The following is a 72,089-nucleotide window of genomic DNA, read 5'->3' as shown; positions in this document are numbered from 1 at the left end:
CTTAATTATTATGAGAAGAAAATATGAATGTGTATTTTTTTATATGTTATAATTAAATAGTTACTAGTGTCATGGTGTTATTGGAGTTTATTTATGTTTTTGTTGTAAATCGTTTTGTTATTTTATATATTGCAATGATTTATTTTATTTTTTAACGTACGTATTTTTGTTATGATTTAATACGTATATATTATATTATTATGTTTATTATATTTTTTTTAATGTTTGGGCTATTTCAATTGCAATGTGTAGATTTTTTAGATTTTTAACGAACGAACATAAACATTTTGAATTTTTTAAACAAACAAACATGAATACAAATATTTGTCTTGTGAAAATGGGGCGGTTGATGTAGGTGAGAATGATGGTTGATGCATGAGAGGGGAGGTTGACGATGGTTGGGGTAATCATAAGTTAACCGATGATGGAGAGGATAGACCGGGAACGAAAATATGTAGAGAAAATAAATTAAATTAGGATTTGATGATAAAATAATATCACAAATAAATGAGATGTTATAACCCGCTTAAGGGTTATCCGCTTTTGATGATACCCATGACTCACGAAAATTATAATTTGATGATTAAGAGGTTATTTTACAAAGGTAACCTGGTTTGGTGAGACCCATGACCCGCATAAATTATTGTTTGTTATGAAAGGGTTTCACAAATAAATAAGGTGTTATAACTCATTTAAAGACTATCCGGGTTTGACGAGACTCATGCCCACGAATTATGGTCATACACATAAGGAGCCTTAAATCGCAAATCAAACAATCTGGTGGCTTGAGAGTGGATGACGAGCAATCAAAGAGTGACACATAGGATTTTTGATAAACTAGTTGAAAACTCTTTTTATGTTTTCTTAATTACTGAAGACATGATATCTGTTTTATGTTTAATATTTAAGAACTGTGTTTATGAGTAACTCCAACGCTTGATAAGATGTCTGATTTCGGGGCCTTACACAAAACGAGGTGATGTAGTCAGATATGGAGTCAACGATGGTGGTGAGGGCACCGACGGTGGTGTTGCCACAATTGATGGCGAAAATGTCATTAGTTGTGGTGACAACGACTATGGTGGTGTAATTGGCATCGAGGAGGTTACTATGGTGGCGGTGACGATAGAGACGACAACGGTGGAGGCGACTAAGGTGGTGGTCTTAGTGGCACCGAAGATTGTGGCAAATGGTGGAGGTGGTGATAGTTTGTGGCAATGTTGGTGAAAGGTCCTGGACCATTTGAATTCGTTTGAAATAATCAAGTTTTATAAGAATAGTCTATTTTAAGCCATTATATAATATTGGCTTGTTTTGTAGTTTGAGTAGACCCAAACAACCTAAACAAACAAAAATTACTCAACTCAACTCAACCGATTTCTTAATGAACGCATCATGATTGCTATATAATTGCATCTTATAACACCACCAAATTTGATTATTTATATGTGAAGCGGCTTCAAACATTTAAGATATGGTTTCAAATGAAAAATGTGTGGAATCTTCCATTAAACTGTGTTGTTCTACATTCAATACTTAAAACATCTAGGGAGAGTTCTCTTACAGAAGAGTCCTCAATCATTTTTATACACTCATTTTATAAAAATATTATTTTTTAAAACTTTCAATTACTTCTATAATTAACCATAGCATATATTTGATATATTTTAAAAAATCTCCAAATATCTAAATGTTGTGAACATTTGAAAGTGATTAAGGAATTAACATGTGCATTGCATGTAGAGAGATAAAGTAAACAATATGGACTATTCCATATGTCATTTCTATCATTTTTTATTCTCAAATTAATCACAATCTTTCAAATCTAAGATCAATTGACTATATTATTTTTCACACTTCTCAATTTTTGTTTAATTTGTATTTTAACCTAACCCTTATCACATATAATTGATAAATAGTTAAACCTCAAAATTGTAATCTATAAGAATCTGGACCATGCTTTTGATATATAAATTATAAAGCTAAATATTCTCAAAATATATAGTAGCTTAAACAATGTGTAATGAGCATTATATAGATGAATAAAACCCTTACATCATCCCTTGAGGCATTATAGGGCTTTACAAGAACATAAATGTTTTTACAATAAAACTCATATATGTATCTTAATTAGTAATGGTAAATTGGTAATAATCAATGAGGGCATTAAGGGATGTGATGAAAAATGTTTTTTTAAAACATTAAGGCCACGTGGTATACTCTAACCCATCTTAATTCCACATAAGTTTCACATCATCATTTTTTTCTTATTCACTCTATGTCATTCAAAGGAAATGATTTAACTCATTTAACACATAATTGATATAACAAATCAATTAGTATTTAATACATATTTAATGCATATTGTTCCTTTTAACCCATTAAAAGCTTAATCCATGGGCCATTTTAACACACTTAACACAAATGGAGAGTGATTTAATCCATCTTTAAAGTGTCATGTCATGTTAACCCATGCATGGGTTAGAGTATACCCCATGACCTAACTATTATTCATGGTATAAAATAAAATATAGATGGGGTTATGTGTCAATTAGTTATTGGGCCAAGTGTCAAAACAAGAGACCATGGTCCACTCAATCTCCCATATCAAAAATAGAAAGATGGAAAAATAAATTTCTCACCACTCATTCAAACCATTTTTCTTGCATACTCATATCCCACTTTGATGATATGAAGCCCATAGGCCTTTAAAACTTTCTAGGCATAACAACAAACAAGACAGGAAATCATCATGTAATAGTCATGATCTTTCACGCTTTTTATTATTAGTACATGTGTTTTTATTTCAGTTAATGATGTCAAGAACAAGGGGGGTGTTCCTTATATAATTGAAACAAAATGATTTAATTTTTAGTTATCTGGTTTTATTTTAACAGATGGTTAAGATCTTCACTTTTTTTATTTTAATTTCTACTTCTTAATTAATGTCCATTGGCTCCTTTGTTCATTCCATAATGAAAGGCTTAAGGAGTGAACTTTAGTTAACTAACGTACCCTGATATTTAAGTAATTTGATAAAAAAAAAAAAAAAGGCTTTCAAGAGAAATTTAAAAATGAAAAAAAATGTTACGATACATCATCTCTCATCATGATTGCGGCAAGAAACTGTGAGGCTTTTGCATTATACTAGTCTTAGAATTTTCATTGTTGAACACACAAGCCTTGCTAGAAAATTTGATTTAAGGATGAGTTTTCCAATAAATAGAAATTTATTGTCCACCAACTTTTATCATAAATAATTGTATATAACCACCGATAATGTAAGTGTTATTTGTTGGATTTACTTTCCACTATGTGAGAGGTTTGCAATAAATCAAACTACACTCCCTCCCTCCCCGAACCACGCTTCATCGCACCCTCGACTATCTCATCACTTTATTGTATTTGTATTAATGTCGGTTCTTTATAACTAACGAATTTCCTATTTGATTCATCTTAATGAAATGAGTTTTTCCATTCTTTGTTCTCTTATGTCTCTTATGATAATCCACTAATTACATTGTCTTAATAGGTTGTTTCATATCATTATACTTTGTTTCCTTTACTCCAATTCATCTTCTTATAATTATACACTGATACATGATATGTATGTAAATATTTTGTCATTTTCTTTAACATTTTTTTTTCTCTCTTCTAACATTTCTTCTTCTTCTTCTTCATAATCATCTTCATTATAAAAGAAATAATGGAAGTTCTTTAAAAATATAATATTAATCGGCCCATATGATTTACAAGCCCGATCTAAAGTTTAAATCGTTAGCCATGGAACGATGAATCAGTTCTAGATTTAATGAGCCGATGATGATTATAAGATGAATATGAACATGAGGAAGATGAAGATGAGAAGAATAAAGGAAGAAGATCGAAGAGAGAGAAAATGTTAAAGAAAAAGACGAAATATTTTATCTAAAAGTTTGAACGGAGCAGACATGATTGCTTAAAATTTAGTCGAGAAAGATGTGATTACTTAAAATTTAGACGGAGCCAACGAGATTTAAATCATTTTGAATCTGGTTGGATCGATTACGTATGTGTCGCCTCAGACAAGATTTAAAGAGTTATTTCAGTTAGAAAATTTTTCAACCTAGTTTAAGATTCTCTCTCCTCAAAAGAGTTATTATATGAATTTTCCCAAAGAAAAAAACATTAAGAATTCTTACATTTGTTTCCTACGACTTTTGATATTTTAAAAACAATTAATTACATCTTCAATCGAAACATTGACAAGAAACTCGTTTCAAGAATTATTCATATAACCCGCCACTCATCCTGTTGTTTGTTAATAAAACATTTTCAAGATAAAATAGACTTAAAAAAAGGAAAAAGTATCTTATCATCAGCTTATTGAAAAATACAAAGTCAGAGAAGCTAGCAATAAGCAATGTTATAATACTTTTGTAATATGAACAGAAATTAAAAAAATTAAATGTGTATAAAATAATGACGCCCCCCATTATATATTGGTTGAGAAAGGCATAACCCTTTAGAAGTTTGGCAGCCCCATAAAGCAAATTCAGGTGGTGTGTCATCTGAGAAAGACTGTTTTAACCCCACAATACCTTTAAAATAGAAGATGCATGATGTACAAGTTGATAAGGCATGAAAATTCAAAATATGGTTTAGGTGTGTCAAAGGCCCACCAATGTTTGTACTTGTACAATTCTTTCCACACATCATTCAGTGAGGCCCTATCAATATCAATACTTGTTATATTATAATGCTATTTTATTTATTTTTCAAGTATAAAACATTTCCTTAAGAACTTAAAAGTATTTTACATTATAAGGTTTGTTATTGTGGGTTGTAAAAAGTTATTCAAAGCTTATATGTTCCGGCTTAAAGACTCACACCTCGTGCCAGGGTGGTAAGGGAGTAGAGAGGCAGGAAACCCGAATTTGATGAAAAACCTAAAATCTGATGCTATTGAGACGGGTAGTACCCGGTATTAGGGTTTGGACAAGTTTAGGTTTAGTTTTGAAACTTTTTATGGGTTTGAGATTTGTAAGAAACCTGATTATGTAATAATATTGACTAATTTACCTGATTATATACTGAATATATCTAACAGAACTTTTTTAATATGTTTTTTTAGACATGATTTTTTTAGTGTTGTACTTGTATAAGTGTACTCCTATATATTTTTTAATTGTGGAAAAACATGTTAAATGAATTAGTGCACTTAAAGGATGAATGGAGTTGCAATTAGTTTTTTTAGGGACGGTGTGGTTAGAAAACCGCACCAAACGCCACGGTAAGTGCTAACCGTGGGTGGCGGTGAGTGCTCAATCAATCAAATCACAGTCAATATCATCTCACCACATCAAATCATCATATTATTATTATTATTATCATTAATATTAATATTACTAAGTATAAGATTTTGATATAAATATGTATTTGTTTTAATTAAAGGATTTTGATTTTTATGATAAAAAATGATATATATTTAAGGGAATATTTATTTTAATTATAATATTTTGATTTTTAAGTTTCTGTTAATTATTATAATATATTTATATTTCTATCGAAAAAATATGTGTATTAATTATTAAGTTAATTTGAGAAATTTTGTATTTCTTACTTTGTTATGGTGTTGTAATGTGATTTTAGTCTATAGTATGAGGTGTTGGCTATTTATTTAAAATAATATTAAATAAAATATACATCTTTATATTGGTTTGATTTATGGTGTTTTGGAATCCAAGCTCTCGTTGTTTTCATTTGGTTTGAAAAATACATCTTTTTCATAAGTTTATTATGTAGTTAAATTAATATTATGATCTTATTTATGTTACTAGTTGGTTGGATTTTAATAATTGTAACCTTACAATATTAAAAAGCATAAAAAGCTTAAAACCATGTAATACAAAATATAAAAGTTCATAAGTAGTTCATAACATACAAAATATAAAAGTTCAAAACAAGTTCATAACATAACAAAGTAGTGTAAATCAATATTTACACTACCGTGTCCCCGTTTTCGTCCACATCGGTTGAGGCGCCGGCGCCGGCCCTTGATGTGCTAGCCTCGTGATCAAAGCGTGGGGGAGGTAATGTGTAATCCTCACCTCGCTGTCGGCTGGCCTCCCTCTCCATCATCCAATCCATTTGACGTTGCATCCGTAGCACCGCGTCCTCTACTCTCCGTAAGCGTGCATCCGTGGCGTGGTCTAAACGCACAGCGCGATAGGTACGCGGTGCGTGCTGCGGCACCAGTGGCTGACATTAAAATGAGAATTAAACGTTAATATTTAGACATAAACAAATAAATGTAAACGAGTTATAAAAGTAACCTGAACCTACTCCGTTCCATCCGCCGCCTCATCCTCCCGCTCCTCTCTGTCCTCGTCCCCCGATTGCTCTTCGTGGTTGTCGTCGACGTGCACCTCCGGGGCAATCAATGGTAGAGGCTCGACTAATGGCACCGGTATGTAGGGTGGCATACCGAAGTCCGTGACGAGACGGTCATATTTTCTCCCGTCGGGGTCCTTAAACTTGAGAACAATACGCATGCCCTGGGCGCTACCACGGGCGAACTCGCGGGGGGGGGGGGGGGGGTACTGGTGGGATCGTAAGGGTAGCTAGCTGTGTTTCAAGTCCCAAATAATGCGCGATGCGCGTCACGTAGGGGCCATCGAGCAACGATCCTCTTCCCTGCTTGTGCGGGTATGTGGCGATGTAGTAGGCGAAGCCATGGGCGAGGTTGCAATCGATCCCCGTCAGTAGGCACCGCAAAAAAAAACAAGTCTGAGAGTTTGCAGTGGTCAGCACCCAGATATCGACCTTGTAGTGACGAGGATATCAGCCTGTGTAGGTACCTGCACAACGAAATATAATATAAGGTAACTATAATATAATGTAAGGTAATATATTACAATGTAACGTAATGTAAAGTAACCTAGGTTCACGTACCTGTACAACAGGTCAATGATGAAGGATGCTTTTGCTTGGCTACCTTTAGGGAAAGGCTTACTCGCAATCGCGCGCCACCAAACCCGCAAATAATCGTCCGCGGCCCTGCGGACGCTCGCGGTGTAGATCGGCTGCCGGACCTCCTCCTTGGTGTAAAAGCCGATCGCCACGACGAACTCCTCCAATGAAAAGTACCGGTCGACCCCAAACATCTTGAACATAACCTCCCACGCCCGACCCTATGGGTTCTGATCTCTCATCGGCACCTCTGGCCTCCCTGCCTCCCGTGGCCTGAAATAAAATAAACAATTTGTTTTGAATATATTAAAGTAATGTGTATGCGGTAAACAAAGTTAAAGTAAAAAGAAAAACAACTGAAACGGAATGTTGAATAAACCTCTAGCTTAAGCTCCCGGTGTGCGGGGTAGTTCATCGTAAACAACCTCATCCACGGCGTGTTGTTGCCGACATACCGTAACATCCTTTCGTCCTCGCCAACTGACTCCATAAAACTGAGGCTTAAAATGGTATTCGGCATAGGGTTCATCATTCTGAGCTGGATGTACCGGTCGTGCTCGTGTGTCCCGAGAACAAACTGGGTGTGTGGGTAATTCACAACCACATCATCCCCTTCAATCGGTTTTGGCGGCTGTTCTCTCCGCCGCCTCCGTCTTGGCCGTTGCTCAGCCTCCTCCTCCTCATTCTGCTGGTAGATGATGTCTTACTCTACGATGTCCATCTGTTTATCATATATATATTAAAAGCCACATTTTAGTTTTCTCAATAAACACAACTGTTGATGGATATTTGAAACAAATAAGAATTTTGTTTCAAATTTTCAAACCGACGGTATAAAACCGTACCGGACGAAAGATTTAATCGTATATATTAACTGTTTAATATTTCATAATATATATTATTTCTTTAAGTTTATTAAAAAAAGTTGCATTGTATAAACCCCAAACCATGAAACCAAACCGGAACCAAACCGTTAATAATGGTTCGCTTTGGTTCGGTTTTAAATCTCAACGGTTCGGTTATTAGTTTTGGTTAATGCCAAACCGTTTGGCTTCGGTTTGACCCGAAAACCGTCAAAACCGGGTCTTGAACACCCCGAGTTGAGTTGTCTAACAAGGTCAACACAGTCATGATTATCAAACCTAACCTGTTTATCAAACCGTTAAATAACCCGCTCAAGTAAACTTATATAACTTGATTATCAAACCCTAAGCCGATTAAATAGGGTCTCTAATATATACGAGAGTGAACCCATACAAACTTCAACATAATCATTTAACAAACTTCAACATAATCATTGTTACTAATTGTAATTTTAGTAAGCCAAAAAATAATAATTGAACCAAAACATTAAAACATACAGTGAAAGAGAGATGGATAATAGGGATGGAAAGGAAGCCTGCGGTCGGTCTGGGTGAAAGACAGACGGTCGGCGGTGGTGGGGGGTTAGGGTTTGACCTGCAGTTGTGGTGGGGAAGGGAAGTTGTGGATGTTTTTGTTTGTTATTGTTGGTTAAAAATAAATAACCTAACTGCTTGGTAAAAAAAAGGAAAAAACTGGAAATAAAAAAATAACGCGCTGCAGATAAGAGTCGAACCCGGGTTGACAGCAGTGTCAGTAGGATTAAAGGGAGGAGTATTACCAACATACCAGAATTCCAGATTATATATGGGTTCACTCTCAAAATATATATCTGTTCACTGTCACATATATGAAACAAATTTTGAGATGAACTTCCTTTGTTTATTAACTATAGAAACAGATTGCTTATGCACGTCGCCTTATGGCCTGCTGGTTAATACTTGATGCTTTGTGGGTAAAGGTCGCGGGTTCGACCCCTGTACACTACGTTTTTGTTGGAAAGTTATGTTTTTTATTTCCTTTAAGCCACAATTAATCATATTAATAATAATAATAATGACTAAAGATGAATTATTTCAATAACACCCGACAATGTAAATACCGTTTAACCCGACTAAATATGAATAATGAGTAAATATAATTATATTAACCATAATAAATCCCATCAAAGTGTCTACTACTTAATGAGGGTGTACCGTGGCTCTTAATGAATTCGGTGGCACCTTTAAAATACACCCATGTGGTGATCTCACATGGAATGCTACCATCGTTTGTAACATCATCATCATCCTCATCATCATAACATCATCATCATCATATCATCATCATCATGATATCATTATCATATTTTCATCATATCATCATCATCATATTTTCATCATATCATCATCATCATGATATCATTATCATATTTTCATCATATCATCATCATCATCATATTTTCATCATATCATCATCATCATAACAATATCATCATATCATTATCATCATCATCATCATAACATCATCATCATCCATTATATCATCATCATAACATCATCATCATCATCAGCAGTAGCAGCAGCAGCAGCATCATCATGATATCATTATCATATTTTCATCATCATCAAAACATCATCATCATCATATCATCATCATAACATCATCATCATCATCATAACATCATCATCATCCATCATATCATCATCATCATAACATCATCATCATCATCAGCATCATCATGATATCATTATCATATTTTCATCATCATCATCATAACATCATCATCATCATCATATCATCATAACCTCATCATCATCATAACATCGTCATCATGATATCATTATCATATTTTCATCATATCATGTCATCATCATCATCATCATCATCATCATCATAACATCATCCACCACAGTTATTATTATAATTTCTTAGACTAATTTCATTCACATACAAATTAGTCCAACAAACCCAATATTTATTATAAAACCAATATCTTTATTTTCCACCAATTTAAAAATAAGTTTTAAATATTTTTATTAATAATTGTTCTTTATGTTTTAAAAAAAGTGTTTATAATAGGTTAGAATAATTTCTTTAATTAAAAATAAACAAAATATATTTAATATAAAAATAATTTAAAAAAAAACATTTATATTCCTTAGAACAATTAAACGAACAATTTCATCATCAACATCATCATGCTACGACGCGGTAAACGCTTACCGTGGCGGTTAACACGCTCCTCTTGCAGTGGTTGACAGTCTTTTACAGCTTTATGGGATTTCGAGTAACCTTAATAAGCACCGTTAAGGTCGAACCGCGGCGTGTAGAAGACCACAGAAACCACTATATAAACACCCAATATCTATAGGCTCCATACAACAAAAATTTGTTAATTCCCTACCCATACATATAACAATGGAGCCCGAAAATAGCATCTACACAGCCATGAAAATTTCGGTCTGAAATAAACAAGAAAGTTGTGGCTGTGTGAATGCTATTTTGGGGTCCATTATTATTAGTATAGAAAACGGTCTCATCGATCTACGATTTAAGTCCGCTCATCAATATATTACCCTGGAAACTAATAACTATGGAGCCCGGAAATAGCATCTACACAGCCACGATAAATTCGGTCTGAAATTAAGAAGATAATTGTGGCTGTGTGAATGCTATTTTGGAGTCCATTATTATTAATATAGAATACAATCTCGTCGGTCAATTTAACGTGGTTGGTCGAGCGGATATTGGTGGCTGTGTAGATGCTATTTTGTAGTCTTTATTAAAATGAATATAAAAAGAGGGGGATGAACGTGCCTAGAGGCCCCCCTTCATGAATCCTAACAGTCCCGAAAATCCCAAAAGGTTTAAGGGATTTTTGAATTCGGTCAGATAGGAGTAATGAATGGTGTGCGTCATTACTATTAATCGTGAACAAAAGGTTGCAGGTGGATTTTGACAATTGTCGTAAATGTTCTTATTGTGTAGATGCTATTTTAAAAATCTTAGGACTAGTTTGTAATTAGTCGCTCGTTCGTTTTAATGTAATCGTAACTTGTGTAAGACTATTATTATATTTCACATTTTAAAGATTACATTATCATTGTATATTACGTAAAAGACGAAACGTTTGAAACAAGGTCATATTCATCGTTTGTAATATTAGTATACTTTGTATATATATATTTTATATCGGAAATGAGACGATATTATTGTAACAACTCGAAAATTCCAATTAAGATTGTATCCGTAACCCGACCCATTTTGATTTTCTTAGAGAATTTAATCAATGAAAAACCGCGTTTATCGAGTAAATTAACTATTTATTTAATTAATTATATAAAACAAATTTATAAACTTTTAAATATTGGCATTTTTTACCAAAACATAAACTACTACCATCCATCTCTATATTCAAAGGACGAAACTGCTATATTATGCCTTTTGATCCATAAACCCTTACCGGTTTACCCGTATCCATTTGACAACCCGCGAGCCGTTTTGTTATCTTGGACCTTAATTCTCGCCTCAATTTTGGAATCAAATCATTCATCATATATATATGTGTGTGTATATACATATATATATATATCTTATGATATAACGTTTGTCTTAAATTAATTAATACAAGTTGTATGTATTTTTTTTGTTTTTATTTATTTTTTTTATATCAAGTCCATGATTTCAAATAAAATGATCCAATTACAAAATGATCCTATTGAAAATATGTTAGAAGTGTTTGGTTTCTTGTGATAGGGGGTTCGGGGTTTTATACACAATTTTCCACGTGACCTATAAACACAATTTTAATAATTATATGTTAAAATAAATATAAAACGAGGGGATTAAATAGAATTACAAAATAACACATACACGACAACTATATGGCACAGTGATATCATCTTATCATATAGAATTATGTTATAACATTGCAATCCGTACGTCGCTGCGTGTTTTTTAAAAGAAATCACCCAACATATATCCCACTTGTAAGATGGTAGCATTCCATGTGAGATCACTATATGCTGTATTTTTGAGGTGGCACCGAATTCATTAAAAGCATCGGTCCATCTTCGTGAAGTGGTAGGTAGTTTGAGCTGGTCCGTGCGCGGTGTTCCCCGCTCCAAGGTAGAATGGAGTTTAATGTGCCTGTAATCGGCACTGATGAAATTTATTATGGTGGACTAATTAAGAGTTCCACCTTGCCACGGCTACCCCTACGACTGCATGTCACCACAAAATAGCGTCTACACAACCACTATATGGTTTTAAGCATATTGGCTTGCATAATTTAAACATGGTCGATGATTTTTGAATAAATTGTAGGTCGAGAAGGAAATATCGTTGGTAAGAAACATTTTTTAGGGGGATATGGTAGACTAAAGTGTTTGTGTAAATGGTTGATGGTAGTAGTTTTTATAGCCAAAAGTTAGTCGGCGCGTTAAGGTCTTTAAGGGATGGTAAGTGTTACCGATGATATCGTTATACGCCGCGGTTGTGACTTAACGCAGAGGTTAACACCGACATTATTTTTGCATGCTTTGCAGACACTTTATAGGTTGCTTCAGTCGTCATAGTTGTTACAGGCTTTTCAGGCTTGTCAGGCCATGTACGCCGCGGTAATGCCGCAACGTAGCGGTAAGACCGACTTCAATTTTGCATGCTTTGCAGAGAGGTTGAATACACTTCCGACACTTTGTAGATTTCCATGTTACCCATATACGCCGAGGTTAGGTCTTAACGCAGAGATAAAGGCCGATTGAAACCATCTATAAAACATTTAATAAAATACAAGCTAGGTGCAAAACTAGTCAAACACATACATCACCACACCCATAATACACGATTTAATTCCTTTTCCTAGACATAATACCATGCCAAAAATAAAACAGAATATGGTTTCGTTGCTCAATATAGCTCGGTTAGTCAAGCGGATATGTTGGTGGCTGTGTAGATGTTATTTTGGAGCCTTTCTTCAAACACGGCCATGATAGACACGTTTGTTCGTCATTTATAGCCCCGAGAGTGAGATCGAAGGGATGTTTAAAAAAGATCTCGGTCAACGAGGAGCGATGATTGGTGTGTACCACATTATTATTAGTTGTGGTCGTAACAATTTTATTGTATTTGTAATTTAAAGATTAAATTATGATTATAACACAATCCATGATGATCGGTTTCGAATAAGTAAATGTAATTGATAGTCCGAGTGAGATTAAAGGCATGTTGATAACATTCTCGGTCAACGAGGATCGAGGATTGGTGTGTACCACATTACTATTAGTTTAAAGATTAAATTATAATTATAACACATTACATGATGATCGGTTTCGAATACATAACTGTAAGTTTAAATTATAAATATATTACATTAAAAAAATTTCTAAAATTGTTGACATCTACGAAAGGTTCTTCTATCATTTCGGGTGGTTCTTTAGAATGTCGTGTGTAAACCGTCTATTGAAACACTAGTAGATGATGACGCCTGGCATGACCGAGGAGGAAAAGTATGACAGACAGGTCTCCTCCGTTCTCCCGTATGTCGGAACACACGTAGTGTTGGTGCATAATGTCAGTAGTTCATAGTCTAGTGTCTGTAATCGAGTCTGTAATGTTTAATTATGTTTTGTATGTTTAAGCGAAGTTACTGACAAGTTCGCTTAACAGGCGAACTTGTTAGTCAAGCGAAGTTATGGACAACTTCGCCTGAACATGCCAGGCGAAGTTGTCGTGTATAAATAGTCCTAGGTTACGGCTTGGTTAAATAATCGTTGTTTAAGTTCGTGTCAGTTGTTCAAGTTCATTGTAACGTGAGGACGAGAGTCTGTAACAGTGATATTACATCACGTGTTTGAGTTATAATATATAACGTGTGTTCGTGTGATTCGTGTTCTATACTCGTAACGTTCTACGCAGGGATTCCGCACCTGAGTAGACCGAGATATCTCGTGCGATCCGTCAAGGGAACCTACAATTGGTATCAGAGCTTTTGCTCGATTGTGTGGTTCGGGATATTCACGCGGGTGTAGAAATCGTCCCGTTTCGACTATTCGCGGGACGTGTTTTCTGTGTTTTTGAGTCAATCTTACCTCCTACTATCGTATTCAAGCCTTTGCACCGTCAAAAACCTCGTAAAATCCAGATTTCAGATCTGCAAAAACGTCCGTGTTCATCAGGCGAAGTTGCCGTCACTGTTCGTAGGGTTTCAGCGAAGATATAAGGTTAAGCGAAGTTATCCACAACTTCGCCTACCTTCTCAAGTTCGCCTAACTCAGCGAAGTTCTCTACAACTCCACCTACCTCCTAAGTTCGCTTACCTTAAGCGAAGTTAATCATCAGCGAAGTTCTTCTGCGAAGTTAAGACTAAAGCGAAGTTATCCGTAACTTCGCCTACAGTGCTTTAAAAAAAAAATTTATTTTTCGGGTTTCTTACTTTTCGAGAAAGATGTCGTCAATTAACATTTCTGAGTTAGTGAAGATGGAAGTTGAAGCAGGGTCAGCTACTAAGGCCCCAAGATTGCTGAAGGGAACCGATTTCGTTGCATGGAAGGATCGTTTCATACAATACGTCAAATACCAGGATGCGAAGATGTGGGTATGCATCCAGGATGGTTATATTCCACCAGTTATGGAGTATGAAGGTCGTGATCAAATCAAAAAGTATTAAAGAAAAGAAGTTTGAGTTATTAAAGCCACAGAAGGGAAAGCTAGTGGAAGATAAAGAAAGGGGAATGAGAGCAGATGGCAAGCCATGGATGGTAATGAAGTACAAACCGATCCGATGCATTAAGGAGGTTCCAATGAAGACTATGCCTCAAGATGTGTTGAAGAATCTTAAATGGTGGTATGTTGATTGCCAGACTGCTGAAGCGGTGATGGAAGACGAGGATGAACAAGAGCTCCTAAGAGTTTACGATCCGATGCATTTGGTAAACTTATCGCAAGCTGATCTGAAGGTGCTTAATGAGAAGAAAATCTTCTATATTCCTGCTTGGAAGGATGAAGCGAGGAAGTATCAAAGAGTTGTGTCAGTTTGTGTTAGAGAAGGAGTGCATGCGTGAAGATACAAGATTGAAGATTACAAGACAAGCGCTTAAAGATCAAGATATGAAGCTACTGCCAAGGGGGAGTCTGTTGGTGCATAATGTCAGTAGTTCATAGTCTAGTGTCTGTAATCGAGTCTGTAATGTTTAATTATGTTTTGTATGTTTAAGCGAAGTTACTGACAAGTTCGCTTAACAGGCGAACTTGTTAGTCAAGCGAAGTTATGGACAACTTCGCCTGAACATGCCAGGCGAAGTTGTCGTGTATAAATAGTCCTAGGTTACGGCTTGGTTAAATAATCGTTGTTTAAGTTCGTGTCAGTTGTTCAAGTTCATTGTAACGTGAGGACGAGAGTCTGTAACAGTGATATTACATCACGTGTTTGAGTTATAATATATAACGTGTGTTCGTGTGATTCGTGTTCTATACTCGTAACGATCTACGCAGGGATTCCGCACTTGAGTAGACCGAGATATCTCGTGCTCAACATTTTCTTCTACTATTTCACCTTCTTCAACATCTTCTTCAATCACAATCTGTGCGCCAATCTTCTCAATCTCCTCAATAGGCAGCACATCATCATCAAACATCACATCATCATCTAGCATATCATCATCTAATTCTTTCAAAGCATCAATCACATCATCTTCATCATCAACCATCACCACCTCATCACCACCAACTGCACCTGCAGACTCCCCCTGAGCTGTGGAAGTCCCAAGAGCTTGAGTAGTTCTTGGCAACTCACCACCTGCACCTTTCGATGCATTGGGATCATCGTCTCTATCATTTCTCTTCTTTGTCCTTAACTCGTCGCCTCTACAGCTTGTCTCCCCCTGAGATGCCAAGAACTCCTTCATAGCATCTATAATTCGCCCATGTTCAACCAGGAGGGACGACTGTAGTTGATTCTCTGCTACAAGGCGCTGAATAGCCTGGGTCTGGACAAGATTCACCCTTGATTGTTCAGCCACGACCCGCTCAAGTGCAGCTATTCTCTCCGAGTCTGAGAGGGTTGCATCGAAATCAAACCTCATGTTAGATGTGTCTTGAGTATACTCAGCAGGGATCTCGAATGTAACCGGGACATCAGAAGCAGTTGTGGACGTAACCTCAGGTGGTATCGTGACCGACAACCCTGCAGTTGCAACGACTGTCGACTCTACAAATTGTGCCACCACCTCTGAAGGAGTAAGCGTTGGAGGTGGTAAAGACACAATCTCCGGAGTCGTCATCTGTAGTGTGATGGATGGGATGCCGACAGCTGATGTAGCCACCACGGGAACTTCCGCGGCGCTTAAACTTGTAACCTGTACAGATGTAGGAACAATCGACATACCTGACAGTGCGGATGGAGCGAAACGTACAACTCTTGAAGTCTCTCCAGCTCCCATACCTGCACCTGTCCTTTCCCGTCTTGAACGTCTAATCAACTTGTGAATATCCTCTTCTTCTTCTTCTGACTCAGTATCATCAACTGTCCTCTTTCTCTTACACGTAGCTGACGGCAAACAAGACCGAGGAGGAGAAGTACGATAGACTGGTTTACCTCCGTTTACCTATCTCTTGGAACACCAGTAGATGACTGCTAGAACCACCGAGGAGGAGAAGTACGTCAGACAGGTCCCCTCCGTTGACCTGTCTGTCACAACAGTAGTAGATGTTGCTCTGGCACGACCGAGGAGGAGAAGTATGATAGACAAGTCTCCTCCGTTGGTAGCATTACTAGTTGAGATCTACAACGACCTTAATTTGTCTGCTACATTAGGCCACAAAAACCCTCACCACCATATGTAACTACAAAATAGCGTCTACACGGCCAACATCTGCCTTTAATAGTAACCGACTTCATGAGTTAAACATGAAGGTGTAATGAACAATTTTGGTGTGCTGACAGAAATGTATAGAGGAAACATGGAGAAGGGGTTTATGATAAACATGGAGTATGGTGTGTTTTATGTTTATGCTTTGTGTTAGAAAAAATAGTGAATCGGAGACAAAAATGTTTAGTGTTTGAAACAATGGTGAAGCCTAGTGGGGTTTTTGTAGACAACAATTTTGGTTCACAAAACACCGCGTTAACACCACAATGGTACGTATATATGCGCTGTAAGTTTGCACAATCTCGGATTATTTGTCATTCCAGTACTTTTTATTAAATAAATATAATTTTATAATTGTTTTTTATTAATAATAGTTGTGTTAATTAATTAAAGTGCTTAGAAATATAAAAAAAAAACTTCTTTATTTAAAAATAAACAATATATATTTAATATCAAAATAATTATATTCACCAAAGACACTTAAATAAAGTTGACTATAAAATTACAATTGCTGCCTAACAGTTGTGACCTACCGACAATAACATTCAATGCCACGGTTGTGACATAACGCAGCGGTGATCACCGACATTATTTGCGCAGGCTTTACAGGCTTTTTAGGCTTGTCAGGCCATGTACACCACGGTAAAGCCTCAACGTAGCGGTAAGACCAACTTTAATTTTGCATCATTTGCAGAGGAGAGGTTGAATACACTTCCGACACTTAGTAGATTCCCATGTTACCCATATACGCCGAGGTGAGATCTTAACGCATAGTTAAAGGCCAATAGAAACCATCTATAAAACATTTAATAAACTACAAGCTAGGTGTAAAACTAGTCAAACACATACATCACCACACCCATACAACACAATTTAATTCCTTTTCCTAGACATAATACCATGCCAAAAATAAAACAGAATATGGTTTCGCTGCCCAATATAGCTCGGTTGGTCCAGCGGATATGTTGGTGGTTGTGTAGATGTTATTTTGGAGCCTTTCTTCAAACACGGCCATGACAGACACGTTTGTTCGTCATTTATAGCCCCGAGAGTGAGATCGAAGGCATGCTGAGAACATTCTCGGTCAGCGAGGAGCGTCGATTGGTGCGTACGTCGATTTCGAAATTGGAGCAGTGGTCGTTGTCTCCAAGTTTGTGTAGATTCTGTTTTGAAGTCGTTCTTAATTCCCATTTAGTTCTTTACTGTAACACTTTTAAAATATTTTGTAATTTAAAGATTAGATCTGTATTGTTTAAATTTTAAATAAAGAAATTACTTTTTTGTTAAACACTCTTAAAAAAACACAACAATTATTAATAAAAACACAACAATTATTAATAAATAAAGAAATTACTTTTTTGTTCTTTACTGTAACACTTTTAAAATATTTTGTAATTTAAAGATTAGATCTGTATTGTTTAAATTTCAAATACAACGTCAATAAAATGGGGTGGCAAACATAAGTCAATAAAATGTGAACATAAGACTACAATCAAATACAACGCCATCTATAAAGTTGGTTTGCCATGTGATGACGGTATCTAACACAAGCCTCTTCAACGTCATCTTCTATCAGCAGAGATTTGTTTCTAACAAGGTCTTCCATCATCATGCAAACAAGAACCCCGGCAGTAGAAACATTACCGTTATCCTGAGGAACATCTATCTCAACCAAACCAACAGACATTTCATACTTCATGTGGTGAGTAGACCTGGTCCAATAGTGAATAGCATCAAGAAACCACGCGAAAAACAAAGTATCATCTCCATGTAGTACGCAACATAACGTCTTTTTTCATTCCCCCACCTCGTGTCGGTCCAATATTGGGTAATTACCATGGTCCGCATATCAATACGAACGAGGAGCCAGTCCGATTGTTGAATCCATAATGGGAGATAAACGTAATCAACCTCCCAAAATGGAGGGTACGGTTCTTTATCACCGGCCATCTCCCTAGCGGCTAACGAGTTCGCATCTTTCATATGAACGTAGAAATCAGGAGGCAACACCGTCCAACGTTGTTCTTCGCTTGGATATTTTAATAGCCTTGACTGTCTAACACACATCATTCTAAGTGTCCACGCTTCAACATGCTGTACAATTTCGTGATATAAAAATAATACGTAACAATAATACATGGTCTATATAATTTGGTGTAATAAAATTTAAATTTAAATAGTCACTCACAACAGATGACAAACACCCGTTGGACTCGAAACCTAGCAGGGCACCCCAAAAGAAACGATCTAAAGGTTTGGTGATGAAACGAGTATGGCAAAACGGTGCATCCCCGTTGTTATAAAAATCAACGGCATCCTTCGACCAGTTCCTAGACTCTTCAACTTCAACCGCAAATATCTTTGTTTTTTGGGGGCGTTCGACAGGATCTACTTCTTCTGGACCTCCCGAATGAGTACATGACGACGTGCCTGAAACGTCTACGATAGACGGCCTCCTAACACGCCTCCAATTTTTGTTCGTGATTTTTGCAGATTTTGGAGCCGGTTGAGAACAGAAAAACCCGTCGTTATTTTTCTCCATATTTTGCGGTTTTTTTGGTGTGTTGGATGTAATGGGCATGTTGGTATATATGTTACACACAAAAGTTGGGTGCACAAAGTATGTTAACAAACTATACATCGCGTTAGAAACATACCGTGTTGTTAAACGTACATTAGACAGGATTTCAGTACAGGAAGATTCCTGACATGTCGGAGACCAGTTGACTAACTATACGCAGAGTTATGCTCTATACGTACCGGTTAAATATATTTTATAATTTAATGTAAATCAGCATCTCAACATATAAATATATATGCAACTCTCAAAATTGCTAGTCCTAAGGAAAAAATGTGGTACGTTGATTTCGATGTTCGAGCAGTCTCATTTAATTTGTGTTGATGCTATTTTGAAGTTGTTAGTTCTCATTTAGCTGTTTATCACAACACTTTTATTATATCTTGTAATTTAAATATTTTAAATATTAGATCATCGTCTTCACTATCATCAACTCTAAGTTATAAAGGTACAGGACGTTAGAAACACTCTTAATTTACAACACAATAGAAATATTACATTCAAAAAATAGCATTTACACAACATAATATTACATTTATAGACGTTGTTGACATATTCGAAAAATGTTCTTTTAAAGGAATTCACGCATCTTTACGGCGCCTCCCGGGTGGTTCTTTTAGATGTTCATTGGAACCTGTCTGTAGAAATGCCCAAACTCTTCCCTCCATCATTTAATGGAGGCCACAGTGCCTGTAAACGGCGCTGTTGAGATTTATGACGAGGGAAACCTAACATTCCGATCGGGCAACGACAACCCCACCCGTGCATGTAACTCCAAAATAACATCTACACAACCAACAATAAGTTTTAATAGTAACCGACCCCATGAAACAATGTGAAAGGCTTTATTGAAAACATGAATGAAGGTGTGGTTGAACGAATGGTAATGAATTCGGAGAGGCTTTTGTAGACAAAATTTGTAGGTAGTATACGCCACGTTAGGCACGAAACCTAGCGATCTAGGACGACAGATTACTACATGTTGGCAGATTTTGTATGTACTTTGTTATCTTTATACGCCGCTTTAAGTGCTATATGCGCCTTTGTTTAACAAAAAAATCCATTATAAATTAACCCCGAAACCTCACTAACCCTATATCCATCCAATACATAGATAATTATTATGATCACCCCACCTCTAATTTCAATGATTAGGAGGAAAATTAGTGTCAACCAAAAGAGAGAACGTTGGCCGTGTAGATGTTATTTTGGTATAGTTATTATTGTTTGGGATAGAAGCTGTCATTAAGATCAACAGTGGGGTGTTGGCATTAAGTTGTTGGAAGAACAACAAGAAAAGAAGAACAGAGAGAGTGCATTGCCACGACCCCGTAATTGACGTGCCTTTAGATTATCAAGGAAAGAAGGTGACGAGACGAGGCTGCGTAGATGCTATTTTAAACTACAATATGTTTTAATATCTTGTTGTACTAGTTTTGTATATTGTAATCCTTTGTAAATTTTAAGCAACGATTATGATGTTTTTTTCATGCCGTTATGATATATAAATTTTTAACAATAGTATTTTCTAATGTAATCGTTTAGAAATTTAAAACAAATGTTTTTGACGACCCCTTTCTATTCAATATTGGAGTGGGCCAATATTGGAGTAATCGTTATACGCCGCGTTAATAGCTTACCGCTGCCGATAACGCGCTCCTGCTGCAGCCTTTTCAAACTTTGTCGATTTCGAGTTACCCTCATACGTCACGTCAAGGCCTTAACGCGGCGTATAAGGGACTCAGAGACCAACTATATAACAACCGATAATCTATGGCTCAATACCACAATAAATCGTTAGTCCTCAACACCACTCCACCCATTCAACAATATATTACCCTGCAAAATAATAACAATGTAGCCCGAAAATAGCTTCTACGCAGCCACAGAAATTTCGGCGTGAAATAAACGATAAAATTGTGGATGTGTGGATGCTATTTTGGAGTACGTTATTATTAATATATAATGCGGTCTCGTCGGTCAACGTTACGGCGGGTGTCCAGCAGATATCGGTAGCTGTGTATATGCTATTTTGGAGTCTTTATTAATATTAATATAAAACTAGGGATGAAGATGCCTAGATGGCCCCCTTTATAATTCACAAAAGTGCCCCAAAAACCCAAAAAGGAAATCAAATGAGGGTATCTAACATCCAAGGCCAGCTATGAGTAAAGACTGGTGTCTGATATTACTATTACCTGTTGACTAGAAATTTGCAGGTAGGTTTCGAAATTTAAGCAATTGTTGATTGTCTCCGTCATGTGTAGATGCTATTTTGTTACTGCAATGTATATCTCAATGTTTAGCTTGTTTGAAAACTAGTTTGCACCACCTACCCGTTTGCTTCAACTTCATTGTTTTTTTAATTTTTTTTTATTCAAATAGTGAAACAACTACTCAAAGTTTGCTAATGGGAGTATTCTATAGATTACAGTATCGTTATATATTACGTAAAAGTGGCATCTTTAAACGAGGTCATGTTTATCGGCATTTATTATTGGAATACAATGTATATATATATCGCATTAACAATGAACGATATCGATAAAAACATGGTTAAAAATACCCAACAAATATCATATTCGAAATAATATGTTGTCATACATATTTTTAAAGACAGAACTCGACAACCTATATCGTCTCCATTGTCATCAAATCTGAACTACAAATTTAAAAAGATATCTTTCTTTGCAACTTCTTATAGGGGTCAAAAATTTTATTATTGTTTGACCCCGCGTTTATGTCTAAACGTGACGATTAAGACCTACAATATTTTCCACATGCAAACACAGGGTTTCTCTTCAAAGTGAATAGGTGAGTTACAGGCTTTTCAGAGTTTGTAGATTTGCCCCTTACCTAAAAACGGGTCGTTAAGTACTTAATGCACCGGTTACTGATATTTAGGCAATGAATATACGGAAAGGTAAGAGCTTTACGCAGAGGTAAAGGCCAACAATATTGCATGCAAAGGCTTTTACAGGCTTATCACAGTTTCTAGAGATCCACGTTACCATTATACGGTCCTTGAAGATATTACCGTGGCGGTTAACAATTAAAAACCCAAGTTAGGATTGGCAATGGGTCGGGTTTTGGTATTCCCAAACCCATTCCCGGTTATGAAAGTGTATCCCAAACCAACCCCAACTAATCGGGTATATGTTACCAGGTACTCAAATTTTCACACTCATTCAGAAACCAACCCAACTAATTATTTTTTATTATACCTATATGTAATATGATTAGTTTTTTATCTCATATAAAACAAAACTGTATATTCAGATTTTTTAGAAATGTTAAATATTATAAATTCTAGACAAAATATCAATTTATAGGTGAAATATAATAAGTTATTGCCAAACAATAATTTTTGATTTTTATTTAAGTACATGTGCCAACCAAACTACTAAAAGGTCCACGAACGAGAATGGTCTTATAAATGACCTCCGTAGCAACAACATCCATCCTTATTTTCATCAACGCAATAGATTCAACATAGAGATGATTACACAATAACATTCGTCACGTGGATTAAAAGACCAAAAATCATTATTAATTAAAAATTATAAATTCATTTTTTCTCACGGCCACTTCGTTTCACTAAATACGATACCTAGAAAATCATACAAACATTACAACACATTTAAACATGCCAAATTTAAGTAACACATTACAATACATAAAGCATCACAAACCAAGTACAATACTACTTCCAATGACAATCATCGTTTGACCGGTCAGAATCCCACACCGGATCATTATCATATGGATCATGATAGTAATCTTTCTCCGGCTGACTGGTGTAGTTGAAAGCTGCTTTCAAAACCTCAGGGTCATAATCATCACCCGGATCTATTTCATGCACTTCACTTGGTCTAAATAACTCATCCTCTTGCATCAAATAAGCAATCAACTCATCTTCTCCCAATTGACATTCTTTGTCTTCCATTTGACTTGTTTCATTGTCAAACTGAACTACATTCACAACATTCTCAACATTCTCAATTTGATCCTTCTCATTTTCATCATGGCTGCAACATGACTGATAATGTGGAAAGTAAATAGATGAAACACGAAACTCTAAACATTAAACAACAACAACAAATATTACAGTATCCAATACTACAAATACGATGTTATCAGCTAGTCAATAAACACAAACATAAACAAAGAACAAAAACCAACTAATTGCTAGCAACATCTTCAAGCTTGTTACTTCTTTGGTTTTCATTCTTGCAAACTCATCTTTCTTGTTCATCATATTCACCATTGCTTGAGTTACCTTTTCACAGCTAGGGCATGTGGGATCATCGGCCCATTTTAGCCATCCACAACTCCCCTTCTGTAATGGACTTAATATATCAACAAACAAAAACCCATAATTCGATTAACAGACTAAGAACACTAACACCTAAATTTGACCTAAGCCAAATTAAACGAATCAGCGTCGATTAACAGACATAAACCCTAATTCGTTAGTAATTAAAGACTTACACAGCACAGGAATCGACGACCAGGGTTTGCATCGGTCCTGGATATCCGGTAACATGTGGCGGCTCCACATGGGCATCTCACACAAAGGTCATCTGCACGGGAGGGCTTGGAAGATGACCCAGAGGAGTGTTGACTAGACTTGGATTGAGACATCCGTCAAACACTCGCCGGAAGATGGAATAATACGGGGAAGAGGGGAATCGGTTGCCTGAACAAGAAATATAGACTAAAAGGGGGGAAAACAATATTTGACAGGCTAAAAATAGGGGATTACTAACGCCACGTCAAGAACTATACGTGGGGTTATTGGTACTGCAAGATTCATGACATGTCGGAAAATAATGGGATATAACCGTCGCGTATACCTCTTAACGTGGCGGTTATAGATTTTTTTTTCTTTTCCAGTTTACAAAGCCAATACATTTAAAGCATCTGAACAACCTCTCCCCCCACCCCCACCACCTCATAAACCATATATCACCAAAAACAACAGCGTATGACACCTCTCTCCCAAACTCATTCACCAAGTTTCACCAAAACAAATACCAAACGTTTTCAAATAAACTACGTGTGAATGTTACAAGAATATTGCACCCGTCGAACATTCTAAAACGGGTGCGAAGACTACTAACGGTGGACGTGTGGATGCTATTTTGGCTGTGATAACATCGATTTAAATATTCAATCAAGCGGTTAAATCAACTGGATCATATTCGACTCGCCAACTTGACATGATTCTAACGTTGTGGTTTATACGATTTTCATACAAGGCCCTCCAGCCGTAAGCCTCTTCTTTTGCAAATCTCGGCCAAGTACTAACCGGAAAAGGCACCGGGAAATCCCCTTCAAGTTGTATATATAGCCAATGAGTATCTGTAACATTAGCAATGGCCAGTACCGGATGACCACGAAATAGATCTGGTCCCTCTCTCATCGGGAAAAAGGTCTGGCTGCTATGCGGCTCCATGAGAATCAGAACGCAATTAAATGCTTGAGCAACGACGTATCCATGGGCGGGTAACTGAAACCAACGGTTGCGGGGCGCATCTTGAACCGTTTCCAAAAAATCTAACCGGCTACGGGTGGTCTCAAAAAACTCTGGGTGCTCCGTATTTAATCTTGCCCTCCACCAATCTGGGTTCCTATCCATCTCATTCTTCATGGCAACCCTAACCTCCCTCCAACTATTTTGACCCATTCCTAAACCCTCCGAAATTTCCCGAAAACCGCAGTTACTGTCAGGCTTTACGTCTATGATCCTTGAGATGTAAGGGTAACTCCAGCTTGGAACAAGGCCCTTATACCGATTTACCGCTGCAACATCTTCCGGATAAACAGCTAAAGGAAAATCTATGGCAGCTCCAGTCTCCTTTTTCTTAGTCGACCGTTTTGAAGGTTTAGGAGGGGGCGTCTTAAGCTGTGAATGGGACTGAGACCGCGAACGCTCCAAGAATGAGGGGGTTTGGTCAGTGTTCTGTGAGGACGAAGTGGGGTACGAGGAAGGGATATACGAGCTGTGCCTGGCGGCCTCGACCTTTTTTGTTTGCTGGTTTAGGTTTGGGCGCCCGCGAGGGTCCTCCCGTTTCTCTGGCTCTTTTTTATTTGAGTTGCCGGGAAGAACGGACCAAATCTTCGATAAAATACTTCTTTTCTGTTTTCGATCTTTACGTATCAAAACCGTCTGTTTAAGCTCTTCCATTTCTGCCTCGAATTCTTCTCCTTCTACCTGTGGGACCACTGGATCGAAGTCAAGCTACCTCCAGAACGGGTCTATCGATTTTAGTGGAATAGGTACCAAAGTATCAAGGTGACGCTCCACCTCACAAGCACACGGCAACCCATAGACGTTCGCAACTGGTGCCGGCACATATGTCCCGACTCGATCATCTTGTCAAGCTTTCCGTACTCCTTTTCTAGTAGTGTAAGAGCCTTAATCGACACTTTATAATGTAGCCTGTAAAAAACCTGAAAGTTATGGTCTCTCTTCAACGTAATCCGGGATTTTTCAAATGTTGCTCCGATTTCAATCTTCTGGGCTTCTATAAGCTCAAGGGTATAAGCCGCAAGTGCGTGGAGTGTGTTGTTGGCCCCGTTAAGGTGCCTTTTCAAGTTAGCGTGCTGACTCTCGACTCGGTTTGTTGTACTCTCGCCGAAGTTTAACCGATCGGCCATCCAGCAAGATACAAACTTTTCCTTGTCTCGTGACAGCCAGCTATCATGGATATAGTCCCATACCTCTGAAAACGAAACAAAAATAAACTTATGAAATGTACTACTAGGTTAACACTTATTGTATATTATTAATCCGAACGACTTACTTTCTTTACCAATTTTGTATAACATTTCTTGCAACTTTAGGCAGTTATATTCGTATTCATCGAACGTGAAAGACTCACACAAGACCGTCCATAATAGAGCGAAATCTTCTCTTGCCTCGCTGTCATATATACCCTTCCACTTTTTCTTTATATTCTCACGTATGTGCCACCGGCACAGGTTTCTGGTAGCATTCGGGAATACTTGTTTACAAGAATTCATCAGGGCCGATTCTCTGTCGGTGACTATGACGCGCGGCTTAATAGAATCCTTGAGCATACCTTTCAGGTGCTCGAGGGCCCATGTGAAATCCGTCTGGCGTTCCCTAAGTAGAACCGCGTGCGCGATACAGAACGACTTCGACGTCGACGTCACGCCAATAAACTGAACGAACGGCCACTTGTACATGTTTGTGTTGTAAGTGGTGTCAATCAGCAGCAAATGGGGGAACGCACGCCACATTTTATGCGACGTGTCATGACAAAAGAATACGTCCTCTACTCGGTTTGTGGCAGGGTTCTCCCGTGTGTGATAAACGAACCCGTTATTAATCAGGAAGATTTCAAATACCTGCAACCGGTTTTATTTGACGTTAATATAGTTTTTTGAACATCCATTGCAACAAATCAAATTCAAAAACGTGAACCTGCATTGGGGTGTCGCCAACTGTATTTTCTCTTCTCCAGCTCTCTATAAGATTGTGCATGTCCTTGTCAATAACGCAGGCTTCGAGAAACTGTCTGCGTAACAGTGGAGGTATTTTTGATGTCTTCACGCCATCCGCGTGTAACCTCGCAACCATATCAACCATCTCGCCGGTCATCCTCCTTAGATACGCGTGACCCTCCTTAAAGACGAACGGGTCATGGTTGAGCGTCTCGTTTACGACCTCAAGCTTCCAAAAATTACCAACACGGTTGTGCCTTCCTTTTAGCTTAAACGGACAGCCCTTCTTTATACTGCTTGTACGCCTGATTGTGGCGGTGAGTTTTGGTTCGCCGCCGCGATTGCATCCAAGATCCACGGCTCTTGGCCTAGACCGCTGGACAACAACAACACACCCATGCTCCCGACCTCTTTTCTTCGCCCACTCCTCCAGCTCCTCACGGGAAGAAAATAACTGAAACAGTATTAACCTCAAATTTAAAACAAGTTCAAGCCAACTACTAATTACAAAATATTTTCATTAAACAAAACAAATTGGCTCGTATGATATCCGTTTTATATGACACCCTAGTCTCGCGAATGTAATTATCCCAGCGTCGTCAGAATTATGTCTGCCGTAATCTTCATCAACATTCTCGTGGGGGGTTTCAACAATATGGTCCGGTTCTGGTTGTGACCGATACACATCACCTACTGGTAATGGGTACGAACGTTGACTACATGAATACGACTCCTCGGTGTTAAAATGTTACAAAGGCTGGGCAACGTAATGCGGGTCTCCTGATAAATGGTATGACGGATGACCGTAATCATGTTCATGATGTGACCAGTACGAAGTGCTGTTAGGCGCCAAATACCGATCCGGTTGGTCGTGCACAAAATATTCCTAACAATATATATTGTTAACAAATCTACTTTCAGAAATTAATGACGACGGGTAACCCAAATAAACATGTGACGATACCTGGTTCAAATTTGGTAACGCCTCCCCCACGTCATAATCTACAAACCCCGGCGGCGCAAGATTCAAATCCGGAATACTTGCCTCGTCGTTTGTCCTCGGCGGGCTCGGAAAATAACCGTCAAACATCCAAGACATTTTCTTGAGTTGGGAATTTGGACACTTTGTATGTAACGTATCCTAAATTTATGTTTGCATGCTAATAATACCACCACCGCTGCATGCTAATATATACCACCACCACAAGTCTGGGAATCAAGCTAAATAATTGAGGGGTGTAAACGCACTGTTAAGGGCTAAACGCGGCGTAGTAGTGGACAACGACAGACTGCGCCAATCAAATCATCCGTAGACGTCGTCAAATCAGTCACGTCGAATAAACCGTCCCGTTTGGGGCTAAACGTTGCGTCTTGTGGGGTGTGAGGTGTGGTTAGGAGGACCCCTTTTTTATTATAGCCTTTTTTTGGTTGATATGTTTTTTTTCTTTCTTTAACGTGGAACTTTGGAGAAATACTTATATATCAAAACTTGCTTATGAAACTTATTATGCGACATTTTATGGTCATCATTGTTTGTAATCGATTAATTATATTTTATCAAAACCTTATGGGTATCCCCGAAAACGACGTATATTAATCCGATAAATACCCGATTAGTTTGGGACAAGTTTTAATAATCGGGTATGGTTTTGGGAATATCTAAACTAGTCCCAAACCTCACCCAATGCCATCCCTGTAAGGGAGGGGCTTCAACATATTATCGAGCGGCAGCCGGCAAATGAGGGGCTTCAACACATGGTGGGGACTAAATGCTAAAGCGGCGGGGCTTTAAACCACAACAAAATGTTAAATGAGTGAGGCCTTAACGTGACGTGACAAGCTTTACAAAATGCAATATATCAAAATTAACGTTTGATTTTAGTTTTGCATTGATAAACTTTAACAAAATAAACTATTGATATCTTGAAATCTGACATGAACAAACACGACTACACACTAAGCTAAGCTGTGGCTTGAACCATAAGAAAACATGCTACATATGCATAGTATTGCTAATAGACATAATGGAATAGGCACATAAAGCCGTAAGCACATTGTGCCCTTGGATGCGGGCGTATTGTGCACTCTTTTAGTTGGGGAGGCATATGGTATGGTAAAGATGTAGCATGCACTCTCTTTTAAACGGGCATCGAGTATTATGCCCTTGAACCGAGGCGTGGGGCCCTTGTTCACTTTATAAGTTGATGGCATTATGTACCCACAACTTACCATTGCCGTAAGGTGCACTATAAACTTTGGAGTAACGACATATTGTGTATTAGAGGGGATAAATGGGGTTTCTAATTAATCGACACCACTGGCTTGGCTTATTGTTCCTATGCCTCTTATGCTCGTTGATGGTGATGTGGCAACTTCTAATTATATCTAACATCTAGTTTGGATTGTATTGGAATCAATTTATGTTTTTAATATACTTTTCTTCATATGTGGTTTTAGAAGTAATGTTTCAATAAAAGCAACTTCTATATCATCTAGTATATTACTAGATATGATACTATTGTTTTTGTTTTATTTTTGTTTCTTTTTTTTAATATTACATTATTATAATTAATTTTACTCATATTTGATTTTTCTTTTGTAACTCTTAATATATAAAGTTACATATAATTTTGAATGACGTGTTAATTTTTATCAACATATTGTCATAAAATTTACTTAAAACCGAGTCATGTCAAATTTATAACGAAATGTTCAATAAATGTTTAATAAATTTGACCAAGCTCAGTTTTATGTAAAGTATATGCCAACACACAGATAAAAAGAATCACGCCTCAACAGTGTATTTGAAACTTTACACATTAAATATTATTAAAAAACAAATATGAGTACAATTAATTTTAATAATGTAATATTAAGAAAAACAAAAAGAACAACTAAGAGGCAAAAACATGCCGTGAAGGATGCGTTGGAGATCAACAAGTTGTGAAAGACGCGTTTGATGGCCAAACAGATCGTCAAAGACGTGTTTTGTATGGGACATTTCTTAAAAATATTTATTTACAAAGACAAAAATAAACTCTCTTTATTAGTAGAACATTTTAGGAATTTTCCCTATTCATATTCACTGTATTGAAATCCATGCATTTTAACACATTTATGAAGATACATGTTTCCATGATCTAAAAGCAACCCAAAATAATTAATCAACCAACTTAACTTTTACAGTTGTACAATGCACTAGACTTGACCACTTCTGATACAATACAAGCCCCACCAATTTCAGCCTTTTTCCAACTGATCATAAATTCAAGGGTTCATTTTTCATAAAAAAAAAAACAAATTATGTCAAAAAGAAGATGTGAATGAATCATTCAGAGGTACTAGTTCTATTAAAATCTACATCCGAATACAACATGAAGCAAGATTCAAATCTCTTAGCTCCCAAATTAAAGAATACTATCATCAATTCATCATCATTGTCCACCCTTCTTAAACAAACTTGACAAACTCTCAATACCGAATCCACTTTTCGATTGATTTAACAAATCAAGATCACATTTTTTCCCGTCCCAACATGAAAGATCGAATCTTTATGACATGAAACACGACGAACTTGCATTTAGGCCCAACAAATCTTGAAACGATACAAATTATCAGCAGTAACAGAGCTACTGAAAATTTGTATAGATTCATAGAATCTTAACAAATTGGGGTGCATCGGGCCGTGGTCCATCGACTGACCTATACATATAGAGAGTGTCTACAAAATCGCCCCTCTCCCCTCCTTCCTCCTCATCTTGACGAAAAACCTCGACCACTAGCTTCGGCAATCTTCTAGCAACCTCCAAACACCCTTGTCGAGTCACTCGACACGAAGACAACCAAACGAACCTCATATTGTAAAAATGGTGCAAACCTGCCTGTAAACCCGCATCCCCAAACGGGCTATCTCTGATCTCGAGCTTTTGCAAATTCGTGCACCCCTCCAACATGGATTTTAGCCCGTTATCACTATCACCCGCAAATGCCACGGATAACGTGCGCACCAATTTACCATATTGACCGATGTAACTAAAGGCACGATCCGTGAGCAAACCGGACACGGCTAACCGAGTGAGTTTCTTGCAGTTTTTGACAATGGCTCCAAACCCCTCATCCATGGGCTCACCAGTGGCTCGGTCGGGTCTATACCGGCCTATTATACAAAGACGAAACACCACAAGATCTGGGCAGTTTTTGGACATGGCTATAACCGCTGCATTAGTCATCTGTTGACAAAAGTAAAGAATGGATTGCAGTTTTCTACACCCTAAAGAAATTGCAAGAAGACCCGCTTCGGAAACGGGCCCCTCGGGGAGCTCTTGAGGGTCTACGGGAAATACACGAAGCTCGCGAAGATCTTTACATGTATCTGCTACTGCTTGAAGTCCTTCATCACAGATTGAATCAAGTGCCTATGAAAAGATATACAGTACATAAATATTTAGAGATAAAGTTTGAATTTTTATTAACAAAGTTATAAAAATTACACAAAAAAAACATGTAATTTATGACCATTGTATATATTTAGGCCTAAAGTTAAAATTTGTATCAAGAAACCAATGCAATTTACCTAAAAACCTGTAATTTATGACACTAGTATAAATATTTAGACCTAAATTAGAATTTGAATCAAGAAAACTATGAACACTTGTATAAATATTTAGACGTTACGTTTGAATTTAAATCAAGAAAGTAAAAAAAAAAACCTGTGATTTATGATGACTGTGTATATATTTAGACCTGAAGTTTGAACTTTTATCAAGAAAGTTATAAACTTTACACAAAAAACCTATAATTTGTGACAATTGTATAAATATTTAGACCTAAAGTTTGAATTTGAATCAAGAAAGCTATGAAATTACCCATAAAACCTGTAATCTATGACGATTGTATAAACATTTAGACCTAAAGTTTGAATTTTAATCAATAAAGCAATGAACTTGGACCAAAATTTACTGACAAAAAAACCTGTAATTTATGACAATGTTTACCTAAACATTGTACTTGAGTCAAAAAAATATAAAACTTACACCAAAAAAAAAACTGTAATTTGTAACAATGGTATGAATATTAAGACCTAAAGTTATTACTTTTTATCAAGAAAGTTATAAAACATACCCAAAAAACCTGTAATTTATGACAGTGGCGGATAACAGGCTTCAACTGGTCCGCATCAATATTCGCATAGCTAAGATTCAACGATGTGAGATTCGCACAAAGCGGATATATATTCGGAAGATACTCAGGCGCAATTTCCCTAAACCCCGAAAGACAAACAATCGATCTGCACGCAGCAAAAGCAGAAGCATAATCGGGTTCTTGATTATCCTCAACCTGAACCATTTCAGCCAACGGGCTAAACGAACCCGTCCCCAAATGAGTCAACTGCGGCGCTTTCAAAATCAACTGGTAAAGCTGCCCAATTGACACAAACATATTCAACTTAAGCTTCTTTAACAATGGCGATCGCGCCACTAGTCTCTCCAACGCCTCGAAATTAATATCCGCTTCCACGCAATCGAAACACAACGACTCCAAACTCGTTGTCCTCTCGGTTGGAAAACACGATATCCAATCGACCTCATCGTCGGTTACATCGTCATCAATCAGCTCAAGAACCCGAAGATTCCTAATTTTTCACAATTATTTCACAATTAACAAATTTTAAACAAAACCCACAAATTATTCATCAAATTAAAATCCGAAACCCGAATAAATTACAGATCTAATTACCTGCACTCGCTAGCAATAACAGCAAGACCACTAGTACCAAACCCATCACAGCAAACAAGCACAAGCTCCTTAAACCTCGGAAACGAGTGAGCAACAACCGCCAGGTCATCATCGGATATCGACATACGTTTCAGATAGATCTTCTCAAGCGCACGATAAGCAGTGGCCATAGCAGACACCCATGGAGTGAAGTGCGCACCCCAGTCAGCCGGCAACAGGCTAAAATCCGCAAACCGCGGCTTACCCTTCAACGCCACGGACCGGAGCCGCTTGAACCGGTCCGTCACGCGGCGCGGAGCCACCGCGTAGCAGTTTCCGATGAACAGATCCGATCTGGTGTATGCTTCTGCACGGTACCAAGATTTAGACACCAGTGAGACTGAGCTCCGATCACGACGAGATTTCAAGAAAACCAAGACGTTTTCGAGTACGTTCTCCAGAACTTGATCTGGGTATGCCGTGAAATAGTCTCCGGCGCCGGCGACTCCGCCGGAATTCGAGTTTCTCAGCTTTCCGGCGACGTCATCGTCAGACATTTTGGAAAGAAAAAGACTGAATCTTGAGATCAAAGATGGAAGGGAATTGAACGGAATAATAATAATAATTTAGGGTGTGTGACTGTGTGTTGTGTTGTGTTGTGTTGAGTTGATCTAATAATAATAATAATAATAAATCAGTGGGTGTTTGTTAATTGATATATCTGCAAAATCTTGTAATTGGGTAGACAGAGGGGGTCTATTATTTGGGGTTTTTGTCTTTTATATTGTTTGTTTGTTTGTACTGTTGGGTTGTACATTAATATTCATAAATATATAATTGTTACCTTACCCTTACCCTAAGGGACTTTCTTTGTATTGGTCAAACTTGTTTCTAAATTTAACTTTCATCATCAATTCATCACCTGTTTTTTCTACTTTTTCCTTATTTACTTTACCTATATTTATTACTTTTTTAGATATAATCTTATCCAAGTTCTAAATTAGTAAACTCACTTGTATCAATGTTGATTTTAAGTTGAAAATTGATGAGATAGATATATCACTTGTTGTATTTCAGCTGATTTGACTTAAGTAACCTGTTCGTTGCCTCCTACAAATTAGTCTTTTTTTTCTTGCATATTGGTAGTTTTGTATTGTATTACTTTAGGTTTTTTTTAATAAGTTCAGATTATTAACTTTTATAAAAATAAATATTCAAAGTCATTTATCAACTCGAGTGGAGTGTTGTATACAAGCTAAGTTTCTAATTCAGATTAAAATTTGGGATTGAGCTGGCTTAGCTTGTTTTGTTACTAGCTTGTTATTGAGTTATCGCATACTCAACTCGAACTCACTTGTTAAATGGATATTTTAGTTATGGGGAGAATATTTATAGGTTTAAATGAATTATTATTATTTCTTTTTAGGATTAATAGTTTAATATAAAAATTAAAATATGAATAATTTTTTGGATAGAAAATAATATAATATTTTTGTTTTTTGATAAAGACTTTATGATAAAGTTATGAAAATGAGTGATAGTTGTGATTTAAATAATAATGTTAATATCACACTTATAACTAAAAAGCAATCAGTTTTCATTATTGATAGCAATTTCATAATAAAACAGGCTATCCACAATAGTCCCCGTATAAACATAGTCACTTATATGTCAAACAATCATACGCGACATATAATACCAATAACTTTATACATATCAGCTGGTTTATATATCTGTTACGATACTATTTTATTGAGCAATTTGTAAGTTGATTTGATATAAAAAAACATGAATTTGTTGATGTGTTAATATACCTATAGTCTTGTGATTTTTGTTTTTTTAGGGGTTAAATTTCGAAATTTACCGTCTATTCATAGTTAGATCAAAATAAATATTTATGTTTCATAAAAAACAACTATATGTCAAGGAGAAGTATCCGTTTTCGTGGACCAGAGAGTACTTTTTGATAAATTAAATTTCCTATTTATATGTGTGATTAATAGACTATATTAATAAAATCCATGATGACTATCAACATTTGAATGTGCAAGGAAATTGATGTGTTTGTTGATAGGTCCTTGTGTCTATTCTATTGTTGGATGTGTGAAGTGACAACAAAGAGAAGATAATATAAATTAATAATATTAGTTATAAAAAACATGTATATATTAATATTAAATTAAGTATTGATTTTAAACAAATTTACAAAAAAGAAAAAAAGAAAAAAAAAAGCTTTTTTTTTTTTTTAAATCAAATCGAAGTTTTATATAATTTACTATAAAACGATTACAATAAAGTGGCAGGCAAACAGGCAACAAGCTGCGCCGCAACCCCATTTTGAACAGCAAAGCCAATCCTGCTAAAAAAAGCTTTAACTTAATCATTTACTCCGTATTTAGCAAGTAATAAAAGAGATATGAATATCCATTCATTAATTAACTATTTTAACACTCACTTTTTAATATTTAGAATTTAGACTACCCGTAATGACATCGTTATACGAGGAAAACGAGCTCCAAAAATAACCCCCCCCCCCTACTAAATTCCCGTTGTGAGCCAAGTTTTGCAATGGCTGAGAGTTGGAAGAGAGAATGGAGACAAAATGTAATGATTGCAGGAGGCTTTGAGCATTTTTTTCATTACATCAATTTTTACAAAATTTGCAAAACTCCTCATTACTTACCGGGATGTCATTTGTTGCAAAACACTCCTATGAGCTTAGTTACCACTACACATGGTCTTAGATTCTTAGAATTCTCTATCTTTAAAACCTTAAAGTCAATTCCTGCAAAGATACACATAACCTGGTTATCTACGAATATGATGTTTCGTCTCTTTAAATGTGAGGTGAAGGTTTAAAATTTGCAAATACAAGGTTAGGTGGATTTTATGTGAAAATTTTGATATTTAAAAAATAATACGAAGATAAAAGTCTGGCAAATAACCAAACAAGCCATAAAAATCACCTTCATAACCTACGAATTCAAACCACGAGCAATGCATGTTTGATTGTGGACTAACCGTCAAGACTACGTCTCAGTGTTGCACATGCAAGAAACTATCAAGTATGATCATGGTCGATGGTACAATCAAGTTATTAAGTGCCAAATAACAAGATCACGATCGATGTCATGGTCCAACCATAGATAAGATGTCTTGCTCAATAACATATTTTAGATACAATCTCGAATGACAACACACAATAACTGAATAATATTAAAGCGAACCAAGAACTCAAATATAATAATAATGAATAGTTTAAAAAACAAACACACACTAATCGAAATATCAAAAAATTACTAAAATTTGAAAAAAAGATTTATTTTTCTGATAAAGTTGGAATAAATAATACGAACGTAATATTGGTTTTATATAGTATGAGCTTAAGCTTTTTTCGCTTTTTGCTCAAAATCTCTCACAATATATTTACCAAACATGTCATAATAGTAATAACTTATAGAAAAAAGTAAAATACTAAACGTCACTGCCATTGTCAAAAGCATAGCAACTTCAATCATCTTTAAATTAATGCTAATATGGGACTAGGAAGACGTTTAACTTCTATTTAGATCCTAAATTATTTAAACGACTTTAGTTCTTTATAGAGAACTAGTTTAAGACCTGTGTACTACACGAGTTCTTCAATAAAATATAACACATAATAATCAAGCAATAAAAAGTTATAGAAATGTTAACATAAGGATAACGTAGATGAGTTGAGACAAAAACCAATACGAACGATGAAATATGAACGATGAAGAATTAGACAGAGAATAGTGATTGACGATGGATAAATGAAGCACGACGATTGAAAAATAACCTATGTCATGGGGTTCACATTAACGGTTATTACTCTTAAGAAAGAGCATCATCTTTAATGGTGAGACATAAATAGCAAAGTGGATTAGTTCTAGAAATAAAAAAAGATTTACTAAGGTTGTGTGTTGTGATATGCAATTCAAGCGCAATACCAGCCATATCACCCGCTATTCTGGCGCCATACCACAACACCACAACCGTTATTCAGGTACCAGAGTAGTTTCCCCCCTCATGCACGATGGTGATAAACGCACTATCACAATAAAGGTGGGCCTACCCCACTAATAACCAATCTTATTTCCTTTTAAATAAATCTATTTAGGCTTAGTTATCTCACAACGCTTAAATTAACATATGGCCAATTATTGCCCCACTACCTACATATTTGTGACATGGCGTGATAAATAGTTATGGCTAGTTATGTCACAATACATAGTCTAACAAGAAAATTCTAAAAATATCTGTTTTAATTATTGATGACAACAAAAGACTTGTTTGACCCAATTTTTCCCCGAAAATGTTTGACGGGCCGATGGTATTTTAAATAAACATTTTTAAAAAGTTTTAGTCAAATGAGCATTTTGTTGAAATCATCATGTCCATTGAAAATTTTGAGGATTTTCCATTTTACTAACGGGGTGGACAATGATCTTTGGGATGATCAAATAATATACCCTTAGCAAGTTATGAAGGCATTATTGTGACTAAAGGAAACAATTCTTCATATTATTGAACAAAGTAAAATTTAAATTTGCATGCTTCGGTTTCTCCCTTTGTATGATAGTCATTTGTCTAGAGAAATATCTAATTTTGCATGATATAAACATGCCAAGTGAAATATGGCCTATTCTTCCCATTAAACTTTTGTATTAAGTTGGAAAGGTTTGGAGTACACATTAAAACAAACTGGTTTCAAACCCTAAATTGGTTCGGGTTGAAACCAATTCTTTTGCCGACCTCTAGTTTAAAAAAAAACATGAGTATAGTAGTCTAATAAAACATATACGATATCGACAAACCTAAAACATAAACTTCATATCCAAATTTGTATTTAGATAATCATGAAAGCTTTAGGTAAAGAAGACTAAACTTATAATAAAACATTCTACAATTTCCATGCATCGATGAATAACTAATTCTTCATTAAGCATAACAATCGAGGTGATTACAAATTCTTCCATTGAGCATAAGATTAGAAATATTAAGATATCATAATTATAAAGTTTTTTAAGCAAATTGAATATTAATAATCAAAACTTAATACAGTTGGCTTGTATAATAATTCAAACTTACAAAATAGTTGTCACTGGTGTCAACTTTCACACAATTTGTTTTCGTTGGACCTCCGTTGAAAAACCTATCTACGTTAAGTTTTTTTCCAAATTTTAAATTGATATTTCAGAGTTTTTAAGTTACGAGTAAAAACTCACCTCAAAATAGTGACGGGCGGATAAAAACCAGTAATTTAAAAATAAGGTGACGGCGGCTATACATACATACACACACACATTCAATCGAATAAATTCCTACAAATTTCATTTAAACCAATTCCATCTGAATTCTCCTTCTAATTAACCACCAATGAATCCCAATCAATCACCAAAACCACAGGATTCTCATTCTCACTCCACCGACGATGCTCCGTACCCGAAACTCGATCCAGCTGGACTTTTGTTCCCGTTGCTTCTCAACCACCACCGCCGGCTGCCGACCAACAGACTACCGCAACAGCATCGGATGCTCCGCCGCTTATGTCTGCTGGTGCGGAGGCGGCGGCAACTACTATGCCTAACCAACCTAATCCTTACGTCACCCCTGCTCCCGTGCCTATATCTTCTACCAAAAGTGAGTTTGGAGTTTAATTGGTTTTGCTATTGATTTGTTTTGATAGGTGTTGGTAATAAGTGATTTGAATATGAAAGGTTTCTTTGATAGTGGAGTTATTATTAGAAATGTTAGTAAATCGTTACGAGAGAAGTTCGTTTATGTTCGTTCATTTAATAAACAAACGTACATGAACAAAAAGTTTGTGTTCATTTAATTAAACGAACAAACATGAACACATGTTTCGTTCGTTCATGTTCACTCATTTATTTTCGTTGGCATATGTTCATACATGTTCAAATATTTTTGTTTATCTATGTTCAATCATGTTCGTTAATTTTCATGAACCGTTCGTTTTGATTTTAAATGAACTAACACGAACAGACACAAACCAACACAAACATGTTCTTTTTTTAAACGAACAAATATTTGTTTGATTAAGTGTTTGTGTTCGGTTGAAGTTAAATGAACGAACACATAATGCCCTTGGTCGTGTTCGTTTACAGGCCTAATTGTTATTGATTAGATGTTTATTGATCAGTTTAAGCGTATTTGTGTATAGGTATATGGTGTACATTATACTAATTACACGATGGTGCATCTAGGATACCCATCAAACACCCCTTCAAGACAATGTGTATCATTCTCTGTAGTAGGCTGTGGTAGATCTTGAATACCATTATAACAATTAGGTGATGAGCTTTTTTACATATAATTTAATGCTCTAGAGAAAGTTTTGAGAAAAAAGAATTGCAAGTTCCACTTCTTACTCATGACCTCTTTCTTAAGTAAAGGTGATAAGTAAAGAATTGCAAGTTCCACTTCTTACTTATGAGCCAATTCTCAAGCCTTTTACTTGTCATGATTTTGGAGTTCCACTTCTTAAGAGTGAGGTAGACAATGTAGAGAATGGATTGGAGGGCAAAAGGTGGAATGGTCAAAATTTTGGGTGTTTAACTATGTCGGATGATTGGACAGATATGTGGTATAAAACATCGATTAATTACTTTTTGGTCAGTGGTATTAAGGGGACTGTGTTCATGGAGTAGATTGATGCTTCTTCTTTAATGAAGCCACAAAAGAAGATGATTGATCTACTTGATGAGTTTATGGACTGAATTATGGAAGCTAATGTTGTTAAGGGGACTGTGTTCATGGAGTAGGTTGATGCTTCTTCTTTGTTTAGATTATTGCATCATCATGGAAGCAACTTTAAGTTAGCAGGCTACTTTTTTCTTTTGAGTTTGTTCTTTATAAAGCCACTAATAAGTATTAGTAATCCTTGTTAGACCTCATTCTTCTAGGCAAAAAGTTGATGGAAAGGAGGAAAGACATGTTTTGGACCTCTTGTGCTTCTCATTGCTTACATCTAATACTTTAGGATGTTAGTAAGATTTCTAGAGTCGAAACAACCATTGAATTGGTTACATTTACACCCATTGTGGTGTTTGGAATTTTATGAGTAAGTTCACAAATAACAAGGGCTTGACAAGAAGTTGAGTTACAAGGTTTGCAACAACATCTTTTACTTTACAAGGTTTGCATAAGCAAAATGCTGCTTTGAGCAACATGCTTGCTAGCGAAAAATGGCTGAACAGCAAATGCCTAAATGGGCAGATGAAAAACCTTTAGTCATTCTCAATATTTGGGTTGTTGCAGTAGAAGTCCAGGTTAAAGTGGCAACCTACTGCAACGGCTCATTCATTTATTTACCACTAGCGAACGTGTTTCTCAAAAAGGCCTTTTGCTTATGCAAACTTTTAGATATATGTTGTTGTAAACCGTCATGTGTAACTCTACTTCTTGATTTCTTGTCCTTGGTGAATTCTCTCACTAAGTCCAAAACACTACGATGGCTATAAATGTAACCAACAAGAAAAATTATCTTTCTAATGTTTGTTATAACTTTCGGAATCATATCAACATCCTCAAGCATTGGATCTAAGCAACGAGCCACACAAGGGCTTAAATCAGTATTAAGCAGTGTCCGTATAAATTGAATTTCTGCTGCTCGAAATCGTGCGCTCGAGAAATATTTATATTGTTTCCGTATGAAATTTAGGCTGCACAGGCTGAAGTTTAACGGTGTCTTACTTGTAAGAAACCTAGTTAAACGATTAACTTGAAGATTAAACTTGACTCAAAAGTAGTGTATAGTTATTACTTGCTACTAGCTATTAACACAACTATTTTACGAAATCTGTAAGAAATTATTCGAGTCTCATACCACATATTTAACTAACCATATTCATTTGAGATAACATGGCCCTGATTTATTTTTGTGTATCTTAAGGTTTTTATCTAATACACATCTTTGGTGTTTCAAAATTTTTAATATTTGGTTTCAATTTTGCTGAGATCACAAACAACTGCAACACCCTTAACTGTACCAAACCACCTCATAAACACCCCTGAATGAAACTACTTTATAGGTCGCCCAAGTATGCATATGGTTTCATCAATGCCAAAGACGTGTCAAACGACAAAAATTACCCTTAAATTTTTTAAAGATAGAATAATCTTGACATATAAGACGTTGACACCTCCCTGATTGCATCTTTGTTTTTAAAAGTTTTAAGGGTATTTTTATGTATCTGAGATGTTTTTAACTGAAATTGGAATAAGTTAAACAAAATAAATACTTGTATAGCTTTGATGAAAAAAGTTGTGCCTATAAATGTTATATATGATATATGAAAATGTTTTTGTGCGTTAAAATTACATGACCCTGTGACATTGGACCGTTTCTTAAGGTCTAATTTTTTTTAATCAAACACATCCCAAATCAACACATTCCTAAGTAACGGGTCGAAATTGCCACTTCTGTTATGGAAATATCAACTATAAATAATTTAATAAATTGAACTTTTAATTTGACTCAGTGAAAACTGGACCTGAGTATCACTGATGCTGCTGTTGGAATAATTGCTCAAGGAACTAAAGCTCTTGCAGAAGGCGGTTATGAAAAAATCTTTGCAACAACATTCGAGACAGTTCCCGATGAGAAACTAGTGACGTATTATGTGTGTTATCTTTCCACTTCTGCGGGTCCTGTTATGGACAAAAATGGCACTTTATTCTTAACTTAACCCGATTAACTTTTTTTTTCCACATAAACTCTTCCTTTTTTTTCTCTCTATGCACCTAAATCTTCTAGAATAAATATAGATCCTTCACGTAATGTTAGAGGTTCGAAGAAACTGAGAGCTGATAGTTCTCTTATTCCCGAATCAAATCTACAAATGTCGTTTCATTGGGGTTCGGGCCGTACGCAAATCAAATGTCGTCTCAATTCCCAAACTTAATGTAAGCAATGGAAGCTCCACCAAACGAACCTCCGTGATTCATCAATTTGTCGAACTCTATATTCGACCCATACAATCGACAACAAATCTAACACCCACAACAACTCCAGCACGAACAACAAAACCAATATCAACCATAATTCCAACACTTGCAAAAATACCGACACCCAAACTACTCTAACTACCTCCAACACCAAATGTGAGATGAATCCAAACAAATGTAACATCCCGAGTTTCATATTATATTAAAATATATTGAAAATGCACCGAACAAACACGAACATGCTTGTATTCGTTCATTTAAGTTTAATTGAACAAACGATCAAACACGAACAATTAAGCAAACATGGTTTTCTTATTCATGTTCGTTTATTAAGAATAAAAACCTTTTGTGTTCGTTTGTTAACAATATAAATGAAGAACTCACCCAAGAATGTAACTAAAGATAGGTGAAAAAACATAACTCAACTAAGACTAACTAGATCAAAGTAAATGTGACTAACAATGTGTTGGGCTTAAAAAGTTATTAGAACTATATTGTGTTGTAATGGGCCTAAATATTTTAAATGAGAATATAAACAAACGTAAATGAACGAACTTAAACGTAAACTAATGAGCATAAAGAAAATAAACAAATAAACATAAACGGACATTCCTTAACATAAATTTGCAAAAGAGACGTGCGTTCATGTTCGTTCGTTGAACTAAATGAACAAAACATTTTGCTCATGTTCATTCTTAAATTATTAGATCAACGAGCATCCCACCTAAACGGTTCACGAACAGGTCATTTAATGTCATGTTTGTTTACAAGCCTAATCAAATATGTCTTTTGTGGGGATTATTGTGACTCTATTAAGATTATTGAGTTGGCCTTGAAGTAGTTCAGCAGTGTTTCTGGGTTGGTTCCATATATGAGTAAAAGTGAAGTTATTTTTGGTAGTGTGAATGAGCAATTGAAGGCTGATAATCTTCAGATTTTGCATTTAGGCTTGGTAGTTTGCCTATGAAATACCTTGGTCTGCCTTTGGTGCCAAAAAGGCCTTATGTAACAGATTGCAAGACTCTTGTGGATAAGGTAAAGGCTAGGGTTAATGACTGGAAAAAACAAGTTTCTTTCTTATATATGCTGGTAGGGTGCAGTTGGTATTGAACGAATTCTTAAGGGGTTTCTTTGGAATCAAGGTGTCTTAAAATTGGTAGTGCTAAAGTTAGATGGAAAGAGGTTTGTTTGCCTAAAACAAGTTCGGAATAAGGCTTTAATGCTAACACATGTTTGCAACATTTTGGATAACAGAAACTCTATGTGGGTCAGGTGGATAACAAGAGTTGGATGGGCTGATGTTGTTTGGTTCAGCCCAAATATACCAAGACAGAATTTTTTTTCAAATCGGTGTGTATTCACGAAAAAAAAGGAAAAAGGGGAAAGTCAAAAAAAAAAAGGAAAATGGTGTATCCGCCATTGCTAATGGCAGATCAATCATTGGGAGTTAATCCGTCTCCACCGGCGTAAACTAATGGTGTTTTTTCAAATGCCAACATCGTCGGTGAGTTTCCTCCAGACTGAAGTTTATCTCATTGTATAACAATTCCATCAACGGAACACTCTCCGGCGAACTGTCCACGTGTCGGAGCCTCGGGCATTTGAACCTCGACCAGATTTTGCTCACCGACGAGATTCCGGAAACAGCTTTTGCTCGCCTATTTTGCTCACCTCGGCCAGATTTTGCCAGGTTATCCGACCTGCCGAGGTTAAAATACTTGGATTTAACCGGAAACAACTTTTCCGGCAACATTCCGGCGAGTTTTGGCATGTTTAAAAAGCTTAAAAATGTTGTTCTTCTAATCCGCTATTGCCAATGGCGGATTAGGGTTCAATATTTTATGTTTCCTCCTAATCCGCCATTGACAATGACAGATTAACTAGAAGCCATTTTATTTTTTTGACTTTACTATTATCCTTTTTATTTTGTTAATACACACCATTTTAAACAAAATTCTTCCAAGACATGCCTTTATTACTTGGATGACTTTCATATATTAGTTATTAATTCTAGATAGAATGATGAAGAGGATTGGTTAAGATTAAAACCTTCAAAGTTTCAACTTTTGTAATATACTTAATCGGTTTTAGTAGAAGTAGATTGAAATCAAAATCAAGGTTACAAAGATAAAAAGCGCGCCAAAGAGGTTAGAATTTTTTAGCTAGATGTCAACGACATACCGACAGGATAAGAAGAAATAATATGCCAACATGCACATGGATGATGTACATGTGTCACGTGCACTTAAGCTCACTAAACCAAAATTTGACCAGTCAAACTTGGATTACACCCTGGCTCCTTCATAATCTGTACATAGATCAGGAGACTTGGGTTTTATATTTAACTAAAATAAATTTATATTTGTCAATAGATAAATACTGAAATATGAAGTAGTTCATTTTCTTTTTGTTTGTGTGCGGACTAGTTAGTTGCTACTTCGTGTTGTGAATATTATATTATATATACTGCCTTTCCCAAAAAAATGTTATGTCTATTTAAATAAACTAGAGAAACAAAAAGAAAGATATATATTTCACTTTGTCCGACTCTCTCATTGTACAACAATTAAAGTGAAATACAATGTTGACACAAAGGTGGTGAATTTTGACTTTGAGGTCGAGGCTGAAAACCAAAATTAAATGTATTGATTTCTATAAAAAGTTAGTCTAAGAAACCAAGCATGGGTAAAAATTAATGCACTCTAAAATGGTTCAAAAAATAATTAATATGTATGGGTAATGCGGATTAATATCATAGGTATGTTTAATAGTATTTGGAAAATCCCTATGCTTCAAGGAACTTATTAACTGGAATTAGAATCAACTATAAATGTAAAACTCTACTCACCTCCAGAATCACAATAAAGTTTAAAAGGTAGGCTAGTCGGCAACTCGGCATGAATGGGTACTAGGTTCTAACAAGAAAACAACCAAAAACACTTCATCACTGCGGTAAATCAGCTAATCTATGGTTTTTAAAGAATATATCGTTATGCATAGTAACGAATAAACCAAAACCCTAACAAAAATTTTAAGAATTAAAATTATGGGACTAAAGTAAGGGCTTTTCTTCAATCAAAGAAGAGTCGAGCCATGCAAACTGAGTCACTTGACAACATTCCATGATCTTCTAATGTCTCGTTTAATATAAAAATAAAAATAATAAACGAAGATGTTTTGTTAAACTATGAAGCTCAAATTTTCTACCCAAGTCAAATTTGTGATATTGCTAAGTCGAATCGGATCAATGCAAGTTGTAAGCACCAGATCACCATTAATGCAAGTTGTAAGCGCCAAATGGTGATCGACAACAACAAACAAGACGATGACAAACAAACAAGTTATTTACTAGACAACAAACTTCAAAGGACAAAAGTGTTAACAACCAACCATAAGAACATTCGACATCATTTATCATATAGTTAAAGAAAAAGGCTAATCTTACCTCCTAACACTCACTTAACTTATACGTATCATATAAAGCATGCTTAACAAAAATATAGTATCACCTAGGGGTGAGAAAAAAACGGTTCGGAACCGTCAGAACCGGAACCGAACCGGTGTCTTAGAACCGCTAATGTGTGTACCGATTCGGTTCTCGGTTCTCATAATTTGCATTAAATGGTTCCCGGTTCGCTTCCGGGTAAAACCGGCGGTTCTAAACTTGGAACCGAAGAACTGGAATATTCAAAACGTTTTAAATAAATTTACCAATCCCCATTTTTATAGAGTAACTTATTAACCGACATCTATTCAATCATTTTTTTAATTCAGATCTTCTTTCTTTACGTTCAAAAACTAGCAACCATTATCAATTTTGATTTAAACTATCAAGGTAATTTAATCGATCGTTGCTAATGATTGAATCAAAATGATATGATCTTTCATTAATCGATCGTTGCTAATGATTTATTTAACTTGAACACTTAGGTTTTAATAAAAAATATAATGGATGTTCATATTGTAATCTAAATTAGTTTTACCGTGAAAGAAGACATACAATTATATAAACTTGTTTTGCAATTTGCAAAGTTTGCATAACTCATTTGATAAATAAATGATCGGACCGGTTCTAGCAGAACCGATTAGCGAGAACCGGCTTTAGCGGTTCTGGAACCGAACCGGCTTACTATAATAGGTTCCGGTTCCGATTCTATTTTTCACTCATTTTCGATTCCGGTTCGGTTCTCGCGGTTCTGAACCGTTGCACAGCCCTAGTATCACCACAAAACATTAATAAACATAAAACCCTAAAAAAAGTTAAATAAAAATCTCTAATGGTCATTATGAAAACAAACCATGTCACTAAATATTAGATTATGTCTATATTCTATCCTAATTAAAAGATAATAATAATAATAATAATAATAATAATAATAATAATCAATCAATCAATTCATCATCTAACGGCCCAAACAAGAGGGACACCTAACTAAACCGTTCTCATTGCACAACGTACAACTCCTAAACCCACCTTTCTCCGTGTAACACTTATGGCTTCCGTTGCACTCGTCACACATAACAAATCTGACGTCACCACAACCGCCACACTCGCCGGAGTTAACCGCCGGCAAGCCTTCCACAATCTTCTTCAAGTCGCCGGTTTCGTGCAGTTGCGTCACCTCCTCCGCTCCTCCGACGTACCTGCCGCCAATGAAAACCCTAGGTAACGTCAGTTTCATCTTTTCCGGCGAGTCGCCGCCGCACTCCGTGAAGGTATTCAATTCGTTGATGAATCGTGAGTCCATCGACAGATCTCGTTCGTCGATTGAGATACGAAAACCGTTCAGAATCGATCGTACGGTCCGGCAAGCCTCGAACGTTGACCGGACGACACGGAGACTCGTTGTGTATACAATAACTCGTGATTCGGCTCCCGGAATCGGAATCAGACGGTCAGGTTTCGTTAATTTCTCCGCCGCCGTAACATTATTCGATTCCGGTAGAGATTTGGCCGGAGCTAGGGTTTGCTTGGAGGTGAAGGCACGCGCGAGTTTGGTAGCGAGGTGGACACGGTGGAAGATTGATAGTCTTCTAGCCGGAGAGAATGGAGACGGTAGATCTAGGGTTTGGTTGAAGGTATTAATATTATTATTATTATTATTATTATTATTATTATTATTATTATCGTCTTGGAATAAATTCTCAACATCTTTTAATGAGGAGTGAATGAAGTTGAGCTTTGATGATGATCTAAGGAGTAACCGACCGTCAATAATATTATTATTGTTATTGTTATTGTTATCAGTTTCACGGCTAGGTTTCCGCCGTGACTTCCACATTGCAGGTTAGATGTTGATGGTTGAAGTTAGGTTCAGTTTTCCGGCTACTGTGAATCAGTTGTTGTTTGAAGAAATGAAATAAAAGAAAATTGGGTAGTTGGAGATGAATAGTGGAATATATATGGAAGTGTGTGAAATTGGAGGGCAAGTGTACGTTTGGGTGCCTCCTTCAATTATTCGTGTGATATAATTATGACTCTATGGGGGTGTTGCATTTTGTCAAAAGGAACTATAATATCATAATTCATTTATTGATGTTTTTGATTAATGTAATAATAATAATCATCACTTTAAAGCATGTTATAAAACACGAACTTGTTATGTTTCTTTGATGGCTAATTTGGATAATTGAAGGGCCGCTGGCTCATCCGCTGATTTCCCGAATGCCATAGGTGAGAAAAATTTCTAAACCCTCTAATATTTGTTACATGTGAGACTTGAATTTAAAACTTTTCTTTTTTAAATTGAAGTTTTTAAGTACATCATCTCAACCACTTAAGCTAGGGATCATTGAATTTGACAAACTTGTTGCATGCTAAGATCATCCTTACTGTAATAAAATGAAAGCGTGTTGATTCTTTTAAAACACACATCGTTTGTCTTCTTTCAAACTTAACCTTCAAACTGTCTATCAAAATATCAGATCCCATCTTACGATGTGTTTCAAATTTTCACTTAACGAGTGATAAAAAATGATTTGGAAGGAAAGTGAAAAATATTCGTGTTTCCGAGAATTTTTAAGAAAAAAAATAAAAAAAAAACTGTAAATAGTTTTCCTCCTAACTTTCCTTTCAATATGAGATGATTCAAAGAGAAAGTACAATATCTTCCTATTGTGTTAACCATGAAAAGTGAGTTATTTTAATAGTCGTGTTAAATGTGATATTTCATTTGCCGTATCAAACTAATTATATCTACAAGTTAAACATATTGTGTTGTTGGACCCGCTTATTAAATACTAGGTTAGAACGCGCGTGATACACGGGCCGGTAATAAAATAAAAACAAATAAATATAATATAAAGAACCACATAAATTTTCAATTCATGTTATATAATTACAGGTAACATATATATACGTACTACATAAATTAAAAGTTAACATATTTTTCTCTCAAAAGGTATTATGATTGTATATAGCTCACGGTTTTAGCATTACTTGAGGGCATAAAAGCCTCCCATATATGGTTTTCTGAACATAAATGTCTTTTAACACTAAAGCATATATCAAACTGAAATGCAAAATTAACCAAGGTCCCATCTTTTTTTTTAAAAAAAGCCTTTGAGAATTGAAAGATGTTGATCAATCTCATAGACTTCTTGTAAAAGATGAGATCTTGATTAATTTTGCATTTGACGGATTATTCGATTGACCTACCAAAAAGTCAATATAGTTTGATTCTAAACGTAAATAATAATACTAAAATGTCTTCCAATTGACTTGAAAAAAGATAGTTGAACGTGTAACATAACCAACATGAATAGCAATCAGTGAAGGGAATATCTACACACCTACATGCTACATGATACGGATGCACTCATGTACCCAAGAAATTAGACAAACCAAACATCCTAAAGACCTAAGTGTCAATGACATAAGTCTAATTTGGCAGATAAGTAAACATAACCGGCAATTAAGAAAACACATTAATTATGTAATGGCACAACAAAAGACAATAGCAACACAAACAACAAATAGTCTGCATTATTAGCTTAAATTTTATTGGTTTGGACAGTTGAGTTATAAACCTAAACTTTTTACCACAATTTATGTAAATAAAATGGTTCTCGCAGAAGATAAGGGCCAAATGTCTGTGCACAGAAGATAAGAAAACACAATACATGAGCCCTATCCGAGAAAGGCAAAACATGTACGCCTAATTTGTTCATTTAACTTTGCAATTAGAAAAAAAGCTTTTAAAAACTTTTCAATGGCTAGCCTCGAACCCGAAACCGATGGTTTGAAATTCAATCTCCTAACCACCGTTGACAATAAATAAAACTTCGTTTGAATTGTCACTGAAGCGTGAGGTGTTGTACTTAATTAAAATGAAAATGTGAAAAACCGTTGTTAAAGTTCAAATATGAAAATACACACATACCACTAATTTTGATAACGTTTACTAAATGTCTTGCCATGAAAGTACTAAGAATATTGTTGCTACAACAAAGATAAGACCAATGATAGTTGATGAACTGGTTAGGCTAAAAGGCTTCAAGGGTTCAATTTAGCCTAACGCAGGTCGTGGTGTCCCTCTACGTTTGCAAAACGTAGAAGGAGGTTCACTAGTTAGTTGTTTGTTGTTATAGCTCACCGAAGATCAAGAACCGTGATGTTTGGAATCGGTTCTAGAATGATGTTCTTGGTGAAGCTATGAAGTTATTGTAGTAAGAAAGAAATAAGCTAGAAGCATATTTCTCAAGTAAGAAGAGAAGATAAGGGAGAGTATGTTCTGCCCAGATCTTGTTGTGTTTATGTTTAAGGCTAAGTATCTATTTATATGAAGAAGATATAAGCCTCTTAGTTAAGATGTAACTAACTAGTTAACCTCTAGTTTGCATAGAGAGTTGACCATTGTTGGGCGGGAAGTTTTGGACCGCTGGTCCATAGATAAAGTAATAGTACTTTGTTTGAACTTGTCCTTTGCTCAGAGGGGACAAGGATGTGAATAGTGATGTGACTTTGTACTGTTGCACATGGGTGCTTATTTACACAAGTTTGGGCGGGAAACGAAGCTCTTAAACTTTTAACCCTTTTAGCATTAATGTGTTACAGCCATTTTATTATTCCTTTGGGCTACCCCGGTCATCAGCCCCCTAAGTCAGAGGTGTTTGAGAAGTGAGCTCAAGGGTTTCTGACTTTTGCACACATTTTTTTTTATTGCTTAAAGGTTTCGAGGCTTGAAGGCTTCGAACCTTTTTTCAGTTTTGGTTATTTTTTGAATTGTTGATGTGACAGTTGATTTGATGGTAACTGCCATTTTGCGGTTCCCAATGTCTGCTTTTCATTAATAGTTATTAACCAGATAACTATTCATTTTCTTCTATCTTTTTCTTAAAAGTTTTTACCATAAACACTTTCAAGTTTCCTTCAATCTTCCCACAGGTTAGTCTCGATCCTTCATCTTTGTTTCAAAATTATGGTTGCCAAAAATGATCTTTCGATTAGTTTTTCCCAATTGACCCAAGAAGAGGTCGAATCTTTTTGTATCGAATGAGGGATTGGGTTAAAGTATAAACCAGTCGCTCCGCCGGTCGATTCGTCGATTGACCGGTGTCCGGCGGGTCACATTGCTTTGTATTTTCGACACTACGAATTTTCCAACCTTCGTCATCCTTTTTCGATTTTTGTTCTTAATGTTCTTGAGTATTATCGTATATATTTCAGCCAAATTCATCCATTGGGGCTCGCTAGGGTTTTGCACTTCGAAGTTTTGTGCAGGGCCCTAGGTTATGACCCTTCTCTTCCGAACTTTCGCCGTTTCTTTCGCTTAGCGAAAAATGGCGATTGGTATACGTTCGAACATACCAAGGTTGATGTGTGTTTGGTTTCTTCGGCTGTCACAACCCTCGGTACTTGGAAAGACCGATTTTTCTTTGTTTCGGATTCCATTCTTCCGTTTAAGTCTGTTTGGAGGCAACCCGAAGCCGTCTTGAACGAACCGGAACCGGCCGAGTTTGAATTGAATGAGGCTTTTTTGAAATCCATTAGAACATGTCCTTCACGCCTTCGCCCTTTTCCCGAACATTTCCTCGTTTTATTAGGAATTAGCAAACTTTGGGATAAGCCTAATCGGGATCCCGTGCTTATGAGGGATAATAAGGGTATGCATTTGCTTTTAATGCTTTTTCTTCATCATGTTGACAATTTTATTAATGAACTCTTTTTATTTTTGCAATCATGTCTGCTTTGGACTTTCTAAAGAGTGACGATACTTCTGATGTTGCCTTCACTGTTGTTGCAGCCGTTGTTGGGGAAGACTCTGTTGTTCGTGGGAAGGAGGCTCGTTTTGAGGGTGATGTGTATGCTGGGGTTGCGAATGTTAAAGGGTTCACTAAGGCCCCCGTTCTGAAGTCTTCTACTCGTCGTTCTACCCGACGCTTGCTGAAATCTGTTGCTACCTCGTCTTCTCATGAGCCAGTCGAGGTTAGTGATGACATTCAAGCCTCTGATGACCAGGGTTTGACTATGGAGGTTGAGAAGGAAAAGGAGTTTGTGATTTCGAAGAAGAAGAAATCGGCTGGCAAGAAGGTTGCGACGCCAGTCGTTCAAGGGTTGGATGGTGGTGCTATTTATGTGCCGGAATGGAGTGTGAGGGTTGGTGATTCTTTCAAGGATCCTGAGGTTTGTGCCGATGCTTTGGCTCATTTTGCTCCCCCGGTTGTTCGTGATGCTATTTCCAAGATGGAAGGTGATTCTTTGTTAAACCGGTTGATTTTGAACTATACCAACGTTTCTGCCCTTTTGGCAGAAGGTGTTACCCGTTTTAGGAAGGGTATGGAGGAGTATGATGAGTTTATGAGTATGAGGGATGAGATGAACGCTTCTATGTCGGCCATGAAGAAAAGTGTTGAAGGTTTTTCTGAGAAAGAGAAGGTATATGTGAACAAGATTGAAGAGTTGTCTCGGGGCCATGAGATTGAGATGGCAGGGTTGAAGAAGGCCATGGAGGCTGATAGGGCCAAGTTGAGTGCTGATCGTGAAGCTTTTGAGATGCAAAAGAAGGCCTTCGAAATGGAGAAGGAAGGGTTAAAAGCTTCAGTTACCCAAGTGTCTGAGGATAACAAGTGGTTGATCGAACATGGGTTTCAGCAGGTTGTGTCCTATTTGCTTCATTCTAAGGAGTTTAACTCGGTGCTCGGTGACGTTTATTCAAAGCTGTTAGGGCATGGGAAGCACTTGGGTTTCATTGCAAGCTTCCATCATCACGAGTCCGGCCAGCCCATGGATCAGTCTCCTTTGTTCAACCCTGAAGCCTACAAGCTTTTTACCGGTTCAGTTCACGTGATGGAAAGGCTTACTTACCCCTATGTGGGTGCGGTTTCCTCATGTTATAAACCACTGTCGGTTTTGCAGGGTCTGAAACCGGATGGTCTTGATGAGAAGGTTTCTAAGGAAGTGATTGAATCCCTGTCAAAGAAGCGTTCACGTTCAGGTGATAGTGAAGAGACCTTATCAGGAAGTGACGGGTGTCACGCGGCAAGCCTTGAAGCTTCAGCTGTTGCTGATGTGGTTTCTCCAGTTAAGAAGACTAAGAAGGCGAAGAGTGGTAAGGCTAGTACCTCGAAGCCTGTTTCTCACGCTTAGACATTTTATTCGTAGCTTTCTTAGCACTTGGTTTAAACAATGTTGTGTAATCTTTAAACAATGTAGGTTTGGTATGAAACTCTTAAAGTTTCCGCCTGGTGGTTATGTTTGGTCTTTATGGCCTTTGAACAATTTCTTGGGAATCCGTGTGATTTCCTTGTTTAAGCCTTAATTGGCTTGTTATGTATGGATGCTACTTATTTTATGGCCTTAGGATGGCCTTGTTTATGAACTTATGATGTTCTATGTATTTGCATGTTGATTGCTTGTCTTGTTGGTTTGATGTGATTTTAACCAATTATCCTTAAGAAGTTTTAGTGCTGCAGTCACTTTTAGCTTCAAGGCTTCATTAGGTAAAAGGCACATGTTGGCTATCCTTTATATCACTACTTAGTGTATTTTTTTCGTAAACTGTTATGAAGTTTAAGGAACGAATTGGTGTAGGCTGTTCAGACCCGTCTATGAGACAAGTTTTGTTTGAAAAATTTTCTAAGTCTCATGGAGTCGAATTGATATAGGTACTCACCCTTTATATAGGTCCATTTAACCCTTGAACCTTTTGAGCGATGTGGCCTAGGAGCTCATCCCCTTACACGGCCCTTGCCATGGAGTTTCTTGCTAGGTTCTCAACCTGATTATAGGATAGTAAAGACAAGTTATAACAAAAGTTTATCATTCATTCAAGAGGTTGTTGTTTCACAAAAAGGAGAATTGTACATCTCTTGAAATACATTTTTACATTTTGATTAGGCATGGAACCTTTTAAGGGTTTTGCCGTTCCAGTGCCTTGGAAGCTTTTTGCCTTCTGCGTCGGGCAACTTGTAGGATCCACCCTTGTGGGCTTCGAGGATTTTGTATGGTCCTTCCCACTTTGGGCCATGTTTTCCTTGATTTTCTTTCTTGCTGGCCTCGTTGTTTCGGAGTACAAGGTCTCCAGGCTTGAAGCGTTCATGCTTTACTCTTGCATTGTAATAAGCTTCCATTTTTTGTTTGTACTTGGCCTCTTGAATTGCGGCTTGATCACGAATTTCTTCAAGGAGTTGCAAATTCAACATGGTCTCATTGTTGTTTGATTCGAGGTCCATGTTGAGTGTTCTTTGAGTTACAACTCCGACTTCGGCTGGAATTACAGCTTCCGATTCGAACACTAGGCTGTAAGGTGTTCGCTTGTGGCTTGTCTTCTCGGTTGTTCTTATTGCCCATAGAACGTTTGGGAGTTCTTCAAGCCAATTGTTGTTGTGCCTTCCCAGCCTTGATTTGATTCCTTCAACGATGGTTCTGTTTGTTCTTTCAACTTGGCCGTTGGATTGTGGGTATGCGACTGAGCTGAATACTTGAGTGATTCTGAATTCTTTGCACCATGTGCTAAAAGGCTTCTCAGCAAATTGTTTCCCATTATCCGTGACCAACACTCCTGGCAGCCCATAACGGCAAATGATGGTTTCCCATATGAAGTCGATGACTTGTTTGCCCGTTATTTTTGCAAGTGGTTTGACTTCAGGCCACTTGGTAAAGTAGTCAACAGCTACTAACAAAAACTTTACCCCGCCTTTAGCCGGTGGAAATGGACCAACGATATCCATTCCCCATTTGTGAAATGGCCAAGCTGAGGAGATGGGGACTAGATCATGTTTGGGGCTTTTGGGAACCGGTTCATGAATTTGACAAGCTTCACACTTCTTGAGTTGTTCCGTTGCATCTCGGAGCATGGTGGGCCAGAAGTATCCGAGGTTCATCAATTTTGCAACCATCGTTCTTGGCCCAAAATGAGCTCCACATATACCCTCATGAACCTCTTTGATCAGATATTGGCTTTGTTCGGGGCCTACACATCTCAGTAGTGGTGCAAGGTAAGCCTTTTTATAAAGCGTTTCTCCTTGTAACACATACTGCCTGGATTTGATTCGAACCCTTTCAGCCTCTGTCTGGTCCAAAGGTAACTCACCATTCTTGAGGAACCTTTCTATGGGAGTCATCCAATTGGGACCTTCTTCAGCGATTACGTCTTGAACCTCCAGTTCTTGAATTGAAGGAGTTTTAAGCACTTCCACCAATACTTTCTTGGTGAGGTGTGCAAAAGTGAGAGATGTTAGTTTGCTCAGGGCATCGGCTCTCTTGTTTTGTGATATTGGGACTTGTTTGATGGTGCATTTTTGAAACGTGGTCATCAACCCTTTTGCCTTTTCACGGTACTTCTTCATGTTGGGCTCTTTGGCTACATAGCTGTCATTGACTTGACTTGAAACAAGCAACGAGTCTGTGAATACTTGTAGCTTTTGGATCTTCATTTCTTTGGCAATCTTCAGACCAGCGATCAACGCTTCGTACTCAGCCTCGTTGTTGATGGTCTGAAATTCAATTGGGACCTTCTTCAGCGATTACGTCTTGAACCTCCAGTTCTTGAATTGAAGGAGTTTTAAGCACTTCCACCAATACTTTCTTGGTGAGGTGTGCAAAAGTGAGAGATGTTAGTTTGCTCAGGGCATCGGCTCTCTTGTTTTGTGATATTGGGACTTGTTTGATGGTGCATTTTTGAAACGTGGTCATCAACCCTTTTGCCTTTTCACGGTACTTCTTCATGTTGGGCTCTTTGGCTACATAGCTGTCATTGACTTGACTTGAAACAAGCAACGAGTCTGTGAATACTTGTAGCTTTTGGATCTTCATTTCTTTGGCAATCTTCAGACCAGCGATCAACGCTTCGTACTCAGCCTCGTTGTTGATGGTCTGAAATTCAAGTCGAAGAGCATATGTAAATTCTAACCCTTCAGGGTTGATTAAAACGAGCCCAGCTCCTGACCCTTCGATGTTGGAAGCTCCATCGGTAAAAAGCTTCCAGGCTTCAGGGTCAGAAGGTTCAGTGGCAGTTGTGTGTATTTCAGGAATGACTTGTTTTGGAATTTCTACAATGAAGTCCGCCAATACTTGGGCTTTGATATCTTTTCTTGGGACATAGGTGATGTTTTGTTCACCTAGTTCCACAGCCCATTTGGCCAATCGGCCTCAATTTTCTGGTTTTTCAAGCACACTCTTGATGTGTTGGTCAGTGACCACTTGTATAGGGTGTGCTTGAAAGTACCTTCGAAGCCTTCTGGCCGTTTGAATTAAGGCCAGAGCAAGTTTTTCCAGAGGAGGATATTTGACCTCTGCCAGTTTTAGTGTTTTACTAAAGAAATAAGCGGGTACCTGAACTTTGTCTCGTTCAATGGTTAGAACCGCGCTTAATGCTTCTTTAGCAACTGAGAGATAGACAGAGATCAATTCTCCCGTTTCAGGGGCTGCATAGCTGGAAATGAAGCCAAGTGTTGCTTCATTTGGTTGAAGGCTTCTTCTGCTTCTTCTGTCCACCTGAAATCTTTCTTGTCGGTGCAACCCTTTAGTGTTTTGAAAAAGGGTAGGGACTTCTCAGCAAGCTTGGAGGTAAAACGCTTCAAGGCTGCAAGCCTTCCATTCAAGCTTTCCACTTCTTTTTTGCTTTGTGGGGACTTGGTTTCGAGAACAGCCCTGACTTTGTTGGGATTAGCTTTCATGCTTTGTTTTCCCACAATGTGTCCCAAAAACTTGCCTTCTTCGAACCCGAATGAGCATTTTCCCGGGTTAAGCTTCATATTGATCTTTCTCAAGTTTTGGAAGGTTTCTTGTATGTCTTCAAGCATTTGATGCTCGGTTTTGCTCTTGATTACTAGATCATCGACATAAGCTTCTAAGTTCCTGCTAATTTGGCTAGAAAATGCTTTGTAGGTCAAACGTTGGTAGGTTGCACCGGCGTTTCGTAGGCCAAAGGGCATCTTTTGGTAACAGAAGATACCCTTGTCCGTGTGGAAAGCGGTTTTTTCTTCATCTTCCACCTTCATGAGAATCTAATGGTAACCCTTGTAAGCGTCGAGAAAACACTTGAAGGGATGGCCGGTTAAAGAGCCAACCTTGAGGTCCATCTCGGGTAGGGGATAACAATCCTTTGGACATGCTTTGTTCAAGTCTTTGAAGTCGATGCACATTCTCCAAGACTTGTCAGGCTTTCGGACCATGACCGGATTAGCCACCCAAGATTGATACTTGACCTCACGTAGGATCACGGCTTGTACAAGCTTTTCAACCTCTTGGCAGGCTACCAAGCTTCTTTCAGGAGCTAGGCTCCGTTTCTTCTGGACAACAGGCTTAACATCGGGAGGTATTTTTAGCTCATGCTCTGCAATGCTTCGAGGGATGCCTGTCATGTCTTCTGGGCACCAAGCAAAAACATCGATGTAGTTCATCAACAGCTTTTCGATGTGTGAAAGTGTTTCTTTGGAGATGCTTGTGTTTACCCGTACCTTTTGTTCAGGGTACTTAGGGTTTATGATTAAGCCTTGTTCTTCGTTTTTGCTTTTTGAGCTTTCCCCTTCAACCGTGTAAACCCCTTGGGTAGGTTGAAGGGTTGCAATCCCCATATCGGTGGGAAACTTCACAGCATCTTGACCAACCGAGACAGCCATGTTGAACGCACATTGTCCAGGCCTTCCTATGATCACATCATAGTTGGAGGGTATGTTGATAACCACAAAAGTAAGTGGTTTGATTTCTTCATCCTGCCTTCACTAAAACAGACATCAAGGGTTAGCTGGCCAAAAGGCTTCAAGGGTACGTCGGCGATACCTTTTATAGATGACTCTGAGGGTTGAAGCCTTGAACGCTCTTCCTTGCTCAGCCGGTTGAAGAATCTTTCATACATGATCTATGTGGCCGCCCCTGTGTCGATGTAGGCTCTGCTTGTTTGGAGTGTTCCCACGTTTGCTTCCACCGTTAGAGGGTTTGAGAGTAAGTTACCTTGAGGCGGTGGGAAGCAGATGCATTGAAGCTCCCAAGCTTCCAAGCGTTGTCGTTTGTGGGGAACACCCTGGTCTATATTCACCATATTCACTTCTTTGTTTTTTCTTTCAGCCATCTTGTCTTTGACCCCTTTCACCGAATGAGCCAATTCTCCAGACTTAACGGCTTCCTCAATTCTTCTCTTGAGTTGAAAGCAATCGTTCGTGTGGTGACCTTTTTTATCGTGAAATTCACAGAACTGAGTGGAGTTTCGTTCTTCTTGCTTTTGAGCAAGGGTCGATGAGGTCGGAAGTTATGTTTCACTTCTTCGATGGCAAGGATCTCTTGGGGGTTTTGGTTAAGGCTATGAAGTTCACAGTCTTCTCCCTGCTTGGAGGGTTCCGGCCTTCAGGCCTTCGTTGATCCGAACCCCTTGGGTATTTATCGTAAGGATTGTAGTTCCCCCTCTTTCAATTAGGACTGTTTCCTCGTCAACTAGGAGCTCTTTTTCGTTGCTCCTTGAAATCGACGGCCTCCTCGCCTCGAATATGGGCCTCAGCTCGTTCAAGAGCTTCTTCATGGGTTTTAAGTAGGCACTTGTTAAAGTCCCTTGTGAGGTGCTTGGAGGTGATGGCGTTCATGAAGCCTGCCACCCTCATTTTTTCATCGGCCCCCACATATTGTAACCCTTCTTTTTTGTACCTTTCGATGAAGTCTCGAAGGTTCTCATCATCTTTTTGTTTTATTTGAAAAATGACCGTGGCGTCCTTGACGTACCTTCTTTGTTGCGAGAAGTGAGCCAAGAAGCCTTTGCTCATATCATCGAAGCTTCGAACGCTTTGAGCAGGAAGGTCATTGAACCATATTCTTGCCGATCCGACTAACGTTTGCATAAACATCAAGCAACATTCAGCATGAGACCATTTTTCGATTCTAGCTGCCCCAGTGAAGACCTGGAGGTGGTCTTCGGGATCTTCAGTCCTATCATACGTTCTTATATGCGGTGGCATCTTGATTTTTGTTTGAAAGTCATAATCGACGATTTGTTGAGAGAAACATGATAAGCTATTGGGCTTGTAAGGCTTTGCAAGATCTTCATCTAGCCTCACAGCAGGATTAAGGCTTGTGGCTCCTTGTTGAGTACCCAGTGCTTGGTTGATGATTTGGGTCCAAGGAACGTGTGCCATCATTTGAGCCATCATCTGAGGCATCAGGTTAAAGCCTTGAAGGCTTTCAGGTGTTACTATTGTTTGGTTTGCTCCCATGGAAGTGTTCATCGCTGCACTTCGAGCCAAGGGCAAGACCGACATGGCCTGCTCCCATGTGATGGCCGTGGGAGGAGCACTTGAAGCTGGTGACTGCTATATCTGGTCGAGAGTGGTTTCGTGTCCAAGGGGTTGTGAAGTGAACAAAGGAAAAGCCGTTGGGCTTGATCTCCCATAGGTGTAGGGAGATGGGTTAAAGGGTTGACAGGTTACACTTGGACCAGCTTCAAAAAGAGAAGTAGACGAACGTGAGCTGGTTGGAGGGGAAGGTGGTCGTCCAAGCGATAACGAGGGCTCTGATTCTTCATAATCTAGCCTTATCCTTATCCCCTTTTCTCTTTCCTGACTCACGTGTTGGTTAAGGGGATGCCTTAGTTGCAAGTCGACACGCTCCGGTGTGTTCGTCACTCCTGCATAAGGAGAAGGAACTCCGGATCGTGAAGGGGTTGGAGTTTGAAAAGGTGAAAAATCGAGGAGCAAAGGCCCCGTCGAAGTTCCTCCCGGAGTGGAAAAAATAGAGGTTGTTGCCGGAGTTTCTTGACCGGCACTTAGCGTCGGTGTTCTTGACGCTTGATTGACTTCTCCAGGAGATCCACCTTCTGACATGGTGATGGAGCTACACTACTGGTTTTTATGATAAAGTAAGCGGCGTAGCCCCACGGTGGGCGCCAACTTGTTGCTACAACAAAGATAAGACCAATGATAGTTGATGAACTGGTTAGGCTAAAAGGCTTCAAGGGTTCAGTTTAGCCTAACGCAGGTCGTGGTGTCCCTCTACGTTTGCAAAACGTAGAAGGAGGTTCACTAGTTAGTTGTTTGTTGTTATAGCTCACCGAAGATCAAGAACCGTGATGTTTGGAATCGGTTCTAGAATGATGTTCTTGGTGAAGCTATGAAGTTATTGAAGTAAGAAAGAAATAAGCTAGAAGCATATTTCTCAAGTAAGAAGAGAAGATAAGGGAGAGTATGTTCTGCCCAGATCTTGTTGTGTTTATGTTTAAGGCTAAGTATCTATTTATATGAAGAAGATATAAGCCTCTTAGTTAAGATGTAACTAACTAGTTAACCTCTAGTTTGCATAGAGAGTTGACCATTGTTGGGCGGGAAGTTTTGGACCGCTGGTCCATAGATAAAGTAATAGTACTTTGTTTGAACTTGTCCTTTGCTCAGAGGGGACAAGGATGTGAATAGTGATGTGACTTTGTACTGTTGCACATGGGTGCTTATTTACACAAGTTTGGGCGGGAAACGAAGCTCTTAAACTTTTAACCCTTTTAGCGTTAATGTGTTACAGCCATTTTATTATTCCTTTGGGCTATCCCGTCATCAAATATAATGTTGACTTAATTTTAACTAAAATCACATCAGAACTTCATAACTCATTTACGAAAACCAAATGTTTTAATATACGTCATGTGGAAACTTTTGCCAAAAATATTAAATTATAACTAATACATTGAAAGATCTCTAAACAGCCATACCCACTTAATTTTACAGCTGCAGAAATATTTGCTCCCATAGATTACCTTCAGAAATTAGACGTTACCATCACTGCAGCATAAACAGACGCATCCCTCCCTGTTACATTTTAAAATATACATACGGTTAATTTGTCAAATGTTTAAAAGTACGACTTTTAACTCGTAGTTTATTTTATCAACATTAAAATTAAGAAGTTTCCTTAAACTCGGGTATATTTGTTCAAGATTACCTTAAAATTAAAATGGGTCAATATTTTTGGATTACCTTTTTGACCCGTTATAGATTATTTCAGTGTAGGGATGAGATCGGTACCGTACCGGTACCGGTCCCGAAAATTGCAATTTTTTGTTATCGATACCGGTACTGAAATATTTGGTTCGACACCGAAACTGAAGGCAAAAAATTCGGGAAATCCCGGTACCGATACCAAAACTTAAATTAACATAATTTTAAAAAATGATTTTTTTACATATTATATGATTATGAAATTTTAAAAATCAAATTAACATGTAACCAAGTAGCTTAAATATGACATATATTATACAGGGTTGGGGAAAAAATAATAAATTACAATAAATGTATACATGGTTTCTGAGTGGTGTGTTTTACAAACTGACAAACATGAATTAGACGATCTTGTGGATCAAGGTCCTTTCCCTCTACTGGAATCTACAATAGAACAAAAAAGTTAAATAAATAATAATTGAATCATGAATTTTATAAACATTTAAAAAATATACCTCCTTAGCACGTCACGTCCAGTATTGATCAATAATGTTCTCGACATTTTTGTTCAGAGGAAAACTCTGTGTATACTAATAATTTCAAAAACAAAATAATAATATTCAATAGGGTTAAAAAACACCTAAAAGTTAAAAACCAAGTTAACTAAGTGGTAAAAAACTTGAAATTATCAAAGTTCTACATCTTTTAAGAATAGGATAACCCAACCCGTTTAACATACCACAAACTAAAGTTCATTCATTCAGGCAGTATATCGAACAGTTGGAGTTCAACCTTAGATACTAACATAAATAATCATACCCCACTTATATATGCAATTCTTCCATCATATGATCACACCTACAATCAATAAGAATACTCAATTAATGTAACATCCTACTTTTGATTACAATAAATAAATGGAATTTTGTTTATTCGATTAAGTGTCGTGTGTCGGTTTAATTAAATAAACTATTAGAATGTGGGCTTGGACTTTAGAAGATGGAATAGAAGATGACATGGGCCTTAGGTCTATGGGCTTAAGGGAGTATAAATACCCTTAAACCCTAAACCTTTCCATTTTTATCCATGCTCTACACCATAGCCTACACCATCAAAAACACACACTAACACCATCGTATATTCCAAGTCAAGATCCGAGGGTGAAAGGCCGAACTTGTTGGTGCTGAAACTTCGTAACGAGCCAAACAATACCAGCTCGTGTTCATTACCGACTAGTTTAAGGTACGTTTATATTTAGAAATCGTTCATATAGGTTCGGTTTGGTTTGGGAAATCATAGATTTGTTTTAGTATGTTATAAACGAGTCCAAAGCAACAAATCTTATGGAAATCGATTAACAGTTGATGGGTTAATTGTTAACCTAATAGAACCCGTATACATATGCCTAAATCGCACCCTATAAACACGAACATTTGGATGACTGAATGGTTAGGTTTGTAGGCGCTGTAATTCCAAATCCATTGATACCTAAATCGTGTTATTTGATTAAGAAATAAAGGTTTAATTGCAGATTTGATAACAGTTGACCATTTCGTGTTCTTGACAATTTTGACTTTGACCCTGAGTCAAAGTCTGGATAAGAACAACTGATAGTTCGTTATGAATAGTGATTCGTTACGCGTTCATGACGAATGAGCCCTTAATTTGTGTGACTTGATAACGAATAAACTCTTGATTCGTTATTTACTCATACGTTAGATTCAGATAACGAATCAGCTAGCGAATCAGGTGATTCAAGGTAACGAATCAGATGATGTTCAAATAACGAACTAGAATAACGAATCAAGTCATGTTCAGGTAGCGAATCGGAATGATGAATCAGATGATGACAAGATGACGAACTAGGATAGCGAATCAGACCATGTTAACGTAACGAACCAGAGTAACGAATTAGGATTAATTCGTTATAGAGAATGGGTTAGCGAATTAGAAAATAATTTAAAATTCTAATGGAAAATGTGTTAAGACACTTAATGAAAATAAAATTTTTCCAAGCTGACCTGGCAGCTTAACCCCAGCCAGGGGCTCTGCCCTTTGGACCCCACTGCCAGGAGCGCTGCCCCCGGACCCCCGTTCGTTGTGGGTAATAATTAAACTAGAAAGATGATATGGATAGTGATAGTTAACTGATACGTGTAATTGTTATATAGTTAGTCGTGCACAACTCAAAGAAGGGAAGAACGATAAACGGTGAACGTAACCGCATTTAGGTGAGTTTCTAGCCCCATTTCCTTGTTATGTTTTCGGGGCTGTGTGCATACTCAATGTGAATGTTAATACACTTACCTTAAATGGCAAGTGTATGCCTTAATGACGAATGTGATAGTTATGAATGTATGCTTGACGATACGTGAACGACCTTCGGGTATTGCACGTATTGCTAAGGAAAGTGTAGTGTGGTATGTATGATATATGAAGTATGTACGACTATGATATGTATGATATTATATGTATGGATGTGATAATGGAAATGATAATGGAAGGTATGGTAAGGTTAAAGGGTTGCATACCATAATAATATATGCGAAGGTTAAAAGGTTGCATACCCTAATAATTTATGCGAAGGTTAAAGGGTTGCATACCCTAATAATATATGCGAAGGTTAAAGAGTTGCATACTCTACTAATATATGCGAAGGATAAAGGGTTGCATACCCTAATAATATATGCGAAGGTTATAGGGCGTAATGCTCTTCAAAACGTAAGGTATGAATATGAAAGAAAGAAAGTATGAAGGTAAGTAAGTATGAAAGTATAAAGTACGTACGAAAGTATGAAGTTATGAATGTATTGTATGTTGTATGATTAACTAGAACTCACTCAGCGTAGATGACTTTTAGTATGCACGTAGGTGAGTAGAATGAGACAGCTGGCTTGAGCGTGGGCACATGGCAGAAGAATAGGAGTTTGGCATCTGAAGACTCAAGACGTTTTATAATTTATGTTTGATTTGAAAGACAATATATTGTTTAACACAAGTTATGGATTTATGTGTAATGTTTTATTAATGTTTTAATATTCCGTGAATGTTTTTAATTAACTCTGGTATTGAGAACTGTGTTTATGAGTAAATCCAACACCAAATGTAGGGCACCGGTAACGGGGCTTTACAAGTTGGTATCAGAGCAAAGTTCGAGGGATTTAAGCATCCTACATGCTTAGACTCGAACAGAGAATGGGATATAAGTAAGAAAAGAAAGAAGATGCCAGTTCAAGATAGCCATGTGTCACTCAAGCAAGCTCAGTAAAGGTAAAGTGTATGGTTAAATGTGTATGTTAATGTTAGCTTAATTGCTAAATAAAGGATATGTGAATGTTAAGGATAGGATTATTTGATTGTTTGATTGATTAACTGTTTAGAGTAGAACCAACACAAATAGAATCATAAAGGGAAGTGCATAGGACACGGAAAGTAACGTGATCAGCTAATCACAGCTGGCCACTGTTATTACCTGTTAGTCTTACTATCCTTGTACTAAATAGTTCCTTGAGTGATGACGTTTGTGTTTTCCCTTCCAGAATGCGATGGCTGGATCTAGGGCAGTTGTTGGAGCAGGAGGCCGCACTGGACGTCGTGGTAGGCCACGAGTGATCCGACAACCTTCGGTAGAAGAAGCTTCTAACACAGGAGAAGAAGGAAGCGCTGCTAGGGGAAACCCTAACAACCACGAAGGGGTTCAGCTAGATCCCTTAATCCAAGCAACTATCGTTCAAGCCGTAGCCACTGCGGTAAATAACATGAACCCGGAGAGGTCTGCTGAAGACCGTGAAAGGACTGCTGAGAGGGCGGAAGGAGAGGGGAGGAAAGATGATGTAGGAGAGAGGGAGGCCTTGAGCGTGGTTAAGTCTGTGAAGGTTGATGACAGGAGAAGAAGTCGAGGTAGGTGAAACTATAAGTCCTTCAAGGGTTGTGACCCGCCGAAACTGACTGGTTTATGAGACGCAATCGCTACTCTTCAGTGGATAACCGCCATGGATAAAATTATCCGCATTAGCGAGTGCCGTCCCGACCAAGCAGTGGGTTATGCTACTCAGTCATTCGGGGATGAACTATGTATTGGTGGAAGAGTGTGGAGCAGAGGAAGACCCTGGATGAGATTAAAGCTCTAAAGTGGGAGGATCTGAGAGAGTTAGTGATGAGCAGATTCTGTGCTGACGCCGAAGTTGAAAGGGCGGAGATGAAGTGTAACATCAGTCAAAATTTCAAGACAAAAGTATCAGCTTTTAAAAGTTGAAGGGCAAAATGTAAACATAGATATAAAAATACGTTATAATTATAAATAAATATAATTCCGATTTATATTCTAGTTCTAGTGCATAAGAAGCCGTTGAAGTTGTGAGATATTTGTACGTGATTTTAAAAAAAATTATTAAACTATAATAATAATGATGATAATAATAATAATAATAATAATAATAAATCAATCAGTCATCGGTTAATACATAAAATATTAAATATGAATGCAGTTAAATATTAAATCATTCACGTTATATACTAAAACATGTTATAATTGTATACTTACTAGATGCCTGTGTGCTATAATGCCATATGTGTAATCGGAATTAATAAAGTAATATAAATTTAAAATATAGTCTACGTAACCATATAGTTTATGTGGTGTACTTAAAATTTTGCATTAATGTGCCATACTGTTCAAATATGTTAATATTAAATAATCAAAGTAATAATAGATAAAATGGAGAGACGGTTACATCGAATGAATTTACTATACATAAATATTTATAGTACATCAAAATGTAAAGATTGGCAGCCCCTATAAGTACAAATAATAAAGAATAACAATTTACTCAAATAGTTGACAGCTTGCAAATACAATGCTTAGGTGTTAATTTACATGCAAATTGTTATAAACTTTCTCCACGTTAAATGCCAGAGATCAAGCTTTTATTGGACCAAAAGAAAACAAACAAATAAATGGTAATTTAGAATCTCTCTCTATATATATATGGAAAGCATAGAGTATGATCACAAGGGAATTAAGAAAGACAAATGAGTTATGAGTACCATTTTCTTTACAAAATCTTTAATAAATATTTAGGGGATCCGAGAGGAGGGAGTGGTGGTATTATTAGTCGGGTATTTACCTTGTATCCGATCAAAATAATAGACAAGTAGGAAGCACGAGTTGAGTCGAGTTATCAATGAGGCGGAATTAGGCGTAGCAATGAGTCACTTCCCGATGGAACGACGGGTGTATCGTCAATAGTCACGCCGCGGCTAGCGAGCCCCCGAGTCTCGAAGTTTGTGCCACGCTCCGACGATCCGACCCGCCCGTTGTCTTGAAGTGCGTGCAAGTATAGAAGTTATGTCGGTTCATTCCCTTGATTACCCGACGATAAGTAGAGTGATGTCCGCGTCAAGCCTAAGCATTTATTATAAAGTACAAGCCATACAAGGTAGAGGTACTGCCTGATTATTTTTATTATATAAGGCTTAGACCCTAGTTGATGGTAGAGTTTATACCTTGATTATATAATAAGTAAAAGAAAAATATACGTTTCTTAATAAAGAATAAACGTAGAGTTTAAGAAAAAGAAAACAAGTTAAACTTGAGGTTTATCTCGTAAAAAGAAAAGAAAAGTAAATAAAGTTAAAAGAAAGAATTTTAACTTATAAAAGAAAAGAAAGAAATGATATTTTAAACTAAAGGTTTAAAATAAAGAAAAGATGTTTTGAACTAAAGGTTCATAAAGAAATTAAAATTGAGATAAAGATTTTAAAAAAGAGACTAGAGGTCTTAAGCCGGATTGTATATCCGACTAACGAATAGTTATACTCGTACTATAGGTGCGAGATAACAAAGAAGAGGGAAAGACCCTCGGACAGTGTATTGAAGCTTATCCAAAAGAAAAGGCTATATTCGTACTATAGGTGCGAGGTAGCAACGGGAAAGACCCTCGGACGGTGTTTGAAGCCGATCCAAATCAAAAGGTGAATACGCCCCACTTTTACAAACTTGTTTTCAAACAAACAAACGTGTTATGTGTAAAACTTTACATGATGCTATGTGTCTCTAAAAACATTATAAATAAGAATATAAGCCAGCCCTCAGGCTATGGTATACGTTTGTCTGGATCCTTACATATGTGGAACGCGGTGGGCACATCGCACCACGCTTGGTCACGACCCCCAGCCACGATGGGCCGGACCTAAGTTACGTCCGAGTGGGGAATGGCCATGTGTATATTTATGGTACCTAAGTTATGTCATAAACGTTGCGGTGTTTCGCTAAGGTGACCTAGTGCAGAGACTCAAATTTATGATGAATGTTTTAACTTAATTATTCCTAAGTCAAGATGGGCCGAGGCTTACGTGGTCACGAGGGGTAATTAAGTAAACTAAAATATTTTTAGCGTCAGCGTATTCACCAGCATATCGCTGACGTATTTTTTTTACATTTAAGGAAAAGTTCAGCATCAAGAATTAGAGCCATTCATAAAGTGGATGTTCGCAAGGTAGAGATGGCTTATTTGTTTTAATTATTAAAAGATTATAAACTATATGATTTGTAAAATAAAACAAGGTTTATAAATAAAAGACTCGGATATTTATTATCCGAAAAGCTTTTTAAATAAATTGGAATATTATTACAAACTAAAGATTTGTAAATAAAATGTTTTAAGAGATATGTTACTATGTTATTAATATTTCAAAATATATATTAATATTTTTATAAAAGACTTCCGCTAAACTCTGATATATTTACAAAACATGTACCAACTGTTGGTCACATGCCTAGGTCGTAAGTCGGGGTGTGACATGAAGTTTCTGAACCTTAAAGCTGGAATGATGACACATCGTGAGTATACCACCGAGTTCAACCGAATGTCTAGGTTGGTACCCGATATGGTTAACACTGAGGTTAAAAGGATTAAGTGCTATGTGAAGGAATTGCCACAGAAAGTCTGCACGCTAGTCAGGACGAGTAAACCTGCTACCTTTGACTCTGCTGTCGAGCTCGCAGAGATGGTTTATGCAGACCTGGCTGCGGATGATATTGTGGTGGAAGAAGAGAAGAAAGATAAGAAGTGGGTTAATGTCAAACGACCCGGTACTCAGTTATGGAACTCCAAGGATAAGAAGCAGAAAGTGTGGGAGAAGAGATCGTGCAAGACGTGTGGTAAAATGCACGGTGGCGAGTGCAAATGGGGTAAGGGATTAGATGTTTGTTTTAAATGTGGAAAGGCGCATGGAGGAGAGTGCAGAGTAGGGTCAAACGCCTGTTATAAGTGCGGAAAGGTGGGGCACTATGCTCATGAGTGCAGTGAGAAGCCGGCGTGTTTCCGGTGTGGTAAGACGGGCCACATGGCCAGAGAGTGTACTGAAGCTGGGGGAAGCGGGAAGAAGGATGCTGAAACATCAAGGCCAAAGACCAGAGCCTACATGTTGACCCAAGAGCAAGCCAAGCAGATTCCAGATGTTGTCACAGGTACGTTTCTAGTAAAACGAAATTTCCGCTTCGGTGTTATTCGATTCAGGTGTAAACAAAAGTTTCGTAGCTACACCATTTAGTAAATTAGCTAAAATGAAATGTTGCCGAGTGTCTGAAACTTTTATAGTAGAAACCGCTAGTGACACTTCGGTTAAAATAATGAAAGTGGTTAAGGACTGTAAGATAGAGTTAGAGAGACATGAGTTCCCTGTTACCTTGTATGTTATGACCTTAGGAGGGTTCGATATGGTTTTGGGAATGGATTGGTTGTCTGAATATGAAGCTCAGATCGTGTGTAAGAGTAGGATAATAAGATTAAAGTCCTTGGATGGTAGTGCGGTAACGGTTTATGGTGATAAGGAAAGTTCTGGGCTTAATGTCATTTCGATGATAAAAGCCGAGGGATTGTTAAGGCGAGGGTGCGGTGCCTACCTGGCGTATGTTGTCAACGCTACGGCCGAGACGAAAGAAATGAAAGATGTTCCTATCGTGCGCGAATACCCAGAAGTATTCCCTGAGGATCTTCCGGGGTTGCCACCGGAGCGAGAGATAGAATTTCAGATAGATTTAGTACCAGGAGCCCAACCCGTCGCGAAAGCGCCTTACCGTCTAGCACCATCCGAGATGAAAGAACTGATGTCCCAACTGCAAGAACTCCTCGATAAGGGTTTTTTGGGCACCGGTAACGGGGCTTTACAATTAACATCAGAAGATTAGGGTTTCTATCAATCTTACTATCAAAGGATGGTTTATGTTACATAATTAACAAAATTTACCTTTTAGGGTTTTAATCAGTGTTAAAATCGAAGCAAATATTCACAAATTAGATGAATGAACATAATCAGATTCATACATCGTTTATCGAAACAACTAATGTTACGGCCTGAAACCATTGCAAGGTATGGGACTTGTCCCACATCGGTTGTATGGGCAATTGATGTGGAGTTTATAAGCCAAATGGGTTCCCTCACCTATCAGACTAGTCTTTTGGGTTGAGTTCTTCTGTTTGGCTTGTAACAACTAACAATGATGATGTTTGAATAGAAGGAAATGGAATGATATAAATATTAATAGATGTATATTAGGATTTGTTGAATGAAAAAGTTTTATAGATGAATTTACATACCAAATAGATTGATGATGAACGATGATGATGTTTGAAGCATGGAGGATTTTGTGGCCAGAGATAACCATGGAGATTAGGGTTTGTTGAGAAAGAGTGTTGAGTAAATAAAATAAATTTGGTGTAACATGTGAATAAATTGTTGATAGAATGCCATGTTGCAAAAAGAAAGAATATGGTGAATTGTTGCTTAAATCATATTCTTTTATTAGATAGGAAGATGTTCACATTAGTAATTATCAATCAGGTTAGATGTGTTTTCAGGTCGACACAACATTAAGACCGGTGTCAGATGGTGTAGATTTATAACGTTGTAATTATTATTTATATTATTAAAACATGAAAACTAAATAACATTCCTTAACGAGCTAACATAGTTCAATAAGGATAGAATAATTGTAAGTTTTGATAATTTTAAATGTATCCTATTACGGGTTGATAGTTTCTTAGTGATTTCAATAAAATGTTACATTTGAATCGGTCAGAGATAGTGTGTTTGGTTAGGTCTTTTAATAGTTCATGAAACATGTTAATGAGTAAGTTTTAGAAGCATGTTAAACCATTCAAAGGTTACCTCTTAATTGGTCAGATCTTTTATGTTTTAATGATTCAACACTAGATTGTCACACAACCCCTTAGTTACAAAATGTTTTGTAAAAGTTCAAAAGATTTGAGTGAGTATGCTATTGGTTTTAATATGTTGATTTACATACGAGTAATTTCAAATATTAGTTCATCTACTTTTAATTTTATAAAACTTATTTTCGTTTTGTACGGTGTGTTCAAGTACGATAACACACACAATAACGTCATGTAAGAAAAACATGTTTTTGTTTCTTATGCATTGTAGTTTTGTTTGTAGATCAAAAGGGTTCAATGTAAACATTCATGCTTTCTAGGGCATAGAAGTCGTAGAATTGTCCTAAAGACTTCTTTGAGTCAGTTTGGAAATTATGAATCAACATCAATAGAATTTGAGGATTTGGAAGACGGCTCCGTTGAAGAACAAGTTCGATTGCTCAAAAATGTATATGTGTGTAAATCTGTTAATTTTAAAGAACATGGCTTATTATTGGCTTTAACAATATCATATATGATAGTAACCGCAATAAAGACTAATAGGTTTATAGATCAAAGATTGATAGATTTACCGATCTCCACAACGATATTAATAAGACCAAGGGTGGTGGGTTAGCACCCCGCTCCACCTCGTATTTTGACATCCATGACACAATTTATCGTATGTATGTGGAGGGCGCGAGTTGAATAGCGCCCTTTGTCCCCTTTGCACATACCCATTTAATTTTCTAAATCAATAAAAAAAATTACATCTCACACCTTTTTGTCTTAATTTATTTTTTATTTATTTGGTTTAAACATTATTTTAATGAAATTATTAGTTAAACTATTACACATTTTTTAGGGTTTAGTTAGTAACTGCAGTGACAGATCCAGAAATTTTTTCAGGTGATGCACTATATTAAGATGCTTCAATTTCATGGAATCGGATATAAAATTTCGGGTGGGTTCAATGGTTCGGGTCGGTTCATTACATAATAAGCATACAATAAAATAAAATAAAAAAAGACACTGTCATTCAAAATTAAAAAACACAATAACTCTTAGATAAAGAAAACATTCATATTAAAGTGATAATTTTGAAACCAATGTTTATTTAATTGTGAACTTCACACACCACCCACATGCTGACTATACATGGCTATACGAATTGTATAGGGCTACACGGGCCGTATAGGCCACACATAACTGACAAGTGTATGGATGGGACAAAAAAACAACTTTTTCAGCCTATACGGCCGTATAACCATATACGAGTCATATAGGTTTTCAGTTGCTTATATATAGCCTAACTCAGATTCTATACGGCTCGTATAGCCGTATTCGACTTGTATATGCGAAAGTCGTGTGTAAAGATCCATGATAATATATAAAGATCCTATGCCTACATAAATAATGAAATTAACTTATAAACAATTTCTTTTACTTCTATTCTACAATGTTTAATGCCCAATTTCAAATAACATTTGAACCGAAGTAAAACTGATTCTTTTCTTATTAAATGATATAAACTATAATAGAATAACTTTACAAAATCCCCGTAATTTGTAAGGTAACATATTACTTTGTTATAACTATATCATTAAAGTAAAATAAGATATTAGTTACAAATTATGTTGAAGAAGAAGCTTTGAAGGTTGAGGTAGTTGGATTCACATGGGTAGTATCTGACATTGAGAGTTGCTTCACATACTTTAATTAAGCTTTGCTTACAAACCATACTTATGGATGACATGGCCCCTTTCATCTCTATCTTTTGTTTATTATTTTCATTTAGAATAACTGTTTTATTTTTTTATTTTTTATATAAAGTTACTTATATAATATGAGGGTACGGTTGTTGTACAAAGTCGTTTTTCACACGGTTTTGTATCTTTATCCTAATACCTTATCACTAAACATCAAATAGCGTACGATATTTTATCACTATCGCTACGTAACGTATAGGTAGTATACCACTATTTACTACTATTCGCTATTGACAACTATAATATGATGCATACATGTATATATGCATGTCCAATACTAAACCAAGCTTAATTAAATGGCCTAGAACTTTATATAAACACTTGTACAATGTGCTAGTTAGATTTAGTAGAAAAGAGAGAGGAGACGAGTTGTGGTTACATAACCACCTTACAAATCATAGTTAAAACAGTTAATGTAGTCTCCACTTAAAAAGGGGATGGAATAAACAATAGAATTAAATGAAACATTACCATTCATTTGTCTTGTTTGCTTAACTTATGAAATGTAATAAATTATTACTTTATATTGTTTGGTAGACACAAGAAAATGTAAGATTGAAATCGTAATTATATAAATACCGTTATTTCAAAATAACACGTTTTTTTTTACCAAAATTAAAAAGGGCAATGGCGACAATGGCGGTAGCTACGACGATGGTGGTCAGGCAGCAACCATGATGGTCAAGCGGTGACCGTGGTGGTCAAGCGGTGGGGACGATTAGGGGAGGATCTATTTTATAGTTAGGAGTCGCCCATGCTACCCCTCAACCGTTAGATTTTCTTTCTAGATTCGCCACTGGTGACGTTGGTGGCAGTGGTGAGGACGGTGGCCAGGTGGTGGTGGCGGACATGTGGTGTCAAGTGATGGTTGTCGGGTGGTGTTGTTGAGAAAGTATGGTAAAAGAGAAATTGGTTAAAGAAAAAAAAAGAGAAAGTTGGAATTAATGTTTTGTTGAAAATGTATTCATTGTGTAATCGTTGATTTTATTTCATTGACTAACCAAACACCCCCTTTTTCGTTCGCTCACAATGACTCATTCCTTTTCTCATACCATTCTTGCATACCAAACGTTACCCATACATACATAGTCAACAGAAAAACCAAGAGTGAGCATAGGACAACGAAAATCGTCGTGTTATGCAACCTCTACTCCAGTCTCTCTCTCGGTAAGCAACAAAGCATTACGTACAAGACTTATTGTTAGTTTTTATATTTCACGTTGTATACACGTGTAAGAGAGAATTGATTGGTAAAAGCAAAAGCTTTAGGCAGGAAATGTTGGTTTCTGAAAAGTGAAAAGCTTTCATGTGTTGATAATAGAGTAACTCATAAGAGAATATGGGGGACCAATTCCTTTAATAAGAGCATCAAACAAAACAACAAGACATTGGCCCAATT

The 72,089-nt window shown here is 37.0% G+C and overlaps 2 protein-coding genes, 1 long non-coding RNA gene and 1 pseudogene across 3 annotated transcripts; all 4 read right to left on the bottom strand.

The window, feature by feature from the left end:
• Positions 1–25,509: 25,509 nt before the first annotated feature.
• Positions 25,510–27,811, bottom strand: LOC143546098 (protein FAR1-RELATED SEQUENCE 5-like). The gene is made up of 4 exons (XM_077037837.1): positions 27,677–27,811; positions 26,693–27,166; positions 26,049–26,616; positions 25,510–25,967 (listed from the first exon to the last, which is right to left on the bottom strand). Exons 1-4 carry the CDS (start codon positions 27,809–27,811, stop codon positions 25,510–25,512), a joined length of 1,635 nt encoding a protein of 544 aa, XP_076893952.1.
• Positions 27,812–29,847: 2,036 nt separating this feature from the next.
• On the bottom strand, positions 29,848–33,205 carry LOC143546111 (transport inhibitor response 1-like protein). The gene is made up of 3 exons (XM_077037847.1): positions 32,449–33,205; positions 31,834–32,344; positions 29,848–31,127 (listed from the first exon to the last, which is right to left on the bottom strand). Exons 1-3 carry the CDS (start codon positions 32,982–32,984, stop codon positions 30,363–30,365), a joined length of 1,812 nt encoding a protein of 603 aa, XP_076893962.1. The 5' UTR covers positions 32,985–33,205; the 3' UTR covers positions 29,848–30,362.
• Positions 33,206–45,821: 12,616 nt separating this feature from the next.
• On the bottom strand, positions 45,822–46,166 carry LOC143546097 (uncharacterized protein At5g39865 pseudogene; annotated as a pseudogene).
• Positions 46,167–59,477: 13,311 nt separating this feature from the next.
• LOC143546089 (uncharacterized) lies at positions 59,478–60,500 on the bottom strand. Its single transcript, XR_013137551.1, has 3 exons — positions 60,282–60,500; positions 60,126–60,210; positions 59,478–59,637 (listed from the first exon to the last, which is right to left on the bottom strand). It is a non-coding gene; the product is annotated as an uncharacterized LOC143546089 (long non-coding RNA).
• Between the last annotated feature and the right edge of the window lie 11,589 nt (positions 60,501–72,089).

The sequence above is a fragment of the Bidens hawaiensis genome, unplaced genomic scaffold (genome assembly GCF_021521415.1).
Source record: "Bidens hawaiensis isolate Kalapana, Puna unplaced genomic scaffold, B.hawaiensis_p1.1 tig00014205_1, whole genome shotgun sequence".
Lineage (NCBI taxonomy): Eukaryota > Viridiplantae > Streptophyta > Magnoliopsida > Asterales > Asteraceae > Bidens > Bidens hawaiensis.
This window is presented reverse-complemented; position numbering and strand designations above follow the sequence as displayed.

Excerpts from the sequence above, each read along its gene's own strand:
- LOC143546098 (XM_077037837.1), bottom strand. The coding sequence starts at position 27,811 with ATGTCTTGGATGTTTGACGGTTATTTTCCGAGCCCGCCGAGGACAAAC. Across the intron at positions 27,167-27,676 it reads CGTTACCAAATTTGAACCAG|TTATTTTCTTCCCGTGAGGA; the intron begins GTATCGTCACAT and ends ATACTGTTTCAG. Across the intron at positions 25,968-26,048 it reads ATACAAAATTGGTAAAGAAA|AGGTATGGGACTATATCCAT; the intron begins GTAAGTCGTTCG and ends TTTCGTTTTCAG.
- LOC143546111 (XM_077037847.1), bottom strand. The coding sequence starts at position 32,984 with ATGTCTGACGATGACGTCGCCGGAAAGCTGAGAAACTCGAATTCCGGC. Across the intron at positions 32,345-32,448 it reads GTTATTGCTAGCGAGTGCAG|GAATCTTCGGGTTCTTGAGC; the intron begins GTAATTAGATCT and ends GTGAAAAATTAG. Across the intron at positions 31,128-31,833 it reads ATAAATTACAGGTTTTTTGG|GCACTTGATTCAATCTGTGA; the intron begins GTATGTTTTATA and ends ATCTTTTCATAG.